Source organism: Tigriopus californicus, chromosome 4 (genome assembly GCF_007210705.1).
Source record: "Tigriopus californicus strain San Diego chromosome 4, Tcal_SD_v2.1, whole genome shotgun sequence".
NCBI lineage: Eukaryota > Metazoa > Arthropoda > Copepoda > Harpacticoida > Harpacticidae > Tigriopus > Tigriopus californicus.
Window position 1 is genome coordinate 7,166,666 of NC_081443.1, and position 56,639 is coordinate 7,223,304.

Genomic DNA, 56,639 nt, shown 5'->3' on the forward strand with positions numbered 1-56,639 from the left:
ACTCTTTCACACATCCGAACCGTCAAACCTCTGGAAATTCTACTCGACGTGGAAACATCATATTTTGTTGAAGCCTAAACATCACTCACATCTTTCACTGCATGTTATGATGTCAGATTTCTGATTTTCAAATGCATATTGCACACTGAGATCAATTTTCCTTTGTAATCCTGCTCGCAACAATGAATTGATATTTGAACATATCTTTTCATGTCACTTGGAAATTAGTTTGGCAGTTCAAACGTTGTTAGGACAGCATTTGGCAAATAATCCGGAACTAGAGCATGATTAACCATCACTTTTTTACCTCTCCTCTCGAATTTGATCGAAAGAAACGATCTAGGTAGTTTCAATTTGCGTTTGACGCCAATTAGCTTCCCCGACAAAAGCATATTTCATCGATCTGAAAGCATGGAACGTGTTGGCAGGAAAACGTTAAATTTTTGGATATGATTGAGTGGCCCCGCTGCCACATTCTCTTACAACGGATGGCCCTGAATCCACACACAAAATGGAAGTTTCATCGGGATCCAGTTCCACAGTTTTGGCGGTTGAGTGGTTCATGGAGATCGTGGTAATCGTTCAGCATTGTAGCTCGAAGGGTTGTAAGAGAAAATTACGGGAGTTTTGGAATCGATTTGTAATCGCGCAACCGTTGGTCCTGAGTCACTATGAGAATAGCTTAGAGAAGCGGAAACACATTGATAATCACTTGCTAAACACACCATGTTCATAAATTGAAACCCTGCTAACCATGGCTTTTTATGTCTTTTAGGTCCAATGCGGAACAACTTNCCCAGAGTCGACCAAATGGCGTTGGCCTGTGGAGCGATCGTGTACAAAAAGGAGGCGACTGTTACAGTTGCTCGATCCGTTGGTCGCCATTACAGATCGAGGGAGCCGTTTCCCGATCGTGAGCATGGTGGCTTGCATGTCTTGGCCGAATTTCCAAACTTCGCGTGATACCAGCAAGGAGAACCGGATGCTTGAGTTCCAGATGGCTTTCTTTCATTGACTTGCCGGCGAAGTGCAGCCACTTCTTGGCGAAGTGCGTGGATTTCATCGCCCGAAATTTGGGACAAGTGAGGTCCAACAGGTTCGTTTAGTGTTGGAGCGCTAAGTGTATCGGCCATCTCTGCCAATTCGTGAAGAGTTTTGCCGGGTTGGGCTCTCAAAATGAGACGGATTGGTTCCGGAAGTCGTGACAAAAAGAGTTCCACATACATTGGATCAAGCAGTGTCTTGTTGGCCAATTGTTCCATTCGTCGGAGAAGCTGGGACGGGCGCAAGTCTCCGAGTGGCTGCAGCGCGAGAAGCTTCTGCATCCGTTGAGCTTGGGACAAAGATGTTCTTGATATCAGGCGTTCTTTAAGAACTTTGTAAGGATCAATCGTTGGCACGTCAAATATGATGTCACGAACTTCCGTGGCTGTCTCCGGGGCTAAAGAACCAACAACATGATTGAATTTGGTCTTCTGTTGTGTGATGTTTCTGGTTGTAAATTGGGCCTCCACCTGGTGGAACCAAAGAGCGGGGTCGTGAGGCCAAAAGCTTGGTAACTTTAGAGAAACAGATCAGACGGATGGGTTTTCTTCTGAATTTGCCATGTTGGATTAGGACAATCTGTTTCGGATTGGTAATCAGGGAAAAGGGACTTGTGTTCGAGATGTGTTCATTCGGAATCACGTCGGGGTCACCATTAAAGAGTATTGAAGTGAGTGAAAACAATGGTGATTCAATAAGTCTTTATTCTCCCAAATCCCTGAAATTAATGTCGTTATTTGCATGGTCATAGTACATCAGAAATCTTAGTCAAGAACGCAAAACGTTGAGCCAACGCGTCCAACACCCCCACAGGATGATGATTAAAAAGTCTGTACGGCAAAAACATGCCATGTACCTCTTTTTTTCAAAAAACTTTACGCAAACTTGGTACTGAAATGTTGAACGAAGTGTGAAAGCATATCAAAATCAAATTATTTAAGCGCTCAAGGGAGGAAGCAAAAAGTCTCAATTATGTCAATAGTACATACATATCATTGGCATGAATTTACTCGAGAGGTTATCTTGTCCTCTATAAATGCGAGGTGAGACTTGTTAGAAATTGAGCTAGCTAGGAGGGCAAGTTGATGTGACAGAGAGAGTTGGAGAACTGTAGTTTTATTCAACAAACGCATGGTTTTTATAATTGACTAGAGTGACGACTAGATGCAAGTAAGAGCATAAAGTGCAAATCCCAGCAAGACTGTTTTTTTTCCGTTGAATGGTACCATCGTCTAAAAGGAACTCTATGTTCTGTCTTTGATTGCACTCTTTAAACACCTAGTTTTGGATTAAGACAAATTCGTGGTGCTACCTGACACGAGAACTAGAGACTAGATTGGTCAATAGGTCTATTGGTTTTTCTAGCTCTGACATAACTCAGCCCAGACATGGGTCGGGTCAACTCAATCATGAGCCAGCTCGGACATGGGCTAACTCGGATTTGGCCCAGCTCAGACTTGACTCCAAATATCCACCCGATCAACCCAGCTCGGCTCGAAACCTGTTTTTTTTTTGGCCCAGCCCAGCTCGTGAGCTGGAAACTGTCAACCCAGCTCAGCTCGAAATGAGCCACCTTCCTCTCAGCTCAGCCCAGCCCGAAAATTCTTGGCTCATTACATCTCTAGATCAGACCAGTCCGACTCTTTACGCGCAATTACTGCAAGAGAACATCTTGCCCCTTCCTTGTCGCAGACGCCCAAGCCAAATTTCGAAATGAATCAAGTGTGGAGATTGGTGTGTCTGAATCAACCACGCTTTATCTTAAAGCCAGGGCCTCTAAGGAATCAGTTTGAGAAGAAAGTGATCTTGATGCTTGACGAAATCCGCACCTCTCAAAGAGCTGACTACCATTGCGGAAAACTGTCCGGCTACATTGAGAACCTTACTAAAACAATATTGCGTTGCATGATCAAAAGTGTTGGTGGAAAGTTATGCGACGTTGTTTCCCTTATCCTCCTCTCCAACTTGTCATTCCAGGTCGTGAAAAAGGCTGTTGAATTGGTTGTGGAATCTCTTTCAAGTGCTGGCTTCGAAGTAGTGTGTGTGTCCCTTGGCAACTTCTTTGCCAATCGAAAATTCTACACAGACGAATTGTGCGCCTGTGAATTAAAATCATCTATGACTAAACGTGGGCCTGATGTGTTTCTTCTTTTTGATGCCGTTCACAATTTCAAAAATGTTTATAACAATTTTCTGAAGAAGGGAACTTTCGTGTGCCCCCCATTTGCTGGCGATAAAATTGACAATCCCAAATTCTCTCACTTGGAAGAACTGTACAACTTGGAACTTGGAAAACCAGTGAAGATAGCTCAACAAGTTAAATGAAAAGTGTCTCCATCCAACTTCAATTGAGAAAACTAATGGCAGGCTGGTAGACTGCATTTTCCATGAGAGTACAATAAGTGCGCTGGATCACTATAGTAAAAATGGCTATCCTCATTTCCTTCAAAAAGCTCCATTGCTGAAACTTATCTGGAAATTTTGGAACATATTTAATGTGAAGAACTTGTGGACGTTAGAAAAGGGACGAGAGGCGGGAGCCAATCAGCTCTTGTGACGATTCTCAGCTCCAATTAATCCTTTTCTTCGCACAATGGCCACAGGATTGGCGAAGTCATTCGGATCAATCTCTTACAAAGGAGACATTCATTGTTAATATACAAACCTCCAAGGCAATTGTGGCATTAGCAACAGACCTTCTCCAAAAGCACTCTTTTAAGTGCGTTCTTCTGGGGCAAGAACATAGTGATCCAATTGAGAGTAGATTTGAATGGTATCGACACCAATCTGGCTCTGTCTACTTTGTTTCTGTAGGTCAAGTCCTTGAAGCTGAAATATCAATCCGGTTGAAATCTCTTCTAAAATTCTCAAAGTTCTCCTTAGATGAGGTGAGAAAGCTTTTTCATGGATGTAATGATCAGCTTCAAGAAGCAATTTCAATAGACGTATAAGATTTACTTCCCATTGCTTCTATTGATGAGTTTGTTGGGACTGGCAAGGCTTGTCAAGTTGAGCATTTAGATGATCTTGTAGTCACAGATCAGGATGCTTTAGAGCCCATTGAGCTCCCCTGGCCCTGATGGAGTGACATCTCAGTTTCTGATGAGATGCTCACAGGTTCTTGCTCCTGTTTTCTCGTATTTGATGCGTTGGATCTTGGATCAGGGCAAGTTTCCCGCTTCACTAAAGTTAGCTCACGTTGTTTCAATTTTTAAAGGGGGAGATAAGTCGCTCCCCAGAAACTAAAGCCTAGTGCACTCGAGTCTTTTACTGTAGACGTTAGTTGCCATCTCGGATGCGAAACAGCTGAAAAAGAAGCTGCCGTAGACGTTGCTGCGCAATTTGTAGTTTCTTTGTGCGTGATTAGCCTTATTTTATACCCATCTATGGTTTGGGAATCTGAAACAGGATTGACAATACATACAGAATTTCTCTATTGTCGACTTCCGTTTCAGTGAACTTCTTCTGTTTCAGTGAACTTCTTTCAACCAATGACATTGCAACATTAAGTCTTTGGGATGTAGGAGGCCCCTGAGTTGTCAATAGCTGGGATGTTTCACGCAATAAGAGTGAAAACTTTGAAAGCATAGTCTCAGTACATTCCTATGCTTCAGTATACTCAAGTTTTCCAAGCTGGAATTGAAACTGCAAACATAGTGGAAGTATAAACAAATTTAGTGTACTCAGAAGATCCAGTGTCCATCATGAACAAGTCATATGGCTAATTATAATGTTGATGAAGGATGTTACTAGCAAATAAACCATATAATCTATGGTAGACATGGTGTTTCTGAGTGATAAAGAATATGATTTTGCTTGCTTTTATAAAAAAAACAAATTGTTAATGCCTTGGAAGCCAAGGTAGGTCATGATTATCACGTTCGCCAACAACCTGCCCTTTTGCACAAGCTATGGTAGAAATTCTTCAGCTCCAACTCCTAAAACCTTCTTTTCAATGTATTGATTAATGGTACATATACAATAGGTTATGAATATAGTTCAAGTTTTTACTTTCAATCTGCCTCTGTGGTACAATCGGTTTCTTCCTCAAAAGGTCCTCATAGAGCAAACGTCCTAAGCAGTATTGATCGGTAATGGGAAAACCTTTTTGATTTCTTTGGTCACCGCATCCATGGACAAGGCCATACATAAACTAAACTTGGCCTACAAGGTCTTTTCAAACCTTGACACCATAAATGGCAAATGAATTGAAGTATCTTCATCGTTTTGGAAAACTTTGATCTTTTAATATGCCCATTATTATGGTCATTGAGGTGTAGTTGGTCACTTCTTTGGTTGGTGGGATATTTCACATAAAAGCATGACTAGAACTGCTCCATTGTGCAACATCTAACAATAATATAACGTTTTATGAAGAAAACTAGCAGGCAAGATGATCAGATTTTATCTTTGTTTTGTTTCTTTTTTCAAGATTGAATTGACAAGACTAGAAAATCCTTTTCAATAGTACAATAAACAAGCTTATTTAGTTGTAGTGTGTTATCATATTTCAAAGTTTATAATTCCAAAATTGGAATCAATTGATGCTAAAAACTGTAAGAATGAGAATCCAGCCTAATTTGATCAATGAAGTCCAACTCTCTTCTTTCTTGGGCTCCTTCATTGTTCAATTTGCTGCCCTCAAATNTCAGTTCTACAAAAATCATTCTGAATTTTTTTTTATCTAAGCTTCAGATTGCCTTACCCAAAAGTGGTTGCAAAATAAGCTGGTTGACTTGACTAGAACCGGACATGATACTTTCGCAAGGAGCCTCCACATCCATGTATTCCGACATCTTTGAGTTACCGATCACAAGCCACCTAACATTTGCCCTTGTGAGCCACTCGAATAGATGGACGCACGACAAGAAAGGCCATCTTTCCTACATTTCAGAATTTACTCAACACATTCGACACATCAAGGGGAAGATAACGTAGTAGCAGACGCTTTGTCACGAGTTTGTCACCTACAATCATTTCTCATACCAACTCTCAATTTTGACGAGTTGGTCCAAGCTCAATCAAATGGCCCAGAATTACTTTTCTTTTCGTCCCACATGACGTCCATGAATCTTCGCGAAATCTTATTCCAAGATCACAAAAAGACCCTAATCTGTGACGTTTTTCACTGGCACCCAAGACCATGGGCCGCAACTTTAAGACATAAGATTTTCAACCTCATTCATAATGTTGCTCATGGGGCACCCGCCGTAACAAAACGTTTAGTGTCTGATCGATTTGTGTGGCATGGACTCAAAAAGGATGTGACGGCTTGGTGCAAGACGTGCCTCCACTGCCAGAGTGCAAAAATTGGACGCCATACAATTAGTCCAATCAAGGAGTTTGACTTACCCTCACGACGATTCGACCACATTCACGTGGACATTGTAGGACCGCTTCCCCATCGAAAGGGTCAAATTATCTCTTCACCGTGGTGGATATATTCACCAAATGGCCAGAGGCCATCCCTATGTCTTGATGCTACTGTGAATCTTGTGCTCGAGCCCTTCTATCTGGTTGGATTGCCCGCTTTGTGTTCCAGCCACAATAACCTCGGATCGTGGCGACAATTCATTTCGGACTTATGGACTTCTATGTACGGTTATTGGCATCAAACCTATTGCAACAACGTCATATCATCCTCAAGCCAAAGGGCAGTAGAACGCATGCACAGGCAACTGAAGAATTCTTTGAGAGGACACGTTTGTCCGACGAATTCATGGGTTGATCATCTTCCAGTAGTACTCCTTGTATGAGGCCGCCCTCAAGGAAGATGTCGGATGTTCATCTGCAGATTAGTGTATGGCACCGGTTTTGCGATTACCAGGCGAAATCTTGACCCGCAAGTTTCCAATTTGGATCCACTTACCTTTGCTGGAAAACTTCAGAGGCGCATGGAACAAATTTGCCCGCAACCTGCATCTAACCATAGCAAGACACATTTTACATTCCTCATCAATTGTCGGATGCAACTCATGTCTTTTATTAGGCACGACGCACATAGAACACCACTAAGCGACCATACGACGGCCCGTTTCGGGTCCTGGAGCGTCACGACAAATTCTTTCAGATTGATTTTGGATCAAGACAAAGACAATGTTTTCAATTGATCTTCTCAAGCCCGCATTCCTAGAGTCCGACAAACAACCCACATCTTCATCAACACCACCGACCTCGTCAGGTAGTACTTTAGATTGGACCTTCCATATCTCGACCCTCAGCAGATCAACCGGCCTTCCTCCATCTGTTATTCGACTCAACGAGTCGGATAGTTAACAGGCCAGCACGTTGGACTCACTGAGGTCTCAGGGGATAATGTGGGGTGTTGGACGCGTTGGCTCAACGTTTTGCGTTCTTGACTAAGATTTCTGATGTACTATGACCATACAAATAACGACATTAATTTCAGGGATTTGGGAGAATAAAACTATTGAATCACCATTGTCTTCACTCACTTCAATACTCTTTACTCCAAAGTATATCTTTATGCGCAGACAAGACATTTGATTCAAACAAGTCTTTGCTTGTTTTTTATGTTCCTGATAAATGTATCTCTTCAAATTCTTTTGTTCAATGTTTATGGTCTTTATTGAAATCGTGACGCCAAAGTTTTGACAGAACTTTCAATTTCTGATAAATTGATAGCAAACAATTTTCTCATTTGAACTCCTAACTTAGATTGTTGCAACTAATAGTGGAACTTTCAAACACCAAAATATAATATGATTTGTTTAGACTCTCAGCTTTTAATAATTCATTTCCACCAGGCGTTTCAGTTAAGATTTATTCCTTTTGAAGGTGCAACTACTTACTGATGGGGATCAAACAAAAAATCACCGGAGATTGCAAGTAGGGCTGCCAATTTACATTTTCGGCAGTACAGTACAGTACAGATGGAGTACGGCATTACTAGCGGAAAATCGAAAACCCGTAGTTAATCAAAAGAGTAACCCTGAAGTTTCTCCGATCAAACCAGGGTCACTTTTTTGTCAAGCCTAATATTCTACAATACGCTAGAAAAGGCCCGTGCTTTGACTTTCCTAGCTTTCTGGCGATCCTGATTTTGGAAATTTGTTTGATCCCATCACTAGTGACAACCAAGAACGTTTTCCACCCTCACCACCGGTAATAGAACTGAAAATGATTCAGACCTACGTTCAGAGATGTCAGCAAAACCTTTTTGGTGAACATATGGCTTCAACTTTTACTTTACGCTTTTACTTTACCTTACAAACACAATTGATGATGCATGATAAACCTGAACGATTATTGAATAACCCACTGCACGTGGGTTCGACGCTTACCTTGACCAAAAAGATCAAGAATTAAAAGTGTTCCAAACGTCGTAATTACTAATAGCATTTCGAAATATTCAAATTACCCAGGCTACACTCACTTTGAAGTGTTTGAAAGTCATTTAAAAAAAGATTGTGACCTTTCTTTTATCAAGGTTTTATTGAGGTTTCACCAAACTCTCGTACTACATAAGGAAAGATGGAGTACCAGCCAAACTCATTGAACAAGTGCGCCAAGTAGCAACCAAATTGTTGATTGCAACAGACCATTCATTGTCATGCATAAATTTCCTCGGCTTGTCAATCAGTTAAAGACAAAAGTTGTCAAACTGATGAGGGCCACAGTTGAGCTCCGCCAAGTTCGGTCAGGGCTGAGGCATGGCCTCGTCGATTTCGAGGTGGGCTGAGCCAGAGCCTAAACCCAGCTCGAGAACATGAGCTGGGCTCACATATAACTCGACCTTTCGAGCTGAGCCGGAGTCTAAACCCAGCTCGAGGTGGTCTGGGCCAAATACGTTTCAACAGCTCGAGCTGGGCTGAGCTCCGGGCTAGCTTCCAGCCCATTACATCTCTAGTCTGATCCCATTAAAGGGCCATGGCTAGCAGACTGGCTGAATAACGAACTGCCATTTTCTCGCAAGATAACAAGCTTAGTTGCCGTCGCAATCTTGATGCCTGGTCCTATTGGAGGACGGAGTCGGAACCCTGGAAGAAGTCTGAACAACCAGACCAATGTCGACCGGTTGCATTATGAATATTCTATCTGGTGTCACTAGAAATACAAAAGCACTTTCCGACAGGAATCGATTAGGACTATCCAAGCCATTAACGCGTCTAAAGTGTCTCTCACGAGAGGTGCCCTCGTAGAAACTGGAGCTTTCTAGAGTTTCATACTTAAATTCAAGCATCTCTTCAAGCCTTTCAAGATTGTCGACACTTGCTTGAAGTTCCTCCGTGAAACAGGTTCTTGACGATATTTGGCTTTTTTCATGAAGGCAACAATGTTTGTGACCTGACTGCATTTTGTGATCAATCCTTTACAAATATGATTGACAGAAATCTCTGGAAGCAGTTTACCATCGAAAGCCAACTAAAATCTAAATTCTTGAAAATACTAAGCTCATTCCCAACTTCACTGCATGTTGTTGACTTGTAAGGCAATGATCAAAACTTCGCTCTCAGTTGATGCCGTTGACGCTCCTTTCGGGAGGGTTTCATGTCTTAACATCTCTGATAGACGTGCCAAATCTTGGACGAAATCACCCTAGTAAAAAAAAAATTCTCATTCTGAGTATCCAATCTGTCTTTGGTCCTCTTAGCTCTGTTATGGCCCTTGTGGGCGCTTTTGAGCGTTCATTTAGTCGAGGCCTTGTCAAATAACCCGGACAACCTGGGAAAACCGAGGGTACGGTAGTGGACTTTAGTCGAGTCAATTTAATTCGTCCGGGATATCCTTGCTGCCGCCACCAATTCCCATCTGGAATGACAAAATGACTAAGGAATGAATTGACTTAACAACAATTACGAGGAGCATATCATCAGTAATTGCAACAACTTTTTCAACTCCCAATGACTTAAAAAGTTCTCGATGGTTAGAGAAACAATCCGGATATAAGAGCTTTTTTCATGATATTTTGTATCCGGATTTCATAGCCATAAGCTATCGCAACTTGTGCTTTCAGTTAGCATTCTTTTGTTGGGGTTAGGCAAATACTTTTCCAATGCCATGAATTACAATTGATAGGTAATTACTCTTATTCATTTGTATTTGAAATTATAGTCCCAGTGTAATGACATTTCCTTGTATAACTTACCGTGGTGAATGTCCATTAAATTTGGCGAAGTCTCGGACCAACAATGACTAGTAAAACAGGTCAGAAGGTCAACTGGCCATGGGCAAACAGACTTCTGACTATATTGTCATTGTAAATAATTGGTCAAGGTTTTGTGTCCAATTTGAAGTCATCTTAATTTTAATGCTAATATATTCTATTTTAGCCGATGCCATTGCCATATTTTAATTACATCTTGAGCTTTTGATCCAAACGAAACTATGTCGAAAAGTGTGTTTTGAGGCATGTAGCATGTAACGAGCCTCTGACACTTGATATGAAACTGGCGTAGTGTAAACTGTAAATACAAAAAATCCCAAACCCAGCTGGCCACCCTGGATTGGTGGGCCTAATGTTTTGATTCGCTCCGGAAAATAAAAAGTCATCCGTTTCAGTCGGCTCCGTCCGTGCCACGCCTCCATCCCATCAGTATGAGCCCGCCCGTCGAGCCATCAGACCCGCCTCCACCGGCGGCGGTGGGCCCCTGGCGGTCCAAGAGGGCTATGAAAGCCCGCTCAAAGGGTCCGAAGTGGCCCGCCTTAAAGAATGTGGGCCAAGAACTGCGATTGGCCTCGCAACTCAGACTCCGCGATTTCCAAGCCAATCCGGAGGATATGGGTAGGTGGCCATGGCTCTGCGGTCTTGCATTCCACCTGTCATGAGTGGGCGCGTCCACGTCCATTACGAACATCTTCTGACATTTGGGGTAGACGTCACTCTCCCAATTCGTTGGCGGTCCTACTTTTTCAATACTGAACCTAACCTTTTTAAACCCAACCTAAAATAACTCAAGGCACTATGTTCTAGAGATGCGGACTGCGAACGGAAACAAGAAATATTTTATCCCCTAAACCGTTCCCTTTATTTCAAATAAGCACTTCATTCGACCACAAGATCTGGTTGTATAGATGAATTTTGCCAAGTTTGAGCCCAAAACTATGCCAAGGGAACTCAGGAGATACATCCAAAGTTATGTAGTAAACAATACATAAAATTCAAATTTTCGGCTTGCTCTTGGTCAGTTACATCAGCTTTTGACAATACAACTGTGAAACAAACCACTTTACAATTAAATGATAGAAAAACGACCTGCCCTCAATTGGAGCGATCTTTGTTTCTTATTTTATTGCTTTACTTCGAAAAGTGGTTCAGAGTCGTTATGACCAAGAGCAGGCCGATTTGGCGTGAAGCTCGTTCACAGTCCATATTTCTATAAGTTCGTGTCCAAGGATACATCTCTATGCCTAACCTACATTCAAACAATATTTTAACAGCTATGAACTTCCTTTCTAAATAGTCTATTCAAGCCACTTGCTTGAATAGACGATAGGGTGCAAACTAATTGGTGGCAAATAACGTGATCAGACATTGGATCGCTTGGTAGTTCATTGCATTTTCTTAGCCATAGCTCAAAACACCAATTAAAATGAACCTTGAATTCTAAATCTAGGCCTACGAACAATTGACCACAAACTCAAAAACGGCCATGGCCAACTATTTGGTGAAGAAAATCGAGTCCCGTCAAATGGCCTGTCACAGGGCCTCTGAATGTTTTTGTCGACCCAAATTAAAATCTTGGTAATATACTTCAATTGAAATAGTTATGGCTGGTCTAAACCTGCCCAAGATGAGGATGATTGAATTCAGCTTTCGGCCTACAAAAACTGAGCAATACTGAGACAATACGCAAATAGTTATGTTTGCCTTAACTTGGACGTGGTATTTGTCCAGTTGCGCCTGAAAGTAACAGCCACACGCCCAAAAATGGCTAAATGCACGAAATTCGGAAAAAAACGAAAATGGGATGAATCCGTTTGACGCTGATAAAAGCTAGAGTACTCAAAAAGAAAAAAACTACAGAGATACATTCTTGCACTCGAAATTGGTTGTAATGGCGCATATTCGGTCACAAATCACCATCGCAAATTGAGGTTTTTTTCTGGAAAAAATGACATAAAAGAGCATGATAGATAAGTTTGCTCTTCCCCTCTTGAACCTATTTATGTACACTGAACGAAATGACTTATTGAGTCATCCTCACTATGATTTCAAATTCTAATGGCTATTTCGTTGCTCAGACCGTTTAGACATTTTTTTATATTGAACCACATTTGCATAATGTTTATTCAACTACTTATATTATGATTACGCCGTACTATGGCCAAGAGTCGCGAAAAAGAGAAAGATAAAAACTTCAATTGAGAAGCCATCATGTAAACATGTAAAAAAGTAATGATAGTCCAAAGACAAATCCGTCGCAATAACGTTTTTATAAACCACGCTAGTCTGAAGATATTTGCTTGTTTACTCAATGGTGACCAATTTTAGAGCGAATTTTTTTGGGATCAACTGTTTTCTTGTTTGTTCTTTTTAACCTGATCTAGGATATTTATTCGGGGGTCCAAGATTTGGAAAGAAAAAAATAGTAATTGAACTTTTCGTCATTTGTTTCGTGTTGTCTATTGACATGCCTTTTATTATAATTAAATAGGATTGTCTTTGTGTTGGATTTGTTTTGCTAGCTTAAATAATCTTTGCCGCCTTTTATGATTTTTTAAGTAAGTTTTTGGCCCTAAAAGCAGGTCATTTCCAAGCCCTCTCAATCACTTACAGCCAGTGACGGATGATTCCACTAACTTTGTTCGTGAGTAAATGCTAAAGTGTCACGCCTTTCATCTAAAGCTAGATCATGTTTTCTCGTCATTAAATCTAAGATCACCCCAAGTCGAATCCATCAAACCTCATTGCCCCAGAAAACCTTACTCAAACTGGATAACTTGCCTTAATGAAAGGCACTAACTTGAACTATTTTTAAAGTAAAAGTAGGCCTTCGTAGCCGTGAACAATTCTTATATAACTCTAGGCGAGAATGTCACACCGCCCCCCTAACTTTGAATTGGTCTGATTGATGATCTGATCTTGATCATTCTAGAGCTGGAATTTCCCTCGTCGCTCACCTCTGAGGAGCGCAGTTACATCCACCGCTTGGCCTTGTCCATGGGTCTCAAGTCCAAGAGTCGGGGCAACGGAGCAAAGCGCTTCTTGACTGTGTTCAAGCACACCGGTTCCACCATTGTTCGATCGGATGCTACCCTCAAGATGAGTGCGCGCGCTCTCACCTCCGTTCACACCTTTCTCCGACAGAACCCGGCCACACCCAAGGAAAAAGAAGACTACCAACCGCCCACTGATCGGGATCATCGGGCACATTCTGCCGGAGCGGGCGAAACAGGTGGGTGAAAATTAGGGCCAGGGATTCAGGGACGATCAAGAACGAAGTCCTGGGATTAAGTTCACAAATGCTCAATTCTGAAAAGATTACAAACGTTTGTGATACCGTTCTATTGGATGCCGCCAAAGCACGTGCCGCAGAATGATATGACATGATTTGATATTTTTAGTGACATGTTCTAAGTTACTCGTGAGAACTTGATGAAATTTGTAACCCATTTTCATGAATGATATATCCATGTTTCAAGTTACAGTGTTCGGGTTGCATTTGTCAATGAGGTACTCGTTGATGTGCTTGTATGTATTTTTTTGAGTAACTGCAAGTAGGAAAACTATGACTAATGTATTCGCCCAAGTGAACTCGATTGAACCCACTTATAATTTTTCTTGAATGTCAGGTGGGCGTGAAATTAGCCGTATGACGGGTAGACTGTTGGGTGGCGCACCCAACGTCCCACCTCCCAGTTCGTGTTCTCGAGAGGTCTTGCAGATCCGTCAACAATTGCCTATCTGGTCACGACAATCTGAGATCCTACAAGCCATCGCCTCGCACCAAGTCACGTTGGTGTGCGGACACACCGGATCGGGCAAGACCACCCAAGTGCCGCAATTTATTCTCGAACAAAGCGCGGAGGAAGGCTTGCCATGTCGCATGGCTTGCACCCAACCGCGACGTATTTCTGCCGTGTCCATGGCCGAACGTGTGGCTTTTGAGCGGAATGAAAAGGTTAAAATACTACGGCGGATTTCATCTGAACCAGGTAAATAATCAATGCAAATACATCTCTTTGTAGGTCGGTCAAACAGTTGGTTATCAAATCAAATTGGAATCTCGGATCTCGCCGAAAACCCTGCTTACCTTTTGCACTTGCGGTGTCCTTCTGCGGACTCTCATGGGTAATCCAGCCGCATTGGCCTCTTACACTCACATCATCGTGGATGAAGTACACGAAAGGGAACGATTGGGAGATTTCTTGCTCACCGTGCTGAGAGAAGGCCTAACTCGACACAAGAATCTCAAACTAATCATTATGTCTGCTACCATGGACGAACACATTTTCACGTAAGCCACCCACCGGAGTGTGAGGGTCCAGCTCATATATTAGTTCTTGCCTCTTGTTTCAGATCCTACTTTGCCATGCCCAGCTCAATTATTGTCCCTGGAAGATTATTCCCTGTTCAAGAGTTCTTCTTGGAATCTGTTCTGACCTTATTGGATTCTGACAAACAAAATGCCAAACGCAAACAGACCATCGAGGTCCATTCACAGGATCAAGATTTGTCTTTAAACGCTCTTCAAATCGCAAACCCCGAAGATCAGAATGTGCCGAATTTGAAACCAGTTTTAAGTGCTGACGACACCGCTGCTTTAGACGAAGCACTTTTGAATGGATTTCGGTCTGATGCAGCTCTTCAAGTGTTGCAGGACCTGGTTTTGGATACCAATGGTTTCATTGACTACCAGGTACAGGGGTCGTGTCTAAAGCGGGGAAGAATTTAGATTATAATGCTTTAATACTTCCCTAGCACTCAGTAACTGGTGTGACTCCTTTGATGTGTGCATCTGTACATGGAGATATCGATTTTATGGAACAACTCCTGACAAGTGGATGCGATGTGGATGTTAAAGCTAAAAATTCTTGGACGGCTTTGGATTTTGCCAAGTCTCAGAATCAGAAAGCCGCTGTGGATACTCTAACTTCTTGCAGGTAACTAGGGAAATATAAATCGTGGATTTCAAGGAAGAGGAAATATTATGTGAATGCTTTTGCTCTCTTTCGATACACAGTGGGGATGTCATGAGCTCTTTGATTTCAAAAAACCGGGATGACTGGATGAGTCTCCCCGAAAATCAGCGCCAAAGTTTAGAAGCCTACAATCGAACGAGGCCTCAACATGAAGTCGATTTTAATTTAGCTGCCCAACTCATCGCTCATCTCCACGAAACTGAGAATGTCACAGGAGCAATCCTGGTGTTCCTCCCAGGACTACACGATATCATGACCTTGAGGAATTTTCTCTCACCATTAGATGGCCTTCAAATTGTCATGCTACATTCACGATTGGTAGGTTTAGACCAAAGAGCCGTATTTAAGCCTCCTCCTCGGGGCCTTCGGAAAGTGATCTTGGCCACGAATATCGCAGAAGCTTCAATCACAGTGGAAGACGTTACAGTTGTTATTGACTCTGGCAAAGTGAACGAGGTAATTTAGGCTTGCTCGGTTTTGAATGTAATTGAATAAGGAAGTTGATTTATATTGACTCGTGTTTTTGTATTTCATTCCCAGATCAGTTTTGATCCTCTGGCAGGAACGACTATGCTAAAGACCGTTTGGATTTCAAAATCGTCAGCCAAACAGAGACAAGGTCGAGCTGGTCGATGCCAATCTGGCAACGTCTACAGGCTCTATTCATCACTCGAATTCCAAACCTTTGCGGAACACACTGTGCCGGAAATTCTACGCACACCGCTCACGGAGTTGTGCCTTTACACGAAATTGGTCACTTGCCCTAATACTTCCATTGCCGATTTTCTCTCCCGAGCTCCCCAAGCTCCTTCGTTCTTTTCCATCCGGAATGCCATTCAAACGTTGAAATCTTTGGAAGCATTGGATGCTTGGGAGGATGTCACGGTTTTAGGTAGTCATCTCTTAGACCTGCCAGTGGATCCCAAATTCGGGAAGATGATTCTTTTCGGGGTGATAATGAAATGCTTGGATCCTGTCCTAACATTGGCTGCTTCACTCGGTGGTCGGTAAGATAGGAATAGAAATGCGAAAAAATTGCGAGGAAGAAGTCGGATTTTCTACAATCTTCAATAATTTCAGTGACCCTTTTGTCATTCCTAATGATCCGGATAAACGAGCCATGGTCAAAGCCCGTCGGCGTCGATTTGTGGGCGAGGCCTACTCGGATCATTTAGTGTTATTACGAGTATTTCAAGAGTGGGAAAAGGCTCGGTCAGATGGGCGGGAACGGGCATTCTGTGTGCAGGAATCGGTTTCGGGTCCCGCCATGGAAATGATCCTAGGAACTCGAAGCAGGCTTCTGGCGCAACTCCGAGCATCTGGATTTATTCGCTCGAAGCCTCCCCATGATATGAAGGATCTCAATAAACATTCTGACAATTGGCCTCTAGTCAAGGCTGCATTGACTGTGGGATGTTATCCAAGTCTGGCTCGACATGATCGCGAGACGGGCTTACTTCGTTCGGCGTAAGGGCTTCTATATATCCTTTTCCGTAATTTTTACCCCAAATTAATCCGAGGTATTTTTTTATTATTCTTTAGCAAAGAAAGCACCTTACGACTGAATCCGGACTGCTCTTTTTTTGCTGCGAAAGGAAAAGGTTCGTCCAATTCAACAAAATCGAGCATCAAATCCATCCCCACAGACTGGTTCATTTTTGAGGAAATGAGTCGACTGGGCAGGATGGCTTTGATCCGTGGTGTCACGGCCATTTCGCCCGTGACCGTGCTACTCTTCGCCGGGCCGAGTCGAAGACCCTCTTGCCATTTGGATCCGGAGGGTGCGGCAGGCAAGTCCAAAAACGGTTGTCGAACCATGGGCGAACTTAATGCATGGAATCCTTGTTCCAGGTCGCTCTCGAAAAGATGAATCAAGTGATAGCGAATCTGAGACCTATCAAGATGGGGCCAACGTCTCAATTCAACTGGACGATTGGATCACATTCCGATGCGAGCCATCTTTAGCCCAAATTGTTTGGGATCTGAAAACCAAATGGTGCTCTCTTCTAATGAGACGTCTTCAACATCCAGACCGACCCGCCTCTCCGGTAATTCCACAAATAGGTATTCACTTTCAGGGAGACGCCTAATGAAATGATATCATTTCCTTCAAATTCCAGGCAGACAATAGTTTCATTGATTGCGTGGCTGGCCTTTTGAGGGCCGAAGATCAGTGCGCCAAGTTTGTTCAACCCTCTGGAATTGGACAGAAACCCATTTTCGTCTGATTTTGTGTCGCTTCATGTTTCCTTCAATGACCATGTTTACTAAATGTGGTTATTTGTTGTTTTTTTTGTGATGAGAATTGTTCGACGATAAACGTTACGTTTCAAACGTGACCATCATATTGAGAATTTGCACCACATGAGTTCGAGTCAACGAACGTCCATTCATATCCCCCATTGTCTTAGTTTAATAGTACGTGAAGCCGTTCAGTGAGTATAGGATGTCACGTCAAAGTCCCTTGTAATTAGGCTTGAATATCAGCGGATTAACGGCTTAGCTTTGCTTACCTCTTACTTCTGATTCTGAGAGGTCGAGAGACCAGTTCGCACAAAATAGCCCAAGTGAGCACAACCGAGCACTTCACTTTGAGAGCAAAATGTCGATGGGAACCATAGGTCCAGGTAAAGGGAAATCCATGATTGGACATATTTTGAGCATTTGTTCTTGAATCGGTTACATTTTGTGCAGTGACCCCAAGCTCTGCGAAGAGGAAGAGATCTCGAAGCCGAAATCGTGAACTGAAACATCCGTGGATTAACAATTTTCACCAACTGCGGAAAGACATCCCAGCCTTGGAACGGGCTGCAAAATATTCCGAATCTTTGTACATTATGTTAAAGGTACCTCCCAATAGGTATTATTTTGTCTTCAGGTCGATGTATAGCCATTTTTCGGTAATCATTTTAGGTAAAAAAAGAATGTTTTGCGTTAGTGGGCGGCAGTCTGATTTGAAACCTCTACTCAAAGAGGCACTTACTGAGGCAAAATTTTACGTGCAGAGAATGCCAATTCAGTGAAGAAAATAAGCCTCAACACGAAGTCAAACTAAAACTAGACACCCATTAACCATGCCTTCACACTTTCGACCCCAAGAAAGGCCAACCTCCCTCATTTCTACATGTCAATCCCAAACGCCCAGAAATGATATTTCTGAACTGTAAACTTTATACCGAAGTGTACATGCATAAATTTCCAGACACTGGATGTCAGACGACCGACCATTCGGTTGACTAAACAGTACAATAGATGGTCTCCTGGGAGTTGATCGCAAACCGGTTAATTGTACTGTTTAGCCAACCAATTGGTCGGTCGTCCGACATTCAGGGTCTAGAAAACTATCGTATATGCCACTCGCACAACACCCATTCGTTTCAACTTGTGAAGGCCGGATGACGAGGCGATGAATTAAGATGAAAGACTGTTTTTCGATCCTATTCGGCTACTCATCTTTTTATTTCTCTAAGAGATACCTCGCAAAAATGGCATCTGTTGCCCAACAACAAAACCTTAGCCTTCATTCAATTTGTTTAAACGAACCGTATCCCAGAGCAGTATTAGATACTGTGTGTACTGACTGTGTACTGCAACGACAAATTGGTACTCGGGAGTAGTTTTCTTGTGTATTTGGTACTAATTTCATAATGTGGCTAGAATTTGAGTGATTGAATTGAAAATCTCATGCTGTTTTGGTTCTTGAAGGAGTCTAGCCCTATTATGAAGTCGACCATGATTCAGAGCGAGGAACTGGCTGTAAATGTGATGGAGTCGCTTCAGAGCTTTGCTAAGACATCGAATTTGACGGCCATGTTGGTTCAAACTCAGGATTTTATGGAGGATCAACTAGAGCAGATGGTTCTCACAAGAAAATGGGTAAGTCATAAATCGAAACCTAGACCATTACCGAATGCTCAAAATAGAAGCATGCGGTGATTTCTTCAAGATGACCGAACGAATGGAGAATGCAAGTCAGGAGGCTCAGCAGCGAATGCGGCACATGCAAACGCAGATGCTGATTGCCTTGGATCGGAGCTTCTTTGACACCTTGGAAGGCATTCATGCTACTATGGATCAGATCGAGGGCGTGTGCGGTACCATTCTTCTTCCGCCTTCTGCAGGTCGGTCAAAGCAAGAAATACCACATTACTCGTGTTTGATGAATCATTTATTTTTGACCATGATCCACTCGGCTAAATCATTCATGTAATCGACATGTTGGTAGCATTAAGACGATCAACCATGAAAATGACAAGGCCAATGGTAGATGTCTCTACTTTTGTTTTATCTGGGTCCATATTGATTTTCTAAAATGAGGGGGTTTTACTATTTTCACGAATTACATCATTACAAATATTCATACGTACAACATCAAAGTGGGTCGCTTTTTTAAGTGTTTCGCCTTTTTTATTTCCTTTATTAGAGCCCAGATCTAATGAAAAATTGGGAAGAAAAAAAATCATCAATTTGTTTTTCTTTTTGTGATCTGTGTGCTTGGATTTGACATACCTGGTAAGTGCAAAAGCATATAAGGTTTTTTTCTTCCCTCGCTCCAGAAAATATTTCTCCCAAAACTCTTAGGACTACCAATCATACCATTGAATGTCAGTTTGTGATCAAGAGGGCTCGGAAAAAAATTGTTTTGAAGGGCCAAATTATCAATAAAATTTTTTTTGAAAGTACCAAATAATTTATTTAGATAGGAAAACAAATTTCTCAAACACAAAGATATAAGCCTATTTAAAAGCAAAAAGCCACTTTAAAAGACAACGTCAAATTATTTTTTTTCAAAAGTTTGAAGCAAATACCCAAGGCATCAATTTTTTTATCATTTCAAAATGTTTGAAGTCAAAAGGCCTTGAAGTTGTCTCCTAACTTGGACCCCCAAAGTAATACCCTAAACCTTGCAGGTTTCTAGATCAAATTTGGTTCCTCTGGGTGCTTTATTTTAGGTATCTCTTAGGCCGAAGAGACCTGGGCTAAAATGCAAATGTTTTCATATTTGCTCTTTTGCGTGTAAAATATTGATGTTCTGTATGTATTTTTAGGAAATGCTTGAGCTTTTGCCAAAACGGCAAGCGGGAATAATGTGAGAATTAGAGAACAAGTAAAACCAAAACCTCCAAAAAAATCAAAATTAATTCAAAATATAAAAAAAAATTCTCCGTGCCCTCCTAATAAAATATCGCTATTGTTATAACTTTCAAATAAATTTTGCAGGGTTTTTGAACAGGTTTTTGAGACGACCTTTTTTTAAATTTCCGTCATTTAAAAAACAAGCATTTTCGTTTCAACGTTAGCTCATGTCAAGATTTCTCCCTTTTAGAAGATACAAGATTGACGGGTACATTGGATTTTCGAAGCACCGTCAAGCGTCTCTTGAGGCTTTCATGGCGGTTCAACGGCGGAGTTCTTCAGTGGATCTCCCAAAAGGTGTACCCTTTCATCGATTGGAATAACTGGGTAAAATCTAACATACAATATGGTGTTCATGGAATCTCTGTCATAAGAACTTGACCAATTTCCGACAGATGCTGTTGGTGGAGTCCCTTTATCACCCCCAAAAAGTCCAATACCGATTCCAAACCATCCGCGATGAAATTGGGCGGAAAAATGTCTCCCGTGATTTAAATAGGAACTCAGAGCTGCTCTTCGTGGATAAGCAAGCCATCTATCTTGGCCGGAACGTCCGTCATGCTTGGGAAATCATGAGTGGGGAAACCCGACGAATCTTTGACTTGATCATGGACGTGAACGAGTATTTCAAGATTCGTCTTCTTCAACTGACGGACGATCTGAAGGAGGTAAGAGGAGCTGTTAATCATTGCAAAAGTGTGAATGATGTGCTAATCTCTTTGTTCAGGTCCGATCTATTCAAGATTTGACGGTTCTCTGGGTGCAACAAATCAGGACAATCGTTCAATTCATGAAGACTTCGAAACCGGGTTACATCCACGACTTCGACGTCTTGACCAAATTGCAAGCTTGGTTGGTGAGTGAGGCTAAAAACTGAAATGGCTTTGGTTGGAATGGGAAAGTGACTCGGGATAATTTGCATTGCCGCGCAGTTTTGCGGTAAACTCCATTTGGAGTGCAACTCGAAAAGTGGTTTGATTCTGCCCAAACATTCCGCACGACTCTTCGATTATGAAATGCCCCCTTGTCCCGATTGCGCTTTACACTGTTGGTATTGTGTCACTTCAATCCAATCCTCTTTTCAGATTAAGCAAGAAAAAAGTCTGAAGACCGCCTAGGATATCCCTAGGAAGACCATTGACGAGATTTGACCGGAATGTGTACAATATAAAATCAGTCTTGTGTTCATCTAAAAGTCCGGAATCACCAGATGTTTACAGTTTGCCAAATATGAAGACTCAATCAGGGGTTATTAAAAACTTCTCTGTGCGCAATCGCTTTTTAATTCAGAGGGATTCGAGGAGCGTGATGAGCAAATCTCCTTCGCCGAAGACCAAAAAAAAATATCTCAGTGGAAACCTACCACACGTTCCCAAACGTCCCACGGTTGATCGAGATATGGTTAGGAGCAAAAAATTCACCAAATATGCGATAAAGTGATTGAAGGTTTGGGATTAATTTATACTTAAAGATACTGTAGCTATTCGAATTTCTAAGCACTAAGAAATTACCTAACATATATATCTAATACTGATGTAACCCATCTGCTATTGGCAGTGCTTGAACTTTTACCATTACCTTTTAGAAAAAGCAATCGATATCGTTACCCTTACCGCTCCTATTGCAAAAAAGGGGGCCTAACACTAGAAAAAAATCTTCATGCGATTTTTTAACATTCAGTAAAAATGACTCCAGTGATTATTTATTTGATCCCGTCAGTGGCAAGTAAGTCATTGCATATGAGACGGAACCTAAAACATCGGGTAAGAAACCTTTACGCATTTTTCTTTCCCTCCTTTGTACAAGAAGAATGTAACGGTAACAGTAGGGCTAAAAACCCGTTCCGATACCATTACCGTTACTTTTTCAGAAAAGTAACATGTTACCGGTAGCATCACTCAAGCCCTGACTATTGGTATATTTAACCAATACTACTATTATTGGATAATACATATGTTATGCTTGTGATTAAACTACACATGTTAAAAATAAATCTAACGGATAATAAGTTCTTTGGGAGTAATCGTTATTAGTGTTTCTAAATTCATCTTGAGTAAGTCTCTATCCCACCGTGTATGGATACTTGGAGTCTAGTACACTGCCTACCCTAAAAATCTGCTCGTCTTGCGTATGACTGTCGCAAAGAATTACGCACCTGTGTGCGTACGTCTCCTTTCAGTACATAACGAGTACGATCGATCGCACATGGCCGTCTCCCCGAGAAAATTGCATTACGGCCATGGAGCGCGGGAAATGAGAAGATCTCGACTTCTTGAGTAATCCTCCTTACTCCTTGGCGTTCAAGACATCTGGCCGATAAATTAGTCCGTCATTTTTTGCCTGCCAAACAACTCCGTAATCAAAGGGCTCTTAACTGACCATTTCTTACTTTATACTTGATAACTTTCAAACGAACGCCATTGCCAAGTGCATCACAATGTTAAAGCTAACCACAGCCATCCTATTGCTTCTCTCGGGTAAGTCAGTTTCTACACATAATTTCTGATGGTTAACTAATGACTTGGTAATTATTACTAGCCAATGATGGTGACTGTTGCTTTGGTCAACGATCGCAAACTCGAGCCGCCGATCGAAGGGGTATACGGAAATCCGATACAAAGTTAATGCGGCTGAACTCACCAGGACAGAGATTTACCGCAACGCATGGCATTCAACTCAAAGCCGGACAACATCAGAATATGATGTAAGCTCAATCAAACATGAACTTAGGGCACTTCGTAGTAGGTTGGCGATACAGTATTTGGGTATGATTGTTGAATGATGTCTTACAGGGTAATCCCAATCTGATGTACTCTCAATGTCAAGTACTAAATCTGCAAATGAAGTTGGTTTGCTATAGGAGTTTTGCCTAAAGTTCAAGCTATTATCAGAGAGGTTCTTTTCTTATTGATAGTTGTTGATCAATATGAGCGCCTAAAATTGGTAACAAATGTCATTTCCCAAGCGAGGATCAAAGTTTCATGACAAATGATCATACTTACCTGGTACATAAGCTTTCATCAGGAGTTTTTACAGTACAGCTCTTTCTTTTATCAATACCATTAAAAAGTAGAGCATTTTCACCGATTGAATTCAGAACAATTTTTGGCTATTCAAGGGACATTTGTTATTTTGTTCGAACAACTTTTGAGAAAGGGGAATACAGAGTTAGTAAAAAGCCTGATGCGTAATAAGTATTTCAATCAAACAAATCGAGGAACACGTCCAGTTATTCCGTCTCCAAGGGGGCTAAAATTCACTCTTGCTTTATTGGGAGATGCCAGGAAAGGTCATTAGCCAAAGTGGTGTGATCTCATAATTGTAAATATATCAAAAGGTCGAACATATATCTGGTCAATTTTTGGCCAATTTTTTGTCCAACTTTGTCCATTGATAATGTGGTTTTTGTATTCTCTGATTCCCTTGTCCTAATATTTTCCTCTCTTCTGAAATATTTATAACCTTTAACAAAAGTGAAATTTAAAAAAAAAAACCGACCCATTTCAGAGCCAGAGCCGCAAAAACAAAGTAGCAAGATAACGAAAACAAATCATGCATGTCTACAGATATATGACCAAATCAAACTCTGTCAAAATGAGCATACCTGATTTACTGAATGCAATTATAGAAAAATCTCCTACTCCATGCTAAAAAAACACTAAAGAACTTTATGTACCAGTAATGATGAAAGGATATTTAAAAAACTAATCTGGTGCATGATAAGCCCTTTAAATTGCTTTAAATTAAATTTTAAATTAATTTAATTAAATGAATCACTGAAAGATTTGCCTCATTTTCCAGCTTTGTGGTGGATCGCGATGATGTGAGATATATGTCGGTAAGTGCCAATATCGCTCTCCGAGGTACCTTAGGAGCTCCCGACAAATATGACCTCTTCCTCAAGAAGAATAGCCCGCCCACGCCAATACACTATGATACAAAAGCCACCGTTACAGCGGCCGAAAGCTACGTGGGATCGGTGTTGTACAGGTAAGTTCTCAGCTGCTTTTGGGCCATTCATATCTGGGCTTTTAAAAAATGATACAACTTTCTTTTCAGTCGAGACATCACGATTCCGAAACCCGCGCAAGGCAATTACCATTTATTACTGATTGCCCGAGAATCTTTTTCGGACCTCCTGATCACAGCCATCATGGATTACCCACACAACCAGACGGAGAACAATCTCTCACTCCAGTACTCTTACACTTGACGGAAAAAGCTTGGCCAATGTCAGGGAATTCAATGTGCTATATAATATCCTACTCAAAACTCGCACGTATCGTTTGATTATTCAGTTGGTTGCGACGCGTTGAACGAAAGAAACGTTCGCGATGGTCACTTCGGCAGATCAAGTTTTTCCGATCCCTCAGCCTCGATTCGGGCAGGTAACACGGGAGGTGAGAGTCGAACTTTGGCAGGATAACGCGTGCCTGCGATCTCAATCTCGTAGTCACCCGATCGGACCCACTCGTCCGTGACTCCATCTTGATCGTCTTGTCTGTGAACGAAGCCCAGAGCCACGTGGCGTTTCAAGGAAAACCCATAACTGGCCGTGGTCACAGTGCCAACATAGTGGCCATTGCGGAAGATGGGCTCATTGCCCCAAGGCCAAGGGTCCGCTTCGTAGTTGTGCTCTGCTCGGTCCAACAGTAACATGACCAGGATCTTTTTCCGGCCTTCTTTCTCCATTTGAGCGAGTCTTTCCTTGCCGATGAAATCGATATCTGAATGGATCTTGACACGGTAGTTTCGACCGCAGTCCTTGGGTGTGGAGTTGGAGTCCAGATCTTGTCCCCAGAAGGCGTAGAATTTCTCAATTCGGAGGGCTCGCATGGCGTAATATCCGAGATGTTTAATGCCAAATTCTTGCCCCGCCTCGAAAAGCGTCTCGAAGACATGGAGAGCAAACTCGTTGGGAATGTAGAACACGCATCCCAATTCACCCGTGTGCGTAATGTTCATGGTGAGGATGTCGGGCGCGCATCCGATGTCCAGATATTTGAAGGTGAAGAACGGAAAAGCCTTGCTGTCGAGCTGCATGTCCGTGATCTTCTCAAGCACGCCCAATGACTTGGGGCCCATGAGACAGAGTGACGTGTACAAGGAAGTCACATCATGCAGGTAGACTGAGTTGTCCAGGGGTAGATGCTTCTTCATCCACGAGTACGACTTCATCTGCTGAATGGATGGGGACATGAGCATGTACCTATTTTCCGCCAATCGAGCCACCGAGCAATCGTTCTCGAAGCCGCCCTCCTCATTTTGCATCCCCGTGTGAATAATGCTACCTAAAGGAAAGAAAACACGCTTCAGAAGCAGGAATGTTATTGAGCGCCAACAGCCTTCCCCTACCGATGGGAATATTGACGTCATTGGAACAGAGCTTTTGCATGTAGTCCACCACCTCCAGATTGCTGGACCAGATATCCATCTTGGCAAAGGAAGTGTAGTCGCACAATGCGACTTTCTCGCGCGCCGCAATGAACTCTTTCTCCACGATGGAAAACCAACTGGGTTTGTAGAACGTGTTGGATTTGGCGATATTGAGCGTATCCTCAGGTTTGGGCTCTCGTTCGCCATCCGATTTGATGTACTCCAGGCCCAAGAAATTCGGTTCCAGCGATTCCTTCTCAAAGTACATGGGGCGTTCGTAACCCATGACTTGATTGAACCGGGCACCCGCCTCCTTTAACTTGGTGAAGATAGGCGAGGTTCTCAGAGCTCGACCCGTTTTGAACTCGGAGAATGGATAGGGTATGGCATAAATGAGGCCGGGAACTTCTCGCACTCGATCTCGGAGAAATTTGCGATTATTATGGAGGGGCAGGAAGCGTTGGATGTCCAAGTTGTACATGTCGAATGGGGTGCGCCCTTTGGTGATGTAATCTGCAATCACTTCGCCCACACCTCCGGCTGCACCCACTCCTATCGATCGCATGGCGGCTGCCACGTAATATTGCTTGACCTTGAAATAATGAAAACGGTAAGGCCATCTTTAGGTACCTTTAGCACTTGATTCTCTTACTTCGGGAGCTTGGCCTAATATCCATTGACCATCGGGAGAAAACGGCTCGGGTCCGTTGGTGAGCCGATCCAGTATGGCATTTTCCATGGAAGGAACACGTTTGAGAAGCCCCTCGAGTAGAACGTAAAAGTGATCCCAGTCCACAGTCAGGTCTCTGGGGCCTCCGAGCGGGAAACCATCCTAAATGGAAACGAGCTTTGGGCTTGGATGGCTAAACAGGAGTCAATTTCGATGAAAGGACCCACCTCAAAGGCCGGTTTGGCTTTGGGTTCAAATCCTCCGGCCAAGAAGCGGCCTTCGTTTTCTCGGAAGTAGATGTGACTATCGGGATCTCTGACAACGGGGTTATTGGGCGGCAAATTGGCCACGGGCTTGGTGTGCAGGAAATAGTGCTCCGCCGGATGCAATGGCACGTGCACCCGGGGATAGGAGAGAGTCCCCACGTATCGGGACCAATAGCCCGCTGTATTCACAAAGTGATCGCACGGGATATACCCCTGGTTCGTGGTCACCCCTTGGACTTGTCCATTCTGGACCTCCACCCGCTCCACTTCACAATTGGACACGAATTTCACTCCTTGACGCGAGGCCAATTGCGTCAAGGCCAGACAGATCTCCAACGGGTTAGCCACGCCATCTCCGGGCACCCACAGCCCACCCTCCAGATCATCCAGCTTGATAATCGGGCACAACGCGCCAATCCCATCCCGACCCAGAATCTGGCAGTCCACGTCCCGCCCCGAGGCTTCGGATTTGAGACGTCGATAATGATGCATCCGCTCTTTGGTTTGAGCCACGTACAAACTGCCCACGGGCTTCCATCCCGTGTAGTAACCCTGGGCCTCGAGCTCGTGATACAGATCCCGCGAGATCCGACTCAAGCGCGTCTCAACCGGACTGAACTTGAGCAAGCCCACCAATCCGGAGGAGTGCCAAGTGGTTCCACCGCCAAATTCACCCTAGACAAGCACGAACACGATCAGACCTCGAACCCGCCCCAGTCCATGCCCATCTCACCTTGTCAATGACCACCGTGTCGGGTCCCAGGCCGCGTTGAGCCAATTTGTAGGCAATGGCCGCCCCCTGAGCCCCACCTCCGCAAATCACCACCCGGGCTTGATCGGGCAAGGTCAAGCTGGGCAACGGCTCCTCGCTGGCATTGCGCAGACCCACCCGCTCAGCTTCGGTGGCCGTGGCCGAGATGGTGGGTCGGCTCAAATCCGGACCCACACCCCCCGTCGACATCATGGACACGCTGCCACGCCCCCAATAGAAAAACCCAATCAATCATAATTCGGAATCAGAATGTCAAACGGGTCCCAGGTCAAAGTAGACAAAGTATTACAGACCAGAAAATGGGCGTTCTTGGGTTCAAATCAATTCATGAAGCATGTGAATCATGATCTCTCAAAATGGATGGGAAATGATCAGGTTGAACATACGGACCTGTGACGCCATCGGAGGGTGTTCTGACAGCATGAATTGGGCGTGGAATGGACCGATCCACTTCCGCCACTTGGGAGATGGCGAGTAACGAGAATCCGTGGCTGACGCCCCGCTCCACCCGCGCCCCCCGCCACCCGCCATCGGCTCCAAAGTGAGCCGCTCATTCAGATGGGACCACGGCTGAGGAGGAGGGTCAAGGCTAGGCCAGGCTACACAAGGAGGACCGTGTCAATTCAATAGTTCAATCGGAGACCCACCATTAAGAGAGGGAAAGAAAGACTTGCCTTGATTTCTGTCAGAACTTTCAGAAAGAGCAGGAGATACACAAACAATGTCACCAATGGGAGTGCGACAGCGACCTCTATCAGGCCGAATGTCGCAATGACGCACCACGAATTATTGGCCAATTGAGAACCGCTGCGGGTCCAATATCCTATCGCACCCGTACCCCATAGGCATGATTCAGGGTATTACGCTAGTTCAATCAAAAAAGATATGTGGTTCCCGGGGAACGTGTCAATATGGACGGCTGGTTTTGTTTGTCGCTAGATGGCGCTTGGTCAATCTGACCCTGTGAATGATGAGTTTGGACTAGGGCATCCCCTGGCGGCGATCGAGGGGAAATCATTTGGAATGACCCAATAAAACTTGGCCTTTCGACGACCAACCTATATGATATGGTGACCGCGATACGGCGGGTGATGGCCATTCATCGGATCAAAAGTTCAGCCAGGTTGGACTAAAATCTAGCGATGGAATCCAAATTTTTATGACAAAAGTCATTCCGAAAGATAAGACAAAAAACAAGCGATACTTCGCTTTTCCTTTGAGGGGTAAGGAATTCATTTATCGTATGTCGAATCACGGACTTCTAGAAATATGGACTGTGAACAAGCTTCCCGCCAAATCGATCTGCTCTTGGTTATAACAACTCTGAGCCACTTTCCGAATTTAATGTAATAAAATCAAAAAAATGTAGATATATTTTCTTGTAAAGTGGCTCCTTTCAAAGTTATGTTGACAAAAGCTTATGTAGCTGACCAAGAGCAGGCGGGAAATGAAATTCATATTTTATGTACTGTTTACTACATAACTTTGGACATATCTCCTGAGTTCCCTAAGCAAAGTGTTGGGCTCAAATTTGCCCAGGTTAATCCATTCAACCAGATCTTTTGGTCGTACTAACTGCCGGTTTGGAAAAAAAGTGAACGGTTTAGGAGATAAGAAATTTTTGGCTCTGTGCGTAGTCCACATCTCAAGAAGTCCGTGGAGGAAATGACACCACTACCATCTTTGCCAAACTATATTGTGTTTTGACAATTTTATAGGCCGATTATTAATCCACCCTGGCAAAACTATTCAATGGCCACTTATCATAGATTGGCTCGTACGCATCCATGATATCCTTTTATTTTTGGGTCCTTGGGCGACAAACTAACACAATTGAATAAGTTACTAAAACTATGAACTATCTTTTCTCGGTGTTCAAGTTTCAATAATAAGACTTCAATGCTTAAAGAAATTGAAAAGAAACTGACGTAGAAAACTTAGAAAAAAACGTGCTTGATGCGAATTAAGAGGACACTAAAATTGTGACTGGAGTAAGCAATGATCTATCAATCTAATCCATCTATATGATCTATTAAGCCCTGTCTGAGTGCTAAACGTTTGTTTCTGCAAACTTTCATGAAAGACCAACCACAAATCATCTTGCCTACTAACGATTTTCACGATTCTCTGAATCAGTGCCGCCATTTTGATGCTCTTCTGAACAACCCTTTTTGAAGGCAGGCGCCAGCAGCCATGGAGACTTCGTTCTCGGGTTAGATCGTGGAATTTGCGGGCTCTTTAACCAATTTTCGTGCTGGCTAAATTGTTTTGTCTTGCCTTTGTTTCATGGCAGTCAGGAATTCGACATTTCGGCGTTGTTACCTCTCTGAATAGTAGATCATCCTGGCACACCACGGTCCGACCCAGACATTTTGGGTTGCCCATGGCAAAACCTACGGCCATTCTCATCAACTTAGTAGGTTGGACCAATTGTTGTCTCGGGTTTCGGGGTGACGACAAGCTCAATCAGTGTTGAACCCGCATACAGTCTGGGCCTCCCTTGTGCAACTGATCCAATCACCATTGAACGAGGATTTACAAAACTGAGGGTGGCCTCTTAAGCCAAAGCATAAGCACTGACTTTTTTTAAAAGCTTGACCAAAGAGAAGACAAGTGTCAAATAGTTGGCGTTTACTCGACCCGAGTCACCGGCATGAACAATGATCGGGTAGATATGGGAGTGTAAAAACATTGCCGGGTTATCCATTTTAGCCATGTATTTTGAGCAAAGTTTTGCCTTTGTGTCCTGTGTCATGACATGGAATTTGCATGCTCTAGGGAAAAGGGAACAAAGCATAATTCTGGACCTTCTGAATGTTAAAAATGATCGAGTACATGGGTGTATGACATAGTCAGCATTGGATCGTTAATGAATCGACGAGCGGTTTGACCAACAAAGCAAATAAGTTTATTCATTAATCTGATTTGATTTGTGGGACTAGTACAATCCTAAGAATGTATCTGAAATGCCTTCCCAAATCAATTTCATTCATACATATTGTGCAGACGAACTTTGGAAAATTTATATGACGGAAATTGTGTAGAGCTTTCCCGGTATTATATCTTTATTAATACATGTTTCTACGGACTAAACGAATAAGGGTATTCATCCAAAATTGTACTTGCTAGCAATCACGCAATCAAGTTTGTCCTCAACTGTTTATAAAAGACAAAAACTTGAAACCTTGAATGCCGCAAGACAACATATTAATAAAAAAAAGCAAACAAAATGTTTCAATTCAAGAAGACCAAGTCTTTGCCTAAAATATTTATGCAGTATTCTTGGAGCAAAGACACTCTTTAAAGAATTTGGACGTGGTTTGTCATATTGATGCTGATGGTGATGAGGACGAGGACGAGGAGGAGGGAGCAGGTTCGTTCGGACATCATGCCACAAGTTCGATCCAGACGACGAAGACGAAGACGAAGACGAAGGCAAGGAATGAGAGGGGCTTGAAAGCCACTGACTGGATCCTCTTCAATAGAATGAAAAATCATTTCTCCCTGCAATATTGAATTGGCCGACGGAGACTTAGGACCCTGGGATGGCCAAGACTAGCCCCGTAAGTGCTGTTGTTGCTGCTGTTGTTGTTGTTGTTATCCGTTGTAGTTGGATACCCGGTGGTACTAGACTGCCCACCATTGCTACGGGGGAAGCTAAAGAGCTCTGTCATTATGGCTAAATACCGACGGATTCCAAGTCGTCTCCATCTTTCCTGGAGCAACATGCTCGATCCCATTGTGGCGGCTTCAATAGCCCAGCAATCGGAATACGTCGACATCAACTCGTCGTATGGGTGGATTCGAACAAAAATGTAGTCGTTGCCGAAGCTAATCCATACATATCGTGGCTTTCGTTTCTCAGGGATTCAATTATACACAATCTTATATGCTATGCAATTGGGAAAAACAGCTTCAAAGTTGTTCACATTTCACTTTTCAGGCATGGTCTAAGCAGGTATTATTGGTATTACTAAACATCATAAGAGACGTTTGATTGATTAATGAGACACGTTCTTGTTAAGAGGTAGGATTAGAAACTCCGATACCCAAAGATCTGTTTTGTATTGCATACCTGTGATCACAATGAAGAAGCATGCAACATCACAAGTATTTCGTCTCGTGTCGGATGAGGTCTTAACGCGATTCTCCTCATTACTCTTCCTTCCTAACTTCATTTGTCCCATAATTGGACCCGCACCTCCTCCCGCTATCCCTTGGCCAATGGACAAGGCTTCTCTGCTTGCATTCGTAATAGTACCCAATATTCATGATGAGGTTGGAGTTGAGTTGAAGCGAGTTCTGACTTCTTCCAATGCTCTTTCTCTCTCTCTCTCTCTTTCTTTCTTCTTCTTCTTACCTTGGGAGTTTGGCCGATCGGCCAAAAAGCGAGCTCAACCAAAGGGAAAAGAGCGAAAAAGTGAGTGAGGGATTGAGGGAGGGAAGAGTGGTAAGTACCTACGTACGTACGTACGTAGGTACCTACGCTCTCTGGTGAGTGAGTGATTCCCAAGGAGGTAATTGTTTCAATTATCTGGAGGTTGGATAATTGCATGTTAGTCCAGACAGATTGCAGTGGTTATACAAACATTTCATCTGGCCACGACGTCGTCGAGAGTGAGAGAACTCAGGGGAATAATTGACTTGGATTCTTGCCCTGTCATGGTGTTGGTACTTCTGGAAAAACCACTCACCGCTTATACACCTACTACATATGTGGGACTGCCAAGTATGGACACCAAATTACACCTTCGACCTGCCGTTTGAGCATAGATAATTGAACTTGATCAAGATTCAAATGGCCTCCTCCTGGTCCCTCCTGGTCTGGGAAAGAATTCATTATTATTATTATTATCATTATTATTCTGGCCCCCATTCAGCTACTGGGCTCTATCATCATAATTAATTTGTGGACACTTAGAGCCTCACGGGAGCTGATGTATACTCCTTTCCAATCAAGTGGACAGTCTAACGATCTCGAATGTGGCCGTGCTAAGGGAGAAGCGAAACGTTATCGTTCAATCTGGTTCTTCTACTTTTGGCTTGGTCGTCGCCTTATTCGACTTCGTCTTCGTCGTCGTTATCGTCGTGGAAGTCATGTCTGAATCCGCCTGATGCTGGTGGGGGTGATAATGATGGTGATGGCTCTTGGGTTTCGTTCGGAATTCTTCAAAATTGAATCTGACTTGAAAATGGGCGGTTTTGGAATCTCGTCGTTTCTTTGGCGCAACCAACCATTTCTCCTCCTCCTCCTCCTCCTCCTCCTCCTTCTTCTTCTTCTTCCTCGTGTAATTCTTCTTCTTTGCTTTGGAGCATGATGGTTGAACTTCGTACCTTACTAACCAAGCAACCCGGGAAGCAAGGAAGCAGGGAAGGCAGCCACATTTTCCTGTGTGTTCCGTGCGTGTGTGTTGCACCAGGACTCGTTTTCCATCCAGTATTTATGAAGGGACCCGCAATATGTTGGGGAAACTGCCTTTAGTGCACCCATTGGTAAGTAATGATGAGAAGGATGGCGGTGATGCCAGTGGTGTTCGCGTATACATGCTTTATGGGAGAGTTTTGTGTTGGCATGAATGTAAGAGAAGAACCCATCCAAAACGGTCCAAGTACGTACGAGTACGACGTACGTACGCTTTGGTCTCTGACATATAAAATGGGCTGCTCCCATGCATCACTGCCCCCTTCTAGCCTCATCGTTCGTTCGTTCTTGGTCTTCTTGTTCTTCTTCGCCGTCGTCTTTTTCTCATGTTCTTTACTTTTGCACTTCCAACACTAGACAGTCGACCCCGCCTCCTTTCGTATCTGGTTGAAATGGCCTCGTGAGCGTTCTGCCATACCCGGCAACCCCTACATTTCTTCTCTCTTTCAAGATGAAACGAACAACTGTATTCATTAGAGCCCCTTTTTATGAAAAGAAGGAAGCCTCCCTAGTTGGACGCGAAAGTTTCCTCTCAAAATCAATTTTTCCAATCACCCTCTAACAGTAGCGTTCGAGACTACTCCACCAAAAAAAATACACTCATTTCTGGCGACAAGGATGGAAAGAGGGATTTCCAAAAACATTGGCTTTAAACTCATGACGACGACGACGACCTTTTTCTTATCCGTCCTGTTCGGTTGCCCCATGAATGGGACTTCTTCCAATGACAAGCTGGCGGTTGTCAGTACGTCGCTATTATCGTCGTTTGTCGGGTAACAGGATCTGAAAGGGACTAAAATAACCTCTGGTGGGTGGGTGAGTGGAGTAGTGTAGGATACAGGATCGTGGTGGGACAGCAGTCAATGATTGCCAGTCAAGCCAGTCGTATGCATGTTAAATCTAGTCTCATAATATCCGTCGTCCAGGAGCTCCGCCCTTCAATTGTGGTTTCCTGTTGCATGATCTGCTGAGTATGTTCCAATTGGCGACCTAAAAAAATGACTACACAAATGACGAAGGTCACAACTTGGTTTAGTCCTTAAGGGTGCATTTACGTACGTCGACGTAAAAACAGAGTTTAGTCAATATCATGCTTTCGAGCAACTGTACGTAGATGGAGAAAGGTGATTGAATCTCCGAACCTCATTAGCATACCTTTTGTGTCAGCCAATGCGCCTCGAGTATGGATCTGGTTGAAGTAGAGGGGCTTATTTAGTACATTAATTAGTTTTTTTAAATGGTATATCTTGTATACGAGATGCACCCATGGATGGGCTTCTCGAAGCATTCCTGGCATGCAAATACGATATTTCTACGTTGGCGTTCCGAGATTTTCCCCGAGTCCATCAATTCTCGAGCTAAAACGCCAGAATATACATGATGGATGGGTGATCTAACCTCCGATAACTAGCTCCACTCCCAAGCAATGTACCAATGTACCATGCTAGGGCGATGGTGGGTGTCTCGAGAAAACCACTACACACATACTGTACACACGAAGAAGCCAACTTGGACATTCAAAGTGATCTTTACTCTATCCACAGAAGAGATTGGGCGAGGATTGTTTGCACAAGCCGGATTCACCCACTGAACGAGATGGATGGATTGGCCCCGTCCACGGGGTGGGTCGGCTCCATCACCGCTCGTATTCCACTCACACACATATACATACACACACACGCACACACACATACACATCCATATTCATACTCACTTGTATACATACGCTATGGATCTAGTAGAGAACTGTACATGATGGAGGTCGTCATGGATGGTATTTGCTCCCACGACCGCCCACTAGGTTTCTTTTCCATCCACCATAACCACCACTACCACCACTACCATTGGCGTTTGGGAGCAGTACAATACTGTCAATAAGAATCCACTGATGAGCACATAAGAAGGGCTAAATATTCATGAGCTGTCCAGACCTCCTCATATTTAGCGGCGGAATCTTGAGGGAAATATAGCCCTGAATGGAAGGACGAATGGATGGATGGATAGATGGATGGATGATGTTGAGATGGGAGATGAAAATATTGCGAATTGAATGTGTGCCGAGTGGGCCTTGGACATGATTGTCCTTCTCTGTTCTGAACAATTGCCACAAGAGTTTCCACAAAAAAATGTTCTCGCAATAATGGTGCTACCAACTCTAGCTGGCTTGAAAAACGTCTTCGGTGGCTCAGTCTGACTTTGGATGATCATCTGTGCGCTCTTCCTCGTTTTCTTATTTTCCATTCTTCTCTTTTCATCGTTAGTGATTCCTTTGTTCTCCACACCTTCCCTCGATATCGATCAAAAAAATCGAAGTTTCCGGGGAAAATAGATCACGGGGGGAAAATCGTGGAGAAAAAGAAGCCAGGGTCTTCTTTCCTTTTCTTTTGACACCTCCAAGTTTGTTAATCCCCATGGACCTTTTCTCCGTCTTAATTGTGACACTCATGAACCCAACCAACACGCTCAGGACATGCCAGTTTTAATGCCTTAACGGGTACATACGCAGTGGAATGGGACCAAAGCCAAGATCGTCGTGGGGATACATCAGAGAAGAGATATCCCCATAAATACGAGTAGATAATGGTGCCCTTTGCCCGACAATGGGGATTTTGATTACGGTTTAGTATGGGGACTGTCGCCATATTTCTCGTGGCGTCCATGTGAACAAGAGCTTAGCACGCGGCGGCAATCACGCCACATGGTCTGTTCCAAAAATTGGGTTCTCTCTAGCTCTCACACTCACTCTTATTTTACGTACGCACACACTCTGGGAGGGAAGACTAAGAATCAGAGGAAGAATGAGGATTGTAGACGGGTCATCATCTCGTTGTCCATATTAAACATAAATATCAGGATTTTCATGATCCGAGCGTAACAAAGCATTAGAGTGCTCGCTCACTTCGAGTTTTTTTTGAAAGAGACGGATTAAAGAATCGGATGGGCTGTTTATCAGTATTCTTCGGCATATCGTCCGAATTAGTAGACAGCCTATCAAAATGATAGAGGGCCTCAGCTTGAGTCAATTTTCGCAATCAGAATAAACTAGGGTAGTGATGTAGCACAAAGTCTAGTCTGGAAGCTTTCGTAATTTAGTCTCACGTAAAATTACGTAGTTAAGGCACATTTCACAAAACAACCTTGTTTGATATAGTTCACAAAGACAAGCGAAATCAATAATTTACCGGAAAAATCTTGAACTTTCACAAGGAACCTTTTTTCAGGACATCAGTTATTTTTGCTGAACAAGGTCGGATGTCATGTCAAGGGTAAGAAAGAAAGTGAATGTTCGAAGTTATTATCTACGTTATTTTTCCCAAGTTGACCCTTATACATATCGAATCATATTTCCACACCTTTCCTGACATGAAGTAAGGATACAAGACGAATTGCTCAAAACATTTATTTTTCACTTTAGAATGATCCCAATCATCCTTTGAATAAATCGGAAAGATCACATTTCTTGTTTAGTGTGTAGTTAATCCCTCATATGATACAGTGCAGTTTGCTTGAGCTCGGTAGTGGACGTTCAGCATTGCCAAAGGAATGTTTTGACAAATGATGAGAAGTAATAACCTTGAGAGATCTTGTACTAGGTAGGCACTACAGTGTATTGAACTACTAGATGCGTAGATGTGTGGGGAGGGAGTGGACTGCAACGCAGTGCATCACCGAGAATCTATCTAATCTAAGAGACTTGGGTGGTCGAACCCATAGTGTCTAGGTACAAATCCTCCAGCTCACGGTAGTAACCAGTCCGACCGACGTGTAGTTGAAGATCATCAACCTCTCGTTCATAATCCTCTTGACGGCTTAGGAACACCCTCATGGAGAGAAATGGCGACCGAGGTCTTGATCACGGGGAAAAGAGAAAGGAAATAACGACGCAAAACCCCTCCAGATACGGTCCAGTAGAGTACACCTATACAGTGAAATATGGCAGGGATCCGATCACTGAGGAGTGTTAAGAAGTCTCAAGATCTCGATATACCCATTTTGTTGCTTTTTGTGTACCTTTGCCCCAGCTGATCCCAATTTGACCCACTGGAATTACCGCTAGATAGTTCTACTACGGTTTTTTTCTTCAATTCCAAATAATATGCAATGCTTCATTATACGTAAAACGTATGTGTGGTTTTTTTCGAGGAATCAAAATGGTCGAACCGTCTCTCCGTTGTTTAGTTTTCTTTTGCCCTGCTGAAGAAACTGCTCAATGCTCATCACCAGGTTGGAAATCAATTCAGCCTCTCGCTCCAAGGTTTTGGATCTCCGAAAGGGCTCCTTCACCAATTTGGTCGTCGCCTTCCTTCTCGGTCTCCTCCTCGTTTTGCTGCTTCTTGCCCTTATGTGTTCGTACTTCTCGTCCCTCCTCTCTAGGTCGTCATTGTCGCCGTATTTGATCTGAATTCAGGGCACATTTTTTGCCCTTGCTAATGCGCCTCTCCGCTTCGTGTGTAAGTGTCAAGAAAATGTCACTTCATTTGACTTTAAGGCGCCACCTACTGTTCGGGAACGGATGGACACCTGGACGCCGAGCCATTCAAGAGGACAAAATACCAGAATTTAAGGGCCAATTCCAAAGCTGGAGGCGAAACTGTAAAAGCTCCAAACTTGATTTATAGATCTTTCTTTAAAAGTAATGAATTCAGCGATCCTCACTCACTAACAGTTAGCTAACGTGATGACCGGCCAAGCAGCTCCAATGACCGAACCAATGAACGGGAAACGAGTCCCTTTTCTTCTCGATGCCAACCAGCCAGACTCACTTTCAACCTCGAGAGAATTGTTGCCATTTTAATGCTACTAGGACCTTTTCTCAAAGCGGACAATGAGATTCCTCGAAACTCGGAAAAAAGGTAAAAGGAAGCTGTCTAAGACATCATTCTCGTTTCAACCGCGTTCGAGAGCTCGAAGGGTCATCATGGGGCAAACATCAAATTACCCCGGGCAAAGAAATGGAGAGGAAGACGAACGTATTGGAAAGGAATGTTTCATCTCCGTGTCACTAGAACACACAAAAAAACGCGATGCTAAGAAGTGCGCGAGACAAGCTTGGGATGGCATTTCAATGAAAGATCTCAAAACTTTGCATCGGCATGGTGAAAGCCGCAGAGCAAAAAAGCCAAAAGCACTGTGTACCTACTCTTGCATATACGTACGTAGGTATAGTGTGTATGTTTGTATGTATGTACATACGAGATAGCAAGGGGTCAATATTTCACATTCTGGCTGGCAGGCATCCCTGTGACTCATCAAGCCTTGCGACTCGGAATGCCTGGATTGTAACACTTGGAATGCTTTTCCTAGGCCTAAATATAAGGGTTTCCAACCGTGCTCTGTATTCCTTTGCAGGATCTGCGTCTTCCTTTGACATGTTTATTATGGCTGTTATTTCAATCACGAGAAGTAATCAATGAAAAATTGAATTATCGGACACCGACCGAATGGAAGAACACAAGAAACTTGGGTCTCGGAAGTGGAATACCGACCCCACCAACGTTTCAAATCAGGCAATTATGTATGTTTATCGTGTTTGGTCGACCCCAAAGCAGACCATAACGAGTGGATGGCAATTTGTTTGATCCCTATTTGACTTTTGACACTTAATTGGGCCATCGTCGGAGACCTACGATAAACAGATGGCTGCAGTCGACTCAATCTATCTCTCACACACGTGTTTGCCTTGCCCCTCTTGGAATGTTGTCCGTCAAGAATTTGCCTGCTTTACATGACAATGAAAGACGATTTTGGATCTTGGCCTGCCTCTATACTACTGTATAACAACATCAAATAAGCTCGAAAGATCAAGCAAAATTCCCGGCCAAGCCGGGAAAAAAAGATGGGAAGAGGGTCGACTCCCAATTTGATGCACGCGGTCAAGCAATGCTCAAGAAAAAGAAGGAAAAACCTTCCCTTTCAGACCTTTGACGAGGCATGGATCATTACTCGGGTCTCATGGGACCATATTGGACCTTAAATTGCTTGTCCTGATCTTGAGGGATGAATATTCTGGTTGACTTTAAGTCAAAGATGACCTGAAATAATTTGACTGATTAATGATTGTCAAATTTTAAAGGTATATCGTCTAACAAATCTTGTAGGCTAGAAAAGATGAATTCACCGTCAAGTGTTTTGTTTGGCATGCAGAATCTTGTTTCATCGCCGAATTTGGCTTCAAGCAATTACAGCGAATTACGAGACAGTTTTTTTTTATTCTTAAAAATTGCAACAACAAGCTGATGTGACTGGACAAATAAATGGTTAATGAGACCAACAAAAGCATTAGCTTTACGGGTATTTTTCAGTGCGAGGGCGTAATGTTTTTTAAGTAGCTCAAGTGTGTTGAGTGCAATATTGAATAAGTTTTTCCTTCGATTTGGAGCTTTATGACAAATTCAGTCTTTTTTTATGACTTGGGTGCGTGTTAATGGGCTGCTTCACTTATTGCATTCTGAGATAGAGCAAGTGTCCACCTTATCTGGATCAGCATGCCAAAGATGTGTTCTCGGAATAATTTCCCAAATTGTGCCCAGGTACAAGATAACGATGAGAAGTGTTGTTTAAAAAAAGCAGCTTGACTTGAACGCGGTCAATTGGGCTGAAAATGTTTGAAGTTGTCACTCTTGAGGTGCTTCATATATTTTAGAACTTGGTTCGTTTTACGAACCTGGTTGTAAACCTCTTGGTCGATGGTTGTTGGTGGCTGGTGGGACCGATACCTTCTCTCCCATCCAACATGTCCTACAACACTTCAGTGCTACGAATACTACATAACTACGTACATACTAGGTGCATGCAATAACGCAAGATTGGACAACCTTGTTAAGTCCAATGACATAGCACTTCCCACTGCTGTTCCTACATCTCCTGGTGTTGCTGCTGCTGGCCCTTATTTCGTTGGTTGGTTGGTTGGTTGGTTGGCTGGCTAGCTGGCTAGCTGGCTAGCTGGTGGGTTGGTGGATTGTCTGCATTGCCTCTGCTGGTGAGTGTCATAACTCCAATGGTGAGAAAAATTGTCGCCCAGAGAAAAAGTCATTTGGGTGCAGCGGCAGTTCTTTATAACGAAGCCAGGAGAGATATTAGAGGAACTAATGTCACACATACACACACACACATATACAAACTGGCCACAATTTCTGCTGGGGTCGTCCACGTCATTGTGGCACTTAATTGGACAAAATTCATCGCCATTATTTGGCGCATTTTTATGGTCTCTCTTGGGACCTGGATGATCAGCGCAAACTGAATCATATGTAAATGACTCATTTATGGATAGAGGAATCTTGGGCTGGATGGGCTCTTTCGACCAGTATATTGGGGTCGATCGCTGGGAAAGTGTCCAGAACTGGAGTTGTCCATTGACCGGTTATCTCGCACAATCAGCCAAGATACCAGAGCCTACCGTGTTACTCCGAACGTACGTGGATGGAGAGATGAGACTCGTAAGGAATAAAAAATTGAAAATATTGCCTCTGGACCCAATGGAACGAACACTCGGCTTTTGAGCGGATTTGCACACTGCCAAATTCCAAATTGGCCAGTCAAATTGGTCCAGTCTTAGTCAAGGACTTGGCGAAATCGTCTCCCTCTCCGTCATTTCAGCTTGAATGAAAGCTTGTTATAAATGGGTTAACACCTTTCTTGGGTGCTCGATTCACACACACACACGCAGAGAGATTGGAATTCTACAGTAGTAGTGTAGTGCGAGTTTTGCTAGTGCTTGTCTCCTCGCTCCTTTCTTTAATGATCTGTCCTCTTTTATTAATGCATCTAAGATGACGATCAAGATTTTTTCTTATGAAGGGACCAAGAATAGACGACGAAGACGACGGACGACTTGGGACGAATGAAAGAGAGAGCAGCAGTGGTGGGCATGGCGCTCAAAGTGGTACAGTAGTCGGTCTAAGCCTGGGCGTGAAGACTGACTGAGTGACGACCGATCGACCGACCGACCAAAGAGGCAAGCCAACCAACAGCCAACCAACTAACCAACCAACCGATCCACTCCGGGGTCCTTCCTAATCACATGGCTTCTTTTCCACATGAGGGTTTCACTTGAACAGAAATAGCCGCCAGCCATGGCTACCAGCAATTGATTAAGATTGGATTTTAACATCCCCTGTAATGTGCCACCAGGTTCGTTTTAATGATTTTGTACCAGGAGAGATGAAGAAGAAGACGAAGAAGAATGAGGCGAATGAGGCGAAGAGGAATGATGAAAAAAGACGACAGCAAATTTAGATGCCTCATGATTGCGTTTACAAGCATCCCCAAGAGTGTATGTGCAAAGGCAACATAGTCCAACGAGATAAATCATGTTCTTGTACATACAGTAGTAGTAGCTAGGCTGCATGATTTCCCTCGTGTTTTTTGACCGCAAACACCATGGTACCCAGAGTCTTTTCCAGAGCGACCTTAAACAAGCATCTGATGATGATCATCATGATGATCATCATGATGGTAATAACAAGGGATATGCTTAATTCGGCGTAAACTGAGCCCCAGAGACAAGTCTAGGCCAGTAGAGAGGCTTGCTTCTTCCTTCAACATCTAGAGTGCCCAAGAGCAACCAACGGCAAGTGCTTCCGAAGCTTGAGCAATACGGACCAGGTTCGCGCAGAGATCGAGACCGAGAAGAAATGGAGGACATGACAGGATTAGCTGTGATCGTCTTTGGCGGTGAACTCATCAAAACTCACTCCTCCCGCTCTTCCCTCTCCTTCTTCTCGACCGAACCTTCATAAGTCCACCCGATCCAGCTCTGGATATTCTATCTCCAAACATGTCGAGGAACATCTCAACGAGCTAAATCATCCATCCATCCATCCATCCATCGGATGAGAATAGTTAATCCATTAAAGACAACGACGATTTGTTTCTATCGGGCCGAACACGATAATGAGACCAAAAGGGCCGCGAGGAACATCCTTTTTTTTCGGGGATCGGCTTTATGTACGTAGGTACCTTCCTTACGTACTCGTACTGTTCCTGGTCGACACAAGGAGAAGAAGAAGAAGGAGAAGATGAAACGTACTTGGTTGGTTCAACTTGGAAGCAGCTTTTTTTGACCAGAGTGAGTGGGATGTTTCGTGAGAATGTGTTGGTCGCTCTGATGAAATGACATGGCCTTTCTAGCATTATTTTAATTGGCTTATGGAGGGGAAGAAAACGGCTTGAGATTGCTCAGCATGTGGTATTTTCCAATAACATGTTTGGCTGGGGCTGGGAAGCAATCAGAAGTTCTCTTAATCTCTCTCACATTGAAGACGCCAGAATTCGTCCAGCCAAGCCAGGCAACCAACCAACGAACCAACCAGTAACCAACAAACGTAGCTACGTACGTACATAGGAACTACACGCACACCTCCCGGGATGATGGCACTACTACCAAAATTAATGACGAGAAAAAAGATAAATGAAGTTCTTCAGATTGCTGTTGGCACATACACTCACTCACTGAGTCGGGCTGTCTGCTTGTGCCTGGCTGTGCGTTCCACTACCCGCCACCAAAAATCAAGGAGCCCTCTTGGCGTTGACTTCGACACCATCATCCATCCCGAGGATCCTCAATGATAATTAATATCAACGTCTCGCAAATTTCCCTCCAATTCTGTCGCTCCACTCGCAGTTGGTGGTGTGGCTAAAGAACTAAACACGAAGCAAACACAGTTGCCTCTTCTTATTGCTGTTGCTGTTGTTGTTGTTGATGTTGTTCAAAAAGACTCGGATCCTTCGTTCGTTCCTCTCTCACTCATTGGCCGAGGAGCACGGAGTGAGCATTCAATATGGCGGAACCCGAGAGAAAAAATTAGGACATACCAGAAAGTGTTGGTAATTTGTCTTGATCTTTGTAACTATGTCTCCCATCGCCCTTGTACATTTGACTTGAAAAAAAACCGAGACAGCACGAGAACGGTCCGGATGAATGGTTGTCACAGTGTTGGAGGTTGCGAAATATCACAATTTTCATTACTTTTATGCTCTTGGCTTTACATCGGAACACCTTTTTTTGTTTTTTACTTTTAGCGTTTCATTCGTTGAGGCTTGATAGTCTCAAGTCGATCAGTTTTGAGAAGTAGCTCTCGTCGTCTTTTAGGTTTTGGATCGCATTAGTTCACACTCGAATTATTTGTCTGAGAAATTTTACGCATTAATGAACTAATCGGGAATTGGGATCCAAGAGCAGCTTTCTCATCAGCAGGATTCGGATCAGGTTGTACGTCTCGTTCGTTAGACTTTGACAAACGAATCCAACAACAACAACTTACAAATCTTATGCCTGGTTCAAGTTGTCTCGCCCTTTAAAGAAAAAGGGGGATCTGGGCAGAGCAATGAAATGAAGCAATTGGCCTATATTTGAGTATTGTATTTGCTATATTCTCATTAACGAGCTCTGGTTGCGAAAACGTGTGTCGAAGCTTGATACGAGTTGCCGGAGTGGCGTATCGTTAGTCTTTTTTCATCAAGGAACCATTATGATCACAATCAATAAACCTAAGGCGCCGAAGGTTGATTACGATCTATCAAGGCAATGCACACTGTAAAAACTAAGGGGAGTCTGAAGACTTTGCTGACAAGTTCAAGCTTGTGGAAATATCCTCAAAACATCACCGGGTCTGACCATTTATCATTGAATTTTCGCGCAACATTGAATGTCCGCCCTTGAGTGAATTCGTTCAAAATGACCCTCGGTAATTCAAGGTTATTGGATCATAGGTCGAGTTTAGCGCCTCAGTTCGTTTCGAAACCAACGCCACGTAGCTGGCCACGTCGGGTCTCTTTTCTTCGGAGCTGGAAGCAAGATTATTGATAACGAAAATCACACCTCCGAGCTTCTTCATCAATTTATCAGCTGCTTAATCAAAATAATCTTGGTGCTTCGTCTTTCACTGTACTAGTGCATGAGCTTGAAAGCTTGGGAACGTGAAGGGAACGAACGGACCACCGAAACGAGAGGGAGGTCATACCCATTTAGGTTCGACTCCCGCTTAATTTCGGCACTCACTTAACATGCCTTGATAATATCAATCTTTCAATCTTTCGTTCACACGATAGTAAAATTAAGGGAGGCGTTGGTGAACTCTAAAATTAAGGTCGAAACATGTGTACACCCACCCCCAATCAAGCAAAGTTTGATGGAGGGACTGGTAAACGACGGTGACGATGATGACGAAGAAGAAGAAGAAGAAGAAGTTGGAGTGATGGTGGTATAAGCTGCATGCACTATTAGTATGACTACTGCTACGAATTTACCTTCATAGATCGTTTGTGGCTCTGAGTGTGTGTGTGTGTGTGTGTGTGTGTGTGTGTGTGTATGTGTGCCCTGTGAGTACCGAGTACAGTAATGCCATGGCTTGTCGTGGTAGTAGGATCGAAAGTGTCAAGTCATTTCCGAGAAGGAAAAAAGTGACACAGAAACCGAGCCGTCAGTCCGTTCGTTCGTTCGTTCATCCATCCATCCATCCATCTATCCATCCATCGAGGCAAACAAGCACTGAAGGAGAGAAGGAACTGAATGATGCTATTGCTTCTGCTGCTGCTGATGTTGATGCTTCCACCACCATCACCTCGTCGTTCTTTGACTGACTTTGGTTTTGGCTGGTACATCCACTCGGAACCGTAGGTTGTGGTCGTCGTGGTACTAACTGACTGACTCACACACTCACACCATGTACGTCCTGGAGGAGTAATCCGACATTACCAGCACCACTACCACCATCATCCATGACGCCTGGTTCAATCAATCTCGGGGCGTTTTTAGCCGAATCAAATCCAAAGTGAGAGTATTCAACATCAGACCTGAGGTGGCGCATATGTTGTGAATGATATGGAAATCGGTCCAGGTACGAGTATGACTGATTATCATCACCAGGAAAGTAATGTCAAACAACCATTTCTGGACGCATCCCTCGTTGTTGCGACCCATGACCAAACGTATGCGTAATCAAAGTAGGTATGAGATATGCAATAATATCCAGTCCAGTGCAGAATATACGACGTTTGTGTCTTGTCGAGCTCGGTCCTCCGGATGGATAGATGTGTGCGACGTAGTGGGACTGAAAGGCGTATCAAGTCACTTTCTCACCTCTGAGAGGTGACTTCTCGAGCAGCTCTCTCGGTTGGGTTGTTAGGTTGTTAGGTGGATACGTAGTGCTAGGTCGGTTCGTTCGTTCGCTTGGTGGATGATGATGATGATGAGGAGTGGGATTGGCTCTCGCGCTGGCTTGGCTAGCTGCATGACTGTCGTCTGTGTGTCTGTCTTTGCTCTCTGAATGAAACTTTTCCCTCATTAACTCAGACGTCTGAGACTCAGAATTGATGTTCCATGCATGACAAATATGAAAGTATCAGAGCATTTGACACAGAAAAATGAACTCAAAAACTTGAGTCACAACAAGCACACCAACACCACTCTCACCACCACAACAGCATCAGTAGCAGCGGGGAAAAAATCCACTTCTAACAAGAGCATATCAATTTTATGCGACACAAGACAACGCCTTTCGAATGGCCAATCTTCATGGATCCATGATCTGCTTTCAACAATGGCATTGATTTGGGGGCAAGTTGGCCCATCCAGTCTTTGTCAACTCATGCAGTCAACAATGCAGTGGTACCCAAATCCATCTTTCAAATGAACGAGATCAAAGAAGTTGGCAGGAACTAAATAACAAGGAAAGTTGCTTCAAAAAAACAAGCTCCGATTCTGGTCAAATCCCAGCCTCTCCCCTAGACACGTCCGATTCCCATTGAAAATGCAAACAGTGTCCGACTATACACGTAAATTCACTAGTAGGGTGGGACAGATGAGAAAACCCCATTATTACGTTTTCTCAGGCTTCGCTGGTTTGGATTTTTTTGTGACCATCCTCGTCCGAGCTCTTGGAAGCTCCCATCCACTATGAACTCGACGTGGACGTGTTCCGTTCAATTCACCACCCAGATATCTGCGTTGCACTATGTACGTAGGCTCCTCGTCCTCTTCCTTCTCCTCGTTTTTTTTCTCTCCTTGTTCTCATATTGCTCCCTGATCAGAACCACCCAAATATATGGGTGTACGTATGTGAGTGAGTGAGTGAGCGAGTGCAACGTGTTGCTCGGCTCTCCACTCCACTTTGGTGTACGTACTTGAGCTATGGCTTATTGAATGCCTGGCCTGAACAAAGCTGAGCTGATTTTTGTCCCCTATTTTGTTGTTGAGACAGCTGCACTATTTCTCACAGGCTGAAAGGCGAGAACCGCTCATCATCATCGTCGTCATGATCAACATCATCCTTCTCCTATTTTTCGTGGCCTTTGTCGACGTTAGGGACCTAGCCAAGAAAAAGAAGGAGAAGAAGGAGAGGGAGGAGAGCATCGAGCGACATCTCTGCCCTTGAACCATCCGAGCCATACTGAGAGTACAAGATGTCGTTCGTTTCTCTTCTTCGGGTTGATGGGAACACAGGCATTTGTGAGAACCAGAGTTTCATCTATGGACATGTATGAAATGGTTCGAAAGCGAACCCAAGAGTGCAAGCAAGCATGCATGGAGCGGGGATGAAGGGGATACCACACTTTGTTGTACTCTATGTAGTAGATGGATGGCTACAGAGTGGATACGTGGACAGGGCGAATTTGGAATGGTAGTGCTTTTACTCCTCCTCGAACGAGCAAGTGGGACTCGGCAATTGGGCCAGGACACTGACACTCACTGTACGTATGTGTCTCCCATGCATGGATGTCTAATATATGTCCATGCCAAGCCCCTCCTGGTTGAAATGGTGCGTTAAAATCTCTGAATGGAAGTAGGGGGGAGGGGGGCGGGCGGGGAAAGCGAGGACGCACTATATTTTGCACATGTTGCTTTTCTCGTCCTCAATGGGCTAAGGCTATGAGAAACGAAACATATATCCTTGGACAGAGACAGACATTCATGCGAAGGGGGATAGATGGACGGATGGATAGATGGTTGGATGGATGGTCGGATGGTTGAGAGAGATGGGTGCTATACTGCTTCAACATTGACACAGTGACATTGCTCTATGCCACCGAGTTACGGAATAAGCCTGGAAACCATTCTTCACGACGGACCTTCCATAGTTCAAGACTTACGTGACTTGAATATTTGCAACCGTTTGCAGCGAATCCCTCGCTTCGCTCCTCGTTTGTCAGTCTTGGCCAAAGTAGATCCCTAATTCAAACAAAGTGGCCGTTAACTGGACGATGTTTTTTCCCAACTGGGACGTTCAAATTCGATGGCGGGAATGTTTAACAGATGTGTTGGGATTTTCAACGTGCTCCGTTCAAAGTTTGCTCTATCCAAGCGAGTTTAGAGGATACATCCTAACCAGAGTGTTGATTATTCTGTTGTCATATTCGTGACTTTTTAAATTCGTTTATATTGCACTGTGAAGGCTTTTAACTTGGGTTTATTTCATATATCAAGCAGTATGGGAAAATTCTCGTCCATGGAAAAACGTGATTGGTTATCCACTACAGGGCGGGGGCTGATTGAGTTCAACTGAAGGTGCGACTCGGTAGGATAACCGTTTAACCATTTCAAAAATAATGTTTTTGTTGAAGCTTAACAAACTTTTTGCAACCTCTGCGCCATTCTCGGAAGCAATTGTTCACGGTGAAGCAGAATTAGATGATTATCATAGGAAATGCATGCGTCAACTTGATTTCGGCTTGCTTCCTTCCTGTTGCTTTAAAGCTACATCCACCCGCCTCTACGTACTGTACTCATACTTACCAACACCGGGTGCCTACTGTGCCGCCATAATTGTGCTGTCAGTACAGTAACACAGTAACCCAAGCACAGGGTGATGAAGAAAGACATTCATGAACGCGAAGTCAACCTTTGTCATGGACCCCATTCACTGTCAGAATGCCCAGGATAGAGCAGACAAAGAAACTCGCACGTCCTTCTGTGTTTGGCATCCATTCTGAGGCCTGACCAGCTTATTTTCTTCCACCCTGTCTATTATTTTTTCCGAGGAGCTTGTTATCTGGTCTGTGTGCGACCTGATAATTTGGCCGCACCTTGATTTTAGGTTGGATAACTATCTTGATGGAGTTCATGCATGAACCGACCGACGGCGAACGGAGATCGAGTGTTGTTCCTGTTGTAAAATAGTTTTCTAGCTTCTGCCCTCTTCGCCCATATGCACGTTGGTGGTGATGACGATGTTACTGATGATGATGATGATGTTGATGGTAACTTGGTTTATCATAGCTCTAAACATGGGACGACGGACGACTTTCAGGAACTAAATAACTAAATGTGTCAACAGGCCCGGCTGTGGAGGTGTCAGTAGCCAATTGTGTCGGTCGAAGCCACCCTACCTTAGTTTTTAATCCACCAGCGGTCGGTGTAAGGTATGACGAGAGATTAAATTTCGGGCTCTGGCTTACCGGATACCCAATCAAAGAAATGAAGAGAGAATTTCCCATGAAAAATATATACGTACACACACACACACTCAATTGGCATTTGCGCTCCAGTTGATAAACTCCAGTTGTCATCGCCTTAAGTGGAGGGTTGGAGGTTGGTTGGGATTGGGAAGAAGAGCCTCCGGGCTGACTTGTCATTGACATGATTAGCAGATTCTGGACGACGAAAAAACTTGAGGACGGAAAAAGGGGAGGCAAAGAACGAGACAGTCAGAGAACGAGGACGATTCCTCCCTTTCTCTCTTTCTTTCTTTCTCTCTCTCTCTTTCTTTCTCTCTCTCTCTCTCTCTTTCTTTCTGTCTTTCCCTGCTCGGGTAAATGTTGACTTGGCACGAAGTAGTAATGATAGGCCGGTGAAGGAATTATGGATCCGACCCCGGCTTGCCACCATCCATTGATTCACTCAAATTATGAATTGATTGCCGCCCTTTTCCCCGACCAAAGCAAACTGACAGAGTGACTGACTGCTCTTGAGTTGGTCACACGTTTTGATTGAAACGGATCAACGGAGCCTTTGAAATGACTGTCGGACTGTGAAGATCTCGATTGCATGCAAGAAATTGAAACTTCCTACCGAGTGGAAACCAACCTTCTAATTTGAGAATATGTCATTGAATTCATTCATACACCGATTGCCAAACCCCACGACCACATGGAAACTACCACACCATGATCAGAGGATGGACGGCCTGAAAGTCCTGCACGTAGCCAAAACTTGAAGGGAATCAAATGGGAAGGAAGCGAAGAAGGATACATGTTCCACTGGGTTTCTTAAGAGCGATGGCGTGTCGAAAATTTGATTTCAAGCATGCTACGCCACAATACACAGATGTTGACTATTGCTGAGATTGGCATGAAAATCCATCTTCAAAACCGATTCAAGTCCATTCGACAACATCAGAGCGTTCAATATGCCACGAAATAGTTCGCTTCAATAACAACCAGGTACCACCACCATCACGACCACTGAGAATCGAGCATCGAGCATCGACGCTTCATCCGTTTACGTGGACATGGTCTTCTGGAACGATAAGGAACCATGACCATGCCTCGATTCAAATAAGAAGTTGGAGGAAACGACAGCTGAGGAACTCGCTAAGTCGGAAACCATCCACGGATCGGCGAGACTCTTATCAAGATTGGCGAACTTCTTGAGGCAGAACATCGTAATCTGAGACGCACAGTGCAACAGTACATGAGTACTCATGCACCCATGCACTCATATCTACAAACTTGACTGTAGATAAATGTAACTCTACTTGCATCGTCAGGTATCCATTTCAAAACCACACTGGGCCTTAATCACATTTTGGTTGCTTTGACAAGGTGCATTATTACAGTTTCACCCATTCCATTTCCCAACTGATCATTGGATAGAATTTGACAAGTGAGAACATGTTTGTATTTATCCTATATTGATTGGCCTGTTAAGATTAGTAGGTGAGCAAGTCGATACGGACACCATGTCCTGTCACTGATCATAGTGGTCCAAATATGCAAGGCAGTCAAAACAGCAACCTTTTTTAAAACTTCATATTGGATTCTTCTGCCCTCTTCCTTAAATGTAATCACCAATTCCTAACATTGACATTTCCACATCATGTTTTAAAATCAAAAGAGGCCTGAACGATGATGACCTACTGTAAAGAAATTGAGACCCGGACTCTAGTTGATACTTCCGAATTCTAAAGGATTTCATTCAAGCTTTTTCAACAAGTGGAGCAAAAATACAAGAAGTTATTCATGAAAGGTCTTTCAGGAGGTTCGTCCCAGGTTGCATTGGATCATTGTGTTTTACGCTCAATTAACGCACCTCAAATGCACCCGTGGGCCTTTCTAACTATGTTTGAACTAAAAGTTATTGATTTTCTTTGAGAGCTTACTATCGCACTGCGATAGTATCTCACTTACTATCCAATGCGACGGAACGTATAGTGACCTTCTTTGGATTGTGGTACTAGGGAAGCTTTACGAACGTCCTTATGTAGTAGGTCCGTACGTACAATACCTATAGCCTATGTAGAATAAGAGATTGATTGGATTCCTCCGTCTTGAAGTTGAAAAGAATGTTGGTGTGTTGTATTTCAAGAAAATCATTCATGGCTCTTCTTAAGGAAACAATCAAGGTGAACTGGGTTATAAAACTTACAACAATTTTTGGGTTGATGGGTGTGGGGAGTTGGTTGTTTTGGTAAGTGAGATAATGGGTGGGGTCGGGCATGATTGGATCTGCAGCCAGCGTCGGCATCATGAACTTAGGCCAATCATTTCATGTTATTGGGGGACAAAAAATGAGCTCAATGGTCTTTGATGATCAGCTAGTTAGTTAGTTCCTCTTCTTGTGTGTACGTATGTGTGAGTTTCTTGTAGTACACGGACTGACGATCGTGACGACAGTTAACGATGGCAAGCAGGACCAAGACGGCGACGACGACGACGACGACGAAGTTGATGATTCACCTTTGTTTCCACACACACAAACTCTCACACGGAGGACTGAAGGAGGCCAGAGCTTCTTGATGAACCAACAACAACATCACGACAAACGATTGTTGTTGAGTGGGAGGCCTCATTTGTTTCCTTTCAAGGACATGGTCTCGGCGATGCCCCACCAAATGGCAATTATGTCGTCGGTGATTAACGTTTTCATTTTTTTTCTTCTTATGTATAAAATATTTACACATCACAAACAGTTTTCTTGTAATATAAACTATGAAGGTTGCCGTTGTTGCCTGACCGTTTCTTTCGTCACTTTCATCAGCAGCAACAAAGAGAACAACGCAAAGTGGAACATAACATTTGTGAAGTGCTCTCCGTTTGATTCCCCCAGTTGGGTGGATTTTCCCCCGCGGTTTTCCCCCGTCGATCGACTCTCAAATTTCCATAGGGATAAAGCTGCCTTGTCACGACATGAGAACTAGTAAGTAGTACAGTAAATGAGATGCACCTTCACTCCGCTCACTCCGTGGAGGAAGTGGTCTTGGTGTTGGAGCTGGTGTTGGCTTTGGTGGAGGTGATGAGGATGAGGTTCTATCCTGACGACAACAACGACGACGGTGATGACGACGACGACGTACACAATGATGATGACCACGAAGACGAAGAAGACGACGACTGAGATGGCGTTCTTGATGCTGACGGAGGGAAGAACACCAAGACCAAGATGGTGGCGGTTTTGGCCTTGGTGGTGTTCATGACGATAAGGAAGAGAAGGTAAAGAAGAAGAGCTTCTAGGGGAATGGTTCCTGGTCAGGTCAAATCAAATAAGCCAGTAGATTAACTCGCCGAAACGAGAACTTTTATAGATGGGCGGTTCAAGGAATCGAGCGAAAATAAGAGCATAATAGTTATGCAAGGATCGAAGCCAGAAGTCCATGATGTAGAAGTATAGGGATATCTTTGGTCTGGGAGGAAGGATCGAAGTTGAATCCTTGTGGGTTTCCTTTTATTTGGGGTAGGTCGAATTCATTCAAGCAAAAACCCGCGATTTGGAGTGCATGAATGAAAACTGAAGACGTGAGATTGAATAGCAGGGCATTCCTGCGACCTAATCTCGGAAGTGCGGTCATGGCTCGAAAGTAACGGTGAATCGCAGTTGTACTGTTTTCAACTGCTTGCCACATGGCGAAAAAGAATATGCGGAGGAGGATAGTCTGTTCTATTCATGGTGCGAATTTTGGAATGTGTTTCGCAAATGTCATTCATTCATTCTGCCATGGGTTTCTTCTCGTCGTCACGTTCCGTCTCGATCTCTTGGGTTCCCGCAGTTCCGTCTTCAATTTGACCGCGATCTTAATCGCCTTTCCTTTTTCTCTCCGGCCGTTGGGGCTTCGCTGGCGCGTCTTCCGTCATTCTCCTTCGAACGGCAAACGTCAGCGTCAAGTGCCGGTAACCAATCAACCGCAACCCCCGAGCCGAAAAAGAGGAGATCGGAGTTGAGGTTAACGCTGGGATTGATTTCTTCCCAAATGTGTTGGAATTTAGAGGGTTGTTGTTCACCAACTATTGATCTCATTTGATTCAGCACCATGTTGCAATTCGCATTCTGAAGAAGGAGCGCTCTTTCATATTGATTTTAGATTACGTCTGCAGCCATTGTCATGGATGGTTGGTACATAGTTCTCTCCTCAGTCTGTAGCAGATTTCAGGCAGTTCGGTCGGATTAGAGACAACACCACAAACAAATATCACAGTGATTTCCCGAAGCATTTACGTATCAGATCATCAACGTCTTGACATCTCTTTCTTCGTCTTCCTGGGTTGTTATTGTTGTAGTAGTAGTAGTTGTTGATTATGATGATGATGATGATGATGATGATGATGATGATGATGATGATGATGATAATAATGTTGAAGTTGGTGATGGTGATGGTGAGCGTTGAAGACGGAACATGGGAAAAGTAGTTTTTTTTTATCATAGTAGGAATTGTTGTTGTTTGTGGTGTTGCTACTACTGGGTCTTAGAGGTGGTGTTCAAAATTTCGAATCTTCTTGACGGAGCTGTCTGGTGTGATCCTCGATTGGTTCGAGTCTGTGTAGAATATACTTTGGACACATGGTGTCCATGACGACGGGTTGGGGATGACTTCGGTTGTTTTCTGGTTCTTCTTTTTTTTTCTTTTACTACTACATGTGGGCCATGGACATTTGAGGATGGCTCATGTGATCTGATCCCACGGATGGATGACCCGGATGGTGATGACCGGGCGGGGGAGGTCCGACCGCCGCCGCCATGGCTTGGTAGTGGCCTGCGTACATTGATTGTATCCTAGACTGGGCGTTGGGATCGCCCGCAGCCGCGGCGGCCGCATCTCCAGGGAGATACATGGAAATCATGCGATTGAGATCCGTTTGTTGATGTGGTACATGATTGGGATGCTCCCCGGATCCAGCGGGGGGAGTCACCTCCCGTTTCACGTAAGCACCTGGCGACTCTGAGGGCATGGACACACCGGCATCTGACTTGACAGAACCAGGGCTGTGTTGTTGCTGTTGGCCGGGACTAAGGTTGCCTCCGTGCATGGAACCATACGGAGAGCCATCAGGCACCATTGTGCTTCCCGATCCACCCGTTGGGTTGGAGCCGCCATACATGGCCGAGTAAGCACCGTTCACATAGGACGATGCCACATTGGAGCCCGAGGTATACATGCCCGCCGCGGCCGCCATGCTATCGTATCGGCCATATCCAGCGTACGGGGACTGACTGTACATGCTTGGGTCGTACCCATGATACCCGTTGGGCATGTACCCGTTCATGGAGCTGTACATATCTCTCGCCGCCACTGCACTTGACTGAGAGTTAGCTCGGGAAGGATCTCCGGGTATTAATCCGCCAGTAAGCGGGTATTTTTCTTTCTTCATTAACGTTTTGGTCTTTCGTCTCGGCCTGCAAGAGAAAAATGAAGTGGTCTCATTTCTCAAGTGCTTTCAATCGCTGAAACGTCATGGAAATAATTGAAGCAATTACCACAATCGAGCAACACAGGAGTGAGGGAAAAGTATGAAATGGCCAGAGCACGCCAAGCATGAGCAACAACCAACAAATTGCTAGGTAATTAATGTGTGTTAATTGCTGCTAATGGCAACACGCACAAAAGCGAGCGAACTAGTAATAGGAGTGTTGTGGTACGAGTAGTAGAGGTAGTAATGGCAGTCGTAGTAAAAACAACGTAGGAACGTGGCTCTTGGAACGGTAAAGCTGGTGAGTGGTTTGAGGGTCCAAAGAACATAAGCAGTGAGTGTCCGGAATAAGTAGGAAATTAAACACCAAGAATGTTAATGACTCCATTGGGTTAAAAACGCAAACAAGCAACTAAGCCATGGACCAGTGCCAGATAAGACAACGAACGAACGTAAGCCTTGGTAAGTATCCGTCTCAGCATAATCATATTGATCATTAGCAATATCATCATTAGTCTCATGCCCCCAAGGAAACAAATGGTTAAATCAAGAGAGCGAAGGTGTCCAAGAAATTTTAGTTGGCAATGTTGGTAATACTATTAATGATCTGTCCCTTGTCCCTTGCATCATGTTGTCATCATCACCACCGCCAGATTCAATTTGACGCCGATGTGATCCTAGATTGAGAGTGACGAGGGACGATCGTGCTAATTAGTTTGTCAAAGCAAGCAATTCCCAACTTGATCAAGCAGAGTAAGGACTTTCGAAACCTTCTAGACTCTGGGCTCGGATCAAAGGTGAACAAGACAATTTCAGACTGCAAACACACAAGTCTGAACATAATGGCTATTGATTACTACTATAAAACTGAATGCACAGGTTGTTCCAATTACAAGGTTTGCGGTTGACGCACATTCAAAGTGAAAGACTTGAAAGTGTACCAAAACTGGATAAAGAACTGAACGTCTCTGTCCAGACTTTCAAAATTCAGTTTGGTCCGAGCCCAGGTAAAATGGGAGCATTAGGCTCTCAAATACCGAATGTCAGGTGTCTAGTCTATTTCAAAGGCAAATCCGTTTGGAAAAATTGAATTTGGCGAAGGAGGGAGGTTTCCCAACTTACATTCAGATTTGTCTCCTAATGAAAGAAAACGAACTTTCCGCAATCTCTCAGCTTGAAGGGCAAAAGAAAATCGAATTGGTGGGTGCTACTGTTGGTGCTAATCAATGCTCCTCAATGCTCACATTTAAGCTACCTAACTGAAAGCCCGCATTTGGGCAGAAAAATGATTTGCCTGGACTTGCAGTCGCCATCTTAGTCGTGCCTTTCATCCAAGTGCTTGACGCTAGTTCAAAGATCTTGGCCTTCGCCACAAGGGCATTGTACACGGGTCAACTCCCTGGCCAATGGCCGTCGCAAATTGAGATGAGGACCCCTTGATGGCGGCTGGCCGACTAACCGGGTGACTGCTCAGTACGGGGCGAAATCCGAAATAACGAAAATTGATTGCTATTACTGTTGCTGTTGTGGTAATTCTAGAAAGTTTCGAAAGTGTTAGTGCGCAACTCCGTAGTAAAAACAAACCTGTACTTGTAATCAGGGTGTTCCTTCATGTGGAGGGCACGTAGTCGTTTGGCCTCGTCAATGAAAGGTCTCTTCTCACTTTCTGACAAAGTCTTCCATTCCGTTCCAAGACGCTTGGAGATTTCCGAATTGTGCATCTTAGGATTTTCTTGAGCCATCTTCCGCCTCTGCCCACGACTCCACACCATGAAAGCATTCATAGGTCGCTTCACACGATCCGGGTTGTTCTTGTCGTCTTGAGCCTTGGATCCCAGTCCTTTGATGTTGTTGTTATGGGAAGGGGTGGGCGATGGACCGCCCGAACCGCTGGACAGAGTGGGCGAATTTTGAGGCAACTGGGTTTGGTGATGAGAAAGGGTGGATTTGGTATAGTCTGTGGGCGAATGTGAAGCTGGAGGTATATGATGGCTGTAGTTCCCATATCCGGCCATAGCAGCGGCCGAATATAGGGAAGAGGTGTGGGAGGGGTGAGAGACCAGCGATCCCAAGGAGGTCAACGTGCCCGATGGACCCATCGGACCCGAGCCGTACTTGGGATATTCCCCTTTCAGGTCAGGGGAGGACTCCATGGCAAGCATGCCACCTGGGCTATGTTGCCCCCCACCACTGGTTGGCACATTGTGATAGCCGATGGTGGGCCCGTAGTCCGGGTAGTCATAGGTATCTCGTATTGCCGTCAGTTTGGCGGTTAAACGGAGACGGGTCCTTGAGAGAAAAGATTCAGAAACGAAGCACCCAAAGGATGTTGATGATGGAGGGACGATGAACGACTTTGCAGCACTTCAACTTTTTTGTTCGTGTCCTGAGCACTCGAAGACAAGAAAACCGAAGCAACGATGAATCGTAAACGGCAAATAATAATAATAATATCAATAATGCTAGTATTAATTGGTAGATCACTGATACTACGATTCTCACTGTCTCTTTTTGTGGTAAGCAATTTTGGCCTCATGTGCTTGAAAAGGGCCAAATCACTGACTGCGGGATACGCTGTTCTTCGACACGGACTTGGCCATCCTTGCACCAAATCCAGGGCCGATCGCGATTCACAGAGTAATCCAGCCAGCTACCCACCAAGCAAGCAAGCAAGCAAGCTCGCAAGCAGGCAAGCTCACAAGCTAGCAGGCAACCAATTCAACAAGCCAGCCTGTTCCGAGAGAGAGGGTAGCCTCGTGGTTGCTTTTCGCTCGCACCACTTTCCCGCCTTTTGCGCTGAATCGGTCTAGCTGAGAAATCAACGGAAAATCACCGCGCAAGCGCCCCATCATCGAGGAGCGCCGGGCGCGGAGACGGTCTTAGCGAACTTATCTATCCGCCAGTGCTTGGAAGATTTCCCAGTTTGGTGCTCCACAATATGCCCGGGTAGGTCAGAACTTGAGGGAACAGCTCGCGCTCTTTCTCAATCTCCTTGTTCAAGGCAGAGCC

General features: G+C 44.0%; 5 protein-coding genes across 8 annotated transcripts; 3 read left to right on the forward strand and 2 right to left on the reverse strand.

Annotated features, from left to right (window-relative positions):
- The first annotated feature begins 9,019 nt into the window (after positions 1 to 9,019).
- On the forward strand, positions 9,020 to 17,489 carry LOC131879046 (3'-5' RNA helicase YTHDC2-like). 3 transcript variants are annotated; one of them, XM_059225244.1, is made up of 13 exons: positions 9,020 to 9,302; positions 10,567 to 10,789; positions 13,104 to 13,403; positions 13,801 to 14,129; positions 14,197 to 14,465; positions 14,528 to 14,867; positions 14,930 to 15,111; positions 15,192 to 15,606; positions 15,691 to 16,157; positions 16,231 to 16,617; positions 16,693 to 16,940; positions 17,002 to 17,198; positions 17,271 to 17,489. In XM_059225244.1, exons 2-13 carry the CDS (start codon positions 10,603 to 10,605, stop codon positions 17,376 to 17,378), a joined length of 3,429 nt encoding a protein of 1,142 aa, XP_059081227.1. In that variant the 5' UTR covers positions 9,020 to 9,302; positions 10,567 to 10,602; the 3' UTR covers positions 17,379 to 17,489. The 3 variants fall into 3 exon arrangements, with proteins under 3 accessions (XP_059081227.1, XP_059081226.1, XP_059081225.1); XM_059225243.1 differs by lacking the exon at positions 9,020 to 9,302 and adding an exon at positions 9,785 to 9,880; XM_059225242.1 differs by lacking the exon at positions 9,020 to 9,302 and having other exon boundaries at positions 10,376 to 10,789.
- Positions 17,490 to 17,607: 118 nt separating this feature from the next.
- Positions 17,608 to 22,294, forward strand: LOC131879051 (uncharacterized). The gene is made up of 8 exons (XM_059225252.1): positions 17,608 to 17,777; positions 17,845 to 17,996; positions 18,856 to 19,026; positions 19,097 to 19,271; positions 20,477 to 20,613; positions 20,682 to 20,954; positions 21,014 to 21,142; positions 21,372 to 22,294. Exons 1-8 carry the CDS (start codon positions 17,753 to 17,755, stop codon positions 21,402 to 21,404), a joined length of 1,095 nt encoding a protein of 364 aa, XP_059081235.1. The 5' UTR covers positions 17,608 to 17,752; the 3' UTR covers positions 21,405 to 22,294.
- A 142-nt stretch (positions 22,295 to 22,436) lies between these two features.
- LOC131879055 (uncharacterized) lies at positions 22,437 to 24,814 on the forward strand. Its single transcript, XM_059225256.1, has 4 exons — positions 22,437 to 22,763; positions 22,825 to 22,990; positions 24,088 to 24,276; positions 24,346 to 24,814. Exons 1-4 carry the CDS (start codon positions 22,724 to 22,726, stop codon positions 24,497 to 24,499), a joined length of 549 nt encoding a protein of 182 aa, XP_059081239.1. The 5' UTR covers positions 22,437 to 22,723; the 3' UTR covers positions 24,500 to 24,814.
- On the reverse strand, positions 24,518 to 27,954 carry LOC131879048 (pyruvate dehydrogenase phosphatase regulatory subunit, mitochondrial-like). The gene is made up of 6 exons (XM_059225247.1): positions 27,761 to 27,954; positions 27,332 to 27,569; positions 26,560 to 27,273; positions 26,315 to 26,494; positions 25,642 to 26,254; positions 24,518 to 25,577 (listed from the first exon to the last, which is right to left on the reverse strand). The coding sequence occupies exons 1-6, from the start codon at positions 27,922 to 27,924 to the stop codon at positions 24,625 to 24,627; spliced, it is 2,862 nt and encodes a 953-aa protein (XP_059081230.1). The 5' UTR covers positions 27,925 to 27,954; the 3' UTR covers positions 24,518 to 24,624.
- Positions 27,955 to 50,284: 22,330 nt separating this feature from the next.
- LOC131879049 (transcription factor Sox-2-like) lies at positions 50,285 to 56,221 on the reverse strand. 2 transcript variants are annotated; one of them, XM_059225250.1, is made up of 2 exons: positions 55,221 to 56,221; positions 50,285 to 53,616 (listed from the first exon to the last, which is right to left on the reverse strand). In XM_059225250.1, the coding sequence occupies exons 1-2, from the start codon at positions 55,790 to 55,792 to the stop codon at positions 52,854 to 52,856; spliced, it is 1,335 nt and encodes a 444-aa protein (XP_059081233.1). In that variant the 5' UTR covers positions 55,793 to 56,221; the 3' UTR covers positions 50,285 to 52,853. The 2 variants fall into 2 exon arrangements, with proteins under 2 accessions (XP_059081233.1, XP_059081231.1); XM_059225248.1 differs by having other exon boundaries at positions 55,215 to 56,220.
- Between the last annotated feature and the right edge of the window lie 418 nt (positions 56,222 to 56,639).

Coding starts and splice junctions, on each gene's coding strand:
- LOC131879049 (XM_059225248.1), bottom strand. CDS start 55,792: ATGCTTGCCATGGAGTCCTCCCCTGACCTGAAAGGGGAATATCCCAAG. Junction 53,617..55,214: donor CACCCTGATTACAAGTACAG/GTTTGTTTTTAC, acceptor TTTCTCTTGCAG/GCCGAGACGAAAGACCAAAA.
- LOC131879046 (XM_059225244.1), top strand. CDS start 10,603: ATGAGCCCGCCCGTCGAGCCATCAGACCCGCCTCCACCGGCGGCGGTG. Junction 10,790..13,103: donor AGCCAATCCGGAGGATATGG/GTAGGTGGCCAT, acceptor TGATCATTCTAG/AGCTGGAATTTCCCTCGTCG. Junction 14,466..14,527: donor ATGGACGAACACATTTTCAC/GTAAGCCACCCA, acceptor CTCTTGTTTCAG/ATCCTACTTTGCCATGCCCA.
- LOC131879055 (XM_059225256.1), top strand. CDS start 22,724: ATGTTAAAGCTAACCACAGCCATCCTATTGCTTCTCTCGG. Junction 22,991..24,087: donor GGACAACATCAGAATATGAT/GTAAGCTCAATC, acceptor CTCATTTTCCAG/CTTTGTGGTGGATCGCGATG. Junction 24,277..24,345: donor GTGGGATCGGTGTTGTACAG/GTAAGTTCTCAG, acceptor CTTTCTTTTCAG/TCGAGACATCACGATTCCGA.
- LOC131879051 (XM_059225252.1), top strand. CDS start 17,753: ATGTCGATGGGAACCATAGGTCCAG. Junction 20,955..21,013: donor TGACGGACGATCTGAAGGAG/GTAAGAGGAGCT, acceptor CTCTTTGTTCAG/GTCCGATCTATTCAAGATTT. Junction 21,143..21,371: donor CCAAATTGCAAGCTTGGTTG/GTGAGTGAGGCT, acceptor TCCTCTTTTCAG/ATTAAGCAAGAAAAAAGTCT.
- LOC131879048 (XM_059225247.1), bottom strand. CDS start 27,924: ATGAGCGGCTCACTTTGGAGCCGATGGCGGGTGGCGGGGGGCGCGGGT. Junction 26,495..26,559: donor AAGCCAAACCGGCCTTTGAG/GTGGGTCCTTTC, acceptor GTTTCCATTTAG/GATGGTTTCCCGCTCGGAGG. Junction 26,255..26,314: donor TATTAGGCCAAGCTCCCGAA/GTAAGAGAATCA, acceptor CATTATTTCAAG/GTCAAGCAATATTACGTGGC.